Below are 72,089 nucleotides of genomic sequence, written 5' to 3'. Positions count from 1 at the left end.
TTCCTGGCCACACTGGTGGGTCTCTAGCAAATATTACTGTTAGTGATAATGCCCAATTAAACATGAAGAGCCAAATCGTGTTTTACTATGTCACCGTGCATATAAATCACTGAATAGCTCAAAACCGTATAGCTTAGAACAACTATCCAAGCATATTAAAGTTGTGGTTTTTTTCCTAGTTAACTTTAAAGATCCACATCAACTTCTTCCCACTGAGAAGCTCACAGAAAGAACCAAGTGGATTTACAAAGAGTCCTATTCGTGTTCCAACAGTGACAGCTCTTCCCGTGAGTGAGAGACAAAGGATCCATGTATGGGTCCACTACACACACCCATGTAGACTCTCACTCTCGCTCATAGTCCCTCCGTGGGACAAGCACCCTCAAGGTGGAGGGTGAGGACACAGGTTTAACCTGGTCTGAATCTACTAGGAAAGTGAGATACACCAGGGCAACGGCAGCCTGGATTCACATCCAATCAACTGTGGGAGAATGAAGACTCGGCTTTTTATTTATTTTTTTCAGAGAGACAGAGAGAGACACAGAGAGAGAGACAGAGAGAAAGCAGGGGAGGGGCAGAGAGAGAGGGAGACAGAGAATCTGAAGCAGGCTCCAGGCTCTGAGCTGTCAGCACAAAGCCCCTTGCAGAGCTCAAACCCACAAGTTGTGAGATCATGACCTAAGCCGAAGTCAGAAGCTTAACAGACTGAGCCACACAGACGCCCCTGGAACTTAGCTTTTTAGATAGAAGAGTCCAATCTTTAAACTTTACATCCAGTTTAATTCGGGACATGTTGACTGTAATGCTTCAGAGACATGTAAGCACCCTGGGGACGATTCACCCAGGGAGTCACCCAGGAGAATGTGATTTAGGTCTGCAACTCTAGAGAGAAGTCTGAGCATTAAACATTCAGCTTTCTATCAAAATTTCCAGCTTCAATCAAAAACTTTAAATTGCCTTTTTAATTAATCACTTTATTGCTAAAGCCTTATCTTCGCCTGCATCCCACTAATCCCCAGAATTTAAATTTCTGCGCCCTCTTTTCCAGCAGAGGACTACCTTGGAGTGTGGCTTCTATTTGTGTGTGTGTGTGTGTGTGTGTGTGTGTGTGTGTGTGTGTGTGTGAGAGAGAGAGAGAGAGAGAGAGAGAGAGAGAGAGAGAGAGCACGCGCACAGGGAGGAGGAGGGAGCTTGCTTTTATAAAACTAAGGCAGAGATTTCTAAGTTCTAAATAAACTCCAAGGGCTCACAGAGTTTTTAGTTTTAAGTAAGTTGAAGAGGGAAACATTCTGGATTTCACAATCATAATCAAAATGCCACGGGTCCAGAGACCAGAATTGACAGAGCAAATGAGCTAACAGCTCAGGTGATCCATGTGATATAAAGAAGTCAGCTTAAGCCCCAAGAACAGCTTCATCTTAGTAAATTGCCAAAGCTCTCGCGGTCCTCCCAGTTTTCTTCCGTGAATGAAATCACATACCTAGTCTATGCAAGCCAGAAAACCTTTTGGTGTGGCAATGCCTCAGCTGAAATGATCTGGCTGTCTCTCGGCAGTAACAAATTCACCCCTTTTCCTACAAAGCCCGCTCTTCAGGCTCTCCTGGGGCCCTCACTGATGGTGAGCGGCCACCCTTTCTCCCTGCCTACTGTTCAGTCAGACAAGCCTGGTTCTGAATCCTGGCTTTTCTGGAGATCCCTGCATTCCAAGCCTCCACCCTGCTTACCACCCGGCAAAACTTGGGCCAATGATGCAGTCTCTCTGAGAGGCTGTTTCCTTAGATGTAAAATGGTTGTAATAATATCCATTTCACGGGAATGTGAGTAGTGATTGGTAGTGTACCTGTTAAGGTTCTTAGCCTAGTGGATGGCACATGTAAGCACTGAGGCATTGTTTTTTCTTTTTTCTCCCCCTCTCCTGTCCTTCCCTTCTGTCCATCCCTCAGTCCATCCATCCCTTTGACATTATCTCCCTCTTCCTGGGCGTTGCCTTTATCTCCCCGCTTCCTCTCCTCATTTCTTCTTCTTCCCTCTCCTCAGTCTTCCTTGGTAATTGTGACAGCTGTTTTACACAATCCAGCGTCTGGTCCTAACATTCCTAGTTTCGGTGTTTCCACTTCTCCCCAAAGAAATAAAGATACACAGGCACCTCCTTCAGTCTTGGCTCTCAAGGCCACTCTCCTGGCACTTGGCTGATGCAGGAACAAGGTCAGCAACACTACCCTGTACTGGGCAGCTACTGTCGTGTAATCGTAGAGGCAAATATTGAAGATGCCCACTCCTAGTCCTCACAGGAATCAAGGGAGGAACGAATCGCCAGGATTTATACATAAGGAACCCAAGAGGCACAGAAAGCAATTAAGTTCCCCCAAATGACACAGTCGCCAGGTGCCAGAGGCCAGTTCACTGTGACTCCACAACATGCGTTTGTTCCTAAGACTGCTGCCTCCTTGCCCTCTTGCCAACACATTTGTTCCAATTTGGGACCTTCAAACATGCTATTCCTTGCACCTGGAATGCCCCCCACTCCCGGATCTACATGGTCAACTCCTGTCCTGTTGCAAAGCTCGATCAAGCATCCTTTTATTTCTGAAGCATTGCTGGTGTCCCAAAGTGAGAGATAGCAGCCTTTGTCTTTCCTGAGCCCACAGCACATTCTACACAACTCTCTATAAATAACTTAAAGCACCAGTAAACTGTGAAATCCTCAAGGGCAGAAACTATTTTATTCATCACTGGATCACAGGACTTACTATATATTAGGATTTCTTTTTTTTTTATTTATTTATATATGAAATTTATTGTCATATTGGTTTCCATACAACACCCAGTGCTCATCCCAAAAGGTGCCCTCCTCAATACCCATCACCCACCCTCTCCTCCCTCCCACCCCCCATCAACCCTCAGTTTGCTCTCAGTTCTCAAAAGTCTCTTATGCTTTGGCTCTCTCCCACTCGATTTCAAGGAGTCTCCCAAGTTCTTTTACAGACGGTCTCATTGCCCCTATTTCACTGGGCCCTCCCTAACTGCCTTGTCTCTAAATGTTAGCATGCCCCAGGGCTTAGTCCTTGAACTTCCTTTTCATTTACATACTTGCACCTTGAATCATTTCAACCAGTTCCTTAACTCTAAACACTATCTAAATGCTGAAGATGCCTACATTTATTTCCTTTAGTTTGGAATTCATATACTTACTCATTCAACTATGAATTTAACAGCTCTACTTAATTTAATCATACATCTCATAATTAAAACCTGTAACACTGAGCCCTCTATCTTCCCCACAGTCTGTTCGTCCCATCGTCTTACTATCTACAGGAATGCCATTTTCATCTTACAACTTTGGTATCGGGGTCCTCCTCAAACCCTCACTCGCTCAAACACCCTATGTGCCACTCCACCAGCAAATCTTATCGGTTGACACCATGAACTAGATCAATCATCTCTCTTCTATCCTAATTGCTACTATCTTGGTCCAATACTCTTATTTCAACTGTATTTTTGCTATTGCCTCTTGCTTTCCCCCAAACCTGTTCTCCTGGAGTATATTCTCCCAACAGCAGGCTGATGGATCCTGTTAAATATTTATTCCTTCATTTATTTTTGAGAGGGAGAGTACACGCAAGCCCAGGGGAGGGGCCTAGAGAAAGGGAAAGAGAGAATCCCAAGCAGGTTCCCTGTCAGCACACAGCCCGACACATGGCTCCATCTCACGGTTTTTAAGATCATGACCTGAGCTGAAATCAAGAGTTGGACACTCCACCAACTGAGCCACCCAGGCATTCCCAGATCGATCCTTTTGAAACAGTAGACAAATGGACCGCTTTGCTTAAAACCCTCTAATGGCTTTCTCTCCGATTTACAATCTAATTCAAAGTTTTTACAGGGGCCTACTTGTCCCAATATGATATGGATACCAATCCCTACCTGTCAGATTTCATTTCTTACCCTTCTCCCCATATCTCCTTTTGAGCTTTCTTAATGGTATTCACATCCACAAAATTCCCCCTCCTTTATCTCTGTGTGTTTCCTGCTTCTTTCAGAGCTTCTCACTTCACTAAGACTCACATAAACACTCGCTCTCTTCCTTCAGGTCAGTGCTCCTATGCCATTTTGCGATTGCACACACCTAACTGTTACTTTCTGTTGCTTTACAAGCTTTATTTTTTTCACTAACACTTTTCATCTGGCATAATGCAGGTCTGCCTGATTCTGTGCTCATCATCCATTTACCTATTGAATAGAAGGTCCAGGAAAGCTGGAACCTTTTGACACCATTGTGTACAATGATTCTACCCTCACTTGTAGGAGTAAAGCTCACTTTTTGTCAAATGAATGGAAGAATAACTTAATCAAGGACAAAATGAATCTCTCCATGTGGCCGGGACTAAAACCCAATCTCACTTTGTGCCCAATTTTATTTTTCAATCAGTTCACTATTTTTCTCTATCAAAATGCAGTGAAATATCATAAGAAAGCTGACTGCTTCCTAGAACTTGGCATTCAGCACACCGCATCAAACCCCATGATGTTTCCGAGTACATGGACCACTGAACAAATAGATTAAATCCCATTTGCTTAGCCAAAAATCTAACTTTGAATACTGGCTGTTTCCTACACAGGGACTATTAATGGGGGAAGAGCTTTGAGGAGAAGCCAAATTTAGTCCAGACTTTCTGCAATTCTCCCTGGATGAAATGATAATGGCTAGGAGCACGTAGGGGGTGGGAGAGGCTGGAGAAGTATTCTGTGGAGAATCTTATAGTGAGCTGCCCTAAAATATGCGGTCTCCAACACTTCTTTAGATTAACTTTAGTGAAGAGAACTAAAAGTAGATTTTCTAACCCAAAACCCCTGTGGAACACTTTCAGATTATCGAGCCATGTAAGTGTTCTTGAGGAGAGGCCAGTGAAACCTTTGAAATCTTTTAAATTGAAATGAATTCATCTCCCATTAGCTTCTAAGATTACAGTGTTAGGCATGTGGGGCTACACTTCGTAAATACCCCCAAAGGAGTGGAAATGTTGGCTCTGATTCTACGGTGCGAATTTAACTTCATAGATCCCCAGATAGTCTTTTATCCACGTTATTATCAAAGTGACTTCTCTGGAGTATAGCTCCATTTACACACCAACAGAGTAACACTAAAAAATAATCACCCATACAGTAAGTTGTTTAGTAAGTTAATGCAAATGAAAAATTTCTCATTAAAACTTCATACTCAAGGGAAATAGTGCCTTAAAATTAAGCCTGCTCTAGAACATCTCAATAACTAGAAATATTTAGCCACCAAACAATTCACGCAACAAAAGTGTGCACTGACCATGAATAAATGCCAGAAAATCTAGGACCTTACTGTTGAGCTCAAATGGTTCCATTATTTGGAAGTTAATGCTCTCAGTGAATCAAGGCAGACCAGAGATGTCCTTTGAAAAACAAACAAACAACAACAACAACAACAAAACTGGCAGGAATCCCTGCAGTGAGAGGATTTCAAAGTGTTATCATTGATTCTTGGTGGCTTCAAGTAAGCCCTTTAGTAGAAAGACCTAAAAACAGCTGGTTTTAACCTTTGCATTAAAAAAAACAACAACAAAATTCAATAAATATGCATAGAATGCTCATTTTGTAGTTTTTACTGCCCTTAGCTCCCTGAGCAAACACAAACAGGTGTAAGATACAATTCCTACCTGTAGGGTCCTTTTAAATGGATAATATGAAATGTAGGATCGTAATTACAAAAAGCAGGAGATGGTATGTAAGGTAAGCAGATATAACTGAGAAACTCAAAGGAACGTACAAAAAGAGATCATAATGGAGTTGTGCCATGAAGGTTGAACTGCATTTGAGCAAAGTTTTAAAGAAGTCCTCAGTGGTAACTCAAATCCTACCAAGCCCAGGGTATGTGTAGGTAATAGAGGATGATCCATGTGAAAGGCAGAAGACCCTCAATGATCCCCACTTGCTGATTTTCACACCATCATGTTGTCACTTCCCTTTGAGTATGAAATGGGCCTCAACACTACCTTTTAATGAATAAAATATAGCAAAAGTGATGGGATGTCATTTCCACAGTTAGGTGACCAATGACTTTAACTTCCACCTTGCTGTATTTTTCCTATTGCTTTCTTGGCTCTCAAACTCTGAGGAAACGAGATACCATATTGGAGAGGCCCACGTGCCAAGGAATCGAAGGAAACCTTCAGCCAACACAGAGTGAGAAACTTAAGCCCTCAGTGCAATAACCCATGAGGAAATGAATCCTGCCAACAAGGATATGAATGAGTTTAGAAGCACATGCTTCCCCAGTTGAAATTGGAGATGCTTATAGCCACACTGCACACCTGGCCTGCAGCCTGTGCGAGACTATGAGGGAGGAGATTTAATTAAGCCATGGACAGATTTCTGACCTAAGATACTAGGAGATAACTGTTGTTTCAAGCTATAAAATTTTGGAGTCATTTGTGATGCAGGGATAGAGAATGTCTGCAGCCAAGATTGACTGTGGCTTGTTGCGTGGAATAATTATTTACATAGGGCTTTGCTATTCTCCAAGTGCTTTCCCATGCATTGTCTTTTGATTTTTAACAATCCTTGGAGGTGGGGAAAACACAGGTGCAATACTCCTTTTATAGATCAGGAGTAATTGCTGTGGTTTTATGGTTTATATTCAGAGCCACACTACTAGCTAGCGTTTTGTCTTTAGTTCAGTGCTCTTTTCATTACAATCCTCAGAGGAATAGAAGAAATTTCAAAGGCTGAACATATACTTGTATTATCGTCTTTAATGTGGATGAACAGAGATGGCAAGTACCCAATCACAAGGCAATTGGTTTTGCTCTTTATCTTTGCCTTTCCGATTCGTAAAATCTGACTACGTTAGAAATACGTCTTCCACTGGATTTTATAGCTTTGTTTTGGTGTCTTTGTCCTTCTCCTAAGTATGTCACCAAAATGTCAAAGTATGTTGACATTTCAGCTGGTTTTAAACAGCCATTGATTTTTCAATAAATTGAAGACATCTGACATGCAAACAGGCAGGTTCTCCATATGGCACATAACATAGACTGTAACACATTTTTTGAATGGTTCTGAAAACCCATGGCCCACCTACTAAATACTCAACCAAGTGATGTTCTTTCCTATTATTAACATTACATTTTTATACTATAATGAATTTATAAACATATACTTCTTCTCACTAATGAGACTACACAGAAGAAAACTGAATCTTAACAAATGAGTTATTAAGATGAACTCTACTCCAATGGAGTAATACTCTCAATAACACTCAACAATGCTACAGTTAGTAATATTTATAATCCGCCTAAATTTGTTCTTAAACAATGAATGATTTTATATTTTTCATTATTAGCCATCCATGTTTTCATTCTCACTGGCAGTTTTCATTTCTAACTTTCTACTTTTTCTGTTAACAAGGAACTCACAAAATAGTCAAGGATTCTAATGCTAATGTTGAAAATAGGACTACCTAGGGGTACCTGGGTGGCTTACACAATTAGGTCTCCGACTCTTGATGTCTGCTCAGGTCATGATCTCATGGTTCGTGAGATCAAGCCCGCATCAGACTCTGTGCTGACAGCATGGAACCTACTTGGTATTCTCTCTGTCCCTGTCTTTCTGTACCTTTACTTGCTGTCTCACACACACACACACACACACACACACACACACTCTCTCTCTCTCTCTCTCTCTCTCTCTCTCTCTCTCCCTCTCTCTCAAAATAAATAAACTTAAAAAAAAGTAGAACTACTGAGGCTGTACACTAGAATCAACTATGAAAGAGGTTATGGGAGCCAGCCTGTGTGAGTTTGATGCCTGCCCCATAGTTATTAGGTAACATTAGACAACTTCCTTCAAAAAAAAAAAATATGTGCTTCTCATAATTAAGATTCCAATCTTATCAAGTTATGAATATTAAGTAAGTTAATATTTTGAACATGATTTTGAAACCCTGGTGGTGGGTGCCAGTAACTAGCATTTAATAAATAATTTTTTAGATTCCAATAAGCCGACATACTCATTGTCTATCTGTGCCTCTCAACCTGGCTGCAAATTACAATCACCCAATAGCTCTTAAAAATTACCAAGGCTTGGGTCCTGTGTTCAGACTGCTGTAACAAATTGCTACCAATTTAGCAACTCAAAACAACATAAATTTATTACCTTACTGCTTTGGAGAGAAGTCCAAAATGATTCTCACTGGACACACCTCACGAGGTTGGTAGGTCTGTTTTCTTTCTCTAGGCTCTAGGGGAGAATCTATTTTCTTGTTCATTTTTTTCTGACTCCCAACGTCTGCCTGCACTCATTGGCCTGAGGCCCCCTTTCCTCTGACTTGAAAGCCTGTTGCACCTCAGACAGTCTTCCTCACTCTGCTTTACCTTCACGTTGAATCACCTGCTTCCTTCCCTCTATCACATTTAAGGACCCTTGTGAATGCATTGGGACCACCTGGATATTCCAGAATAATCGAAGGTCAGCTTGTTAACAAAACTGATTCCATCTGTTACCTTAATTCCCCTTTGTCGTGGGACAAATTCTAGGAATTACAAAGAAAACATCTTTGGGGGGCTGTTTTTCTGTCTACTGTAGATTCCCATCCTCCAAAGACTCAGACTTGATTGCTCCTGGCACAGATATTCTTTATAAACTCACTAAGTGATTCTACGGTCCAGCTTCTCCTGAAGACTACTAATCTGAATATTATTGTGGTTCCATGAAACATACCCATGAAACGTTTGATAATGGTCAAGTTAGATTTGGAAAGCATTTCATTAAATAAATTAGATGTTAAAGACAGTAAAAAGTTCTGTGAGAGTAAAACCTGTTCAACCTTATTTAACTAGCCCCTCAAACTATTTACAGTAACACCTATTAAAAGCCCAAGGAATTATTTCTCTATGTAGGGCCTTTGGGATCCAATGTTCTAGGGAGGAAAATGAGTGTAACGGCACTTTGTTTTGTTTTCTTTACTCAGATGCTTTAAAAAAAATGGTTTTTGTTTGTTTTACTGTTAAACTATCTGTTGAATTCAGCACATGTCAAGAGCTTAAACTCCAACTTCAACACAATCTGTTCAGTATTGTATTACTACACATATTAATAAGAACCTAACGGTCAATATGGTATAATTCAATCATTCTTTGAGGAGAGAATAGGGAAGAGCTAAAAAGAGGCAAAAATAGAACTGTTTTGTTTAATTTAAAAAATTGGTATTTTCATGATGTTATCTGAGGATTAGTTTATACAAAACCATTTAATGACTTAAAAGCATACAGTTGAGTAACTCTATTGTATACATGTACACTATGAAGGGAGGTCATACCTGAAAAATCCTGAAAATTAGGTGCATATTTCCTAGGAGATTCACAAATATATAAGTATTGAACTATTTTCCTCAAACTTCTGAGCAGAAATCGACCTTCCTGAGCAGCAAATAAATGTGGAGCTTACAGTGTTTGGAAAATTTTGTATCCATTGAAATGAGACTCATGATTAATAACTGAAATAATTTGCCAGCTATGCTCTTATGTTTCAGGAGAAGGATAATTTCGAACAACTAATCAGACTGAATGGATAGCTCTGGTAGTCAAAGAGCAAGCTGGCTACTTCAGAAAGATTCTTTCTTCAGATGAACTAAGGTAAATGGCTATTTCTGGTTCCTGAGTTATCTATATCCCTTGATTGGAATGTCCCCAAATGCGAGCTGGCTTTGCAGTTCAGCAGAGTTTCTAGGATCAGGAGAGGCTGTTAGAAGTTCAGAGTTCAAGCTATTGTTCAAGGTTACCAAGAAGACATTCAACTATTGTTCTATTGCCTAACTCAGAAAATAATATTCAGAGCCTTTCTCTTTTCCATCTTGGAAGTGGCACACAGTGACCTACAATGGGAGTAGTGGCAAACTACACGGCCCTGAAGCCCAGCTACCTATGTGAAAATCCTGACTACACCGCTTATTGAATGTGCGACCTTGCACAGGAGAGTTAATCTCAGGGGCCTTGGATTTCCTGAGTAAAACAGTGGTACCTCAATGCTTGCAACTTAGTAAAAGACGCACTGAATGGTAGCTATTATTTTTATAGTTCGTTATATTTGTACTTATTAACAAGTAATGTGATTAAATATGTAGACAAATTTAATTTAAGTGCGTTATTTTGTGAATTTTATTAAAAGTACGTTTGCAACTTATACAAGCAGAGTTAAGGAACCAAGTGGAATTTAATTTGAAATACTGCTACATGAGATGTGCATAATTTTTCCACTAATTAATGCCATTGGTTTTCAGGAATAGAAACACTTTTAAAAGCTCAATTCCCTTATTTACAGAGAAGAAACTGAATCCCAAAGAGTTCAAGTGACTTTCATATTTTTTAAACACATGAAAAATAAAGGACAAAAAGGCCAAGTGGCAAAGATTTCATGCTGAATAGAGTTTCACTCCATTAAGATCTCAAAACTACTTAAAATTCTTGAAAGAAGCTTTAATGTACTTAAGAATCTCCAAATAATTCATTCAGAAAGCACGCATTGAATATTTACTGGGTGCTAGCCACCAATCACCACTAAATGCTGAAAAAAGTTGAACAGTGATAAAAAGGTATGCGGGAATTAACAAAATGAGATTTTTTTGAGAGTGTTAGAAGAGAAGGACACCTTTGACTCCAACATTTTTATATTACTGACAAGGTCGTTACGTTTTAGAAAATGTTTAAATAACTTGCTCATAATCCTTCGGCCAGCAAATGACATATTTTAACTTCCACAAACTCCCATTTTGTCTACCCAGCAAATATTGAAATATTTATAGGAGATTTTGAGGCCTAAGAGAAACAACACTATCTGATCCTTACATTGAGTGCACGAGGAGATGCACAGTGTTGGCAAATTCTCTTTGCATTTACTTCAATTTAAAAACCGCGAAGAACCCTCTTCTGAATTTTCTCATAGGAGATTGGATTTTTTTTAAAGGCCTGGGATTGGAAAAGCAGATTTTTTTTTTTTTTATGTTGAGATTACAGCTAGCTGTCAGCAGGCTCAGGTGGAAACGATGAAACTTTCACTGGGCAGTCGGGGCAGGAAGCCCGTGCATCCTTGCTCCTCATCTATCCCTCTTGATTGCAGATTTACGGCCTGGGAGTCACCCATCTGATCTTTCTCTGACCTGAGCTAACCCACCTCTTGCCAGATGAGAATCGTCCCGTTTTTCTAGTCTCCGTGTATTGGGTTTCTGGGTACGCTGCTCACCGTGCTGGTCTAAGAACCTCACTGGGTTCTTGACTATGTGTTATTCCTCTGATTTCTGTTATTGCACACACATTGTCAAATGGCAAAGGAACTGCATTTTTTGTGTGTAACTTGAAAAAATGCCGTCCAGAAATATAAATCTGACTCACTCACTAAGCAGTTTCCTTGCATCCGGCACTGTGCTGGGCATTATCTATTAGAGGATCTCATTATCCCTGTGGTGTACTTAGTGTAATAATTTTTTATTTGATCTCCCGGCTTCCAGTCTTGTCTGTATACTGTCGCCAGATAATCTTCTTAAAGCCCAACTCCAATTATATTATTCCTCTGATAAAAACTAACACACACATACAAATGAATACAAGTTGAAAAAATAGAGAAAACTGAGTAAGGTCTGCATTTCAGCTAATGGTAATATATCAGAGTCAATTTCCTGGTTTTGATATTCTCCTATAGTTGTAGAAGATGTCACTATTGGGGAAAGCTGAGTAATGGGTACTCGAGACTCTGTACTATGTATGTACTTCCCAGGAGTCCACAGTTAGCTCAAAATTTAATTTTTTTCATGTTTTTATTTATTTTTGAGACAGGGCAAGCAGGGGACGGGCAGAGAGAGAGGGACAGAGGATCTGAAGCGGGCTCTGTGCCGACAGCAGTGAGCCCGATGTGGGGCTTGAACTCACAAACCGCCAGATCATGACCTGCGCTGAAGTCCAACACTCAACTGGCTGAGCCACCCAGGTGCCCTGAAATTTAGTTTTTTAAAAAGTAAAACCTGTGAAAGGATTTCTTCACATTTTCAAAACACATCAAACTCTGTATTATACTGCAGCATACTCTCCAAAACAGAACAACTTAAAATGTTTTAAATATGTCCTGTGTTTACTAAGACTCTTTAGCCTGGGCCAGTGCCTTTCTCTCACACGTGTTGACTCCTCAAACACTCTTTCAAGATGTGCCTTAAAGGCTGCTGTTCCCTGCAGGCATAGCACGGTCGTCTTCTGGGTACAATGTCTCCCACCCGGAGAACCTGTGCCGGCTCCCTTTTGGCACTTTGGTGTCTATTATTCCATAGGAAGAGTGATTTTTAAGCCCCACTAAATCGCTCTTAGAGGACAGAATTTGTGTCTCACTTGTCTCTTTCGTGCCCAAAGATTCTAGCAAGTGCTTTGCTCAATATTTATTGGAGTACAATGAAGAATTCCACCTTCAACATGCAGGGCTCATTTTCTTGTAAACGTGAAAGTAGAGGTCGGTTGTAACCAATAAGTCAAAAATTTTATGCACACCAAGGAGCAACATAAATACATATATTTTTAATCGAGTGCAACTTTTCATGTTTTAAGCGTATTTTCTTTGAATATTCTCTGTTAGACGTCATAGAAAATGAATGCTGTTCAGGTACAGTCGGCGGATGCTCCGGGATTAAACTTGAACCACGGTCCATCGGGCCGGTGAAGGCAAACTCTGGGTGTGCACTGCGTGGAGGCTTCACAGCAATTGAGGGGGAAATGACAAATTAGCAGGTGTCTCCACACTTGCATAAATTATGTCTCTTGGTTTACTTCCCTTCATCTTCTCATTATTCCTCTCGACTGCTCGATCATAAAGGGTCCAGCAGACCCCTCCAGGGCCGCTGGGACGCAGTTCCTTGATCTGCAATGACCTCCTTTTTGGAGGCTCCTACCTCACTGCAGTGCAGTGTTCCATTCCCGACACTCAAATGATTCTTTGTCCAGCACGCGGTGTGACACAGCATTATTATTTCAGCATCCATTTTAATGCATGAATGCAGAAGCAAATAAACAATAATATAACCATGCAAAAGGAAGCTCCCCTTGAAAAACAAAAAAAGTATGCGTACGCATGTACTTAATGTGCATTTCTGCATCTAGTTTCCAAATGTGCTCAAACAATGCGTTTGAATCCACAAATAAAAACGGGTTTTATTCAGATGGTCTTTCCTACCTCGGGCTACATTTTACCTGAGGTGATTAAGCTGCTGCGGACATTTTGTAATGAGTTCACATTCAATAGAGCATATTGAAGGCCTCTTAAGTGACCGGCACTGCACTAGACACTGAATGTTTTTATTTATTTTTGAGACAGAGAGAGACACAGAATCCGAGGCAGGCTCCAGGCTCCGAGCTGTCAGCACAGAGTCCAACGCGGGACTCGAACCTGCAGACCGTGAGATCATGACCTGAGCCAAAGTCAGACGCTTAACCGACTGAGCCACCCAGGCGCCCCTATTATAGAACTTTTAAAATAAACTTTTCACACTACACCCTCGTCGCCTCCTGCAATGAATTATTTCTTTCAACATTTGAAAAGTCAAAGGGGGGGGCGCCTGGGGGGCGCAGTCGGTTAAGCGTCCGACTTCAGCCAGGTCACGATCTCGCAGTCCGTAAGTTCGAGCCCCGCGTCGGGCTCTGGGCTGATGGCTCAGAGCCTGGAGCCTGTTTCCGATTCTGTGTCTCCCTCTCTCTCTGCCCCTCCCCCGTTCATGCTCTGTCTCTCTCTGTCCCAAAAATAAATAAACGTTGAAAACAAAAAAAAAAAAAAAAAAAGAAAAGTCAAAGGGGAACAATATGTTTATCAAGAAGAGTGCCTTGCATATATACGTTCTGATAATTACCTTTGTCTCAGAGCCATGGTAACTCTTTCCAGTACAATCTAGAAAGTCTTAGCCTGGCACAGCTTTCAAATTAGATGAATGAATTCAAATAAACCCATGTCTTGGCACCACATAACTTTAGAGGAGCGCTAAGAAATACATTTATTTTAGTTCTCTGAGCTTATAAGGAGATAAACTTACATTTGTTATCATTGCACAGACTGAGGCACCGAGATGCCATTATTTTGAGTATCCTAAAAAAGATTTCTTCAAAGTTATAACCAGGAGTTACGAGTAAAAAATTAGTTCCTTAAAAATCCCCATAATATCCTCATCATCAATTTTTATAATCTGAGAGTTTAGGGGAAAATAATATCACTTGGTATAATCTATAAAAGGTACTGGCAGAAGCAAAGTGTAATTTGTCTAATTTATAAGCATTTTAATTTTTTACACACCAAAGAAACAAGAATTTGATGATTTCAAAGTCAAGAAACAGTCTGCATACAGAGCCCACTAATTCAGAGTTGGGTTGAGAAAAGAAATACAAACGCTGAATAAAAGCTTTTGAGGAAGAAAAGATATTAAAGCAGTTCGGCTTTCAGCATGGTAGTTTCTCTCACGTGAGTGAATGTACTTTCCATAATGAAAAAAAATATAACACGGATCTCCTGCCCTCAGAGAGCTCTCTGGATGGAGCAAATTTCAAGATTTATTCACAGTCAATATAGAACACAGCGAAGAAAAGTACTAAGGGAGACACTGGAATGTGAGCTGAAACCGCCAAGAATAAAATTTGTGCCCCTGTTAATAAAATAAAATATGTACATATGTAGAAGAAGAGAGAGACGGGGAAAACATCTACAAATGCAGAGGCCAGACAGCCTACAACTGAAGATATTTTTTTATAAAGCTAGGTAGGAAATCTTTCAGGCAGATAAATCTAAAATTCATATAGACCTAATAAGTGTGTGTGTTCTTGCGGACAGTAGGCAGGAAGTTAAATGGCACACCCATCAGTAGGGGAAGGGACAAGAGTTCTTGAGTTGAGAAACTATTGTATGTGCATGTTGGTACAGCTATAGCTTTCAGTAAGATAGTAGCAACAGGATGTGAGAGTCAGGGGCAAACGTGAAATGTATTTCAAATGAAGAAATGGCAAATCTGATGACACATGGATGAGAAACTGGATATTTGATAAAGATAGGAGTTCAATTTGATTCCCATTTTTCAGGACTATGAGGATACGGGAAAAAAATGCTATGAAGTACATCTGAGGTGTAAGAAAGGGAAGGGATGTGGGAAAATACTCAGAGTGGATTATAAACAGAATTCAAAGGAGACATATAATATCATTAAGAATTATTCAAGCGGGTATTAGCTACAGGTTGTTCCGAATGTGTGAGTAAATCCTGGGTGAGTGGTTTGCCTGGATACCATAAATTTGTGAAGCCTGAGGAGAAAGATAGCGTTAGGTCCTGAGGGTTGAAGATGTGTCCAAAACAGTGAAGCACAGACAGCCATGGACTGCCTCGAAAGTCATCTCCGTAGAGAACAGAAGAACAGAGGAGTAGGAAAAGAGATAAAACACTAGTAGGAGGCCAGAGACTCGTGCAGTGTAGGCAAGGGGCCACTTTTATCATTAAACTCTATTGGGCATTCTTAAGATGCACTACCATTACTTGAAATAAACTATATTCTTATAGAGAGAAATTTTCCAGCGAGTGGCTATAATAAATAAACCTCGGGATCTCAGTGAACTTTTATCCTGACGCTGAGTTGATGAATTTCAGGAAATCACATTTCCCTTATCTGTAGTTAGACTAATGCCGGCGGTAAAGATTATACTCCAAATTTCTGTGAGCAACACTCGAAAGAAATGGATTTTGTTACAGTGCGTTTGATAGAAATATAATAAGCGAACCGATGTACCATTCACTCGTACTTTGTGGCCAAACAGACAACACAAGGAAGACAGCTAGCAGCCCTACAGAACGCTTCACATTCTTTGGACTGTGTGAGTGAAAATAACCCACAGAACAGCTGACTCAGGAGAATTAGACTTTCGGTAAAAGGGAACAAGCACTGCTCCTGCTTGACCTAGCAGTGAGACCACCCATATCCATAATAGCACTGCAATGGGATAAATGACATGCGGACGAACCACAACGTCATTTTAATCAGAGATAGGAGTGTCTAATTTGGAAGAAATCTGAAGACAAGTCTACTAAACATGTCTCTTTCATGTATATATATATATGTGTGTGTGTGTGTGTGTGTGTATGTATACACACACACACACACGCACGCACATAATTTATTGTCAAGTTAGCTAACATACAGTGTATACAGCGTGCTCTTGGCTTCGGGAGTAGATTCCCATGATTCATCGCTTACATACAACACCCAGTGCCCTCCTCAATTCCCATCTCACATTCTTCCCGCCCCCCTGCTCCCCGACTTCCACTCTCAGTTTGTTCTCTGTATTTAAGAGTCTCTTATGGTTTGCCTCTCTGTTTGTAACTCCTTTTTCCTCTCCCTTTCCCCCGGTCTTCTGTTAAGTTTCTCAGCTTCCACGTATGAGTGAAAACATGTGATATCTGTCTTTCTCTGACTGACTTTTTTTTCACTTGGCAAAACACCCTCCAGTTCCATCAACAAGTCTCTTAGTAAGATGTGAGATAATGACAAGAAAGAATTTTAATTACACAAAAAACTAAAATTGATCAAAAAGACAAGAAATAACAAGGGTTGGAAAGGATGTGGAGAAAAAGGAACCTTCATTGGGGCACCTGGGTGGCTCAGCTGGTTAAGCATCCGACTTCGGCTCAGATCATGATCTCACAGTTGGTGGGTTCAAGCCCCGCATCGGGCTCTGTGCTGATGGCTCAGAGCCTGGAGCCTGCTTCACATTCTGTGTCTCCCTCTCTTTCTGCCCCTCCCCTGCTTGTGCTCCGTCTCTCTCTGTCTCTCAAAAATAAATAAAGATGTTAAAAAAAATAAAAAATAAAAAGGAACCTTCATCCACTGTTGGTGGGAATGTAATCTGGTGCAGCCATTATAGAAAGCAGCATGAAGATTCCTCAAAACAATTAAAGACAGAATTCCAGGGCACCTGGTGGCTCAGTAAGCATCTGACTCTTCACTTTGGCTCAGGTCATGGTCTCATGGTTCATATGTTCCAGCCCCACACTAGGATCTGTGCTGACAGCACAAAGACTGCTTAAGATTCTCTGTGCCCCTCTCTCTCTGGCCCACCCTGCTGTCTCCCTCTCTCCCTCTCTCTCTCTCTCAAAATAATAATAATAATAATAAGTAAACATTAAAAAGAAGGAATTCTCATATAAACCAGCTATATACCACTTCTGGGTATTTATCCAAAGAAAATGAAAGCACTAATTTGAAAAGATATACACACCCCAATTTTCATTGCAGCATTATTCACAATAGCCAAGATATGAAAACAAGCTAAATGTGCATAGATGGATGAATATATAAAAAAGGATGTGATATATAGATATCGATCTATACATCATACTATTCAGCCATAAAAAAGTAAATGCCACCATTTGCAACAACATGGATGAAGCTTGAGAATATTATGCTTAGTGAAATAAATTAGAGAGAGAAAGATAAGTATTATATGATTTCACTTATATGAAGAACATAAAAAACAAAACAAAACTCATAGGTACAGAGACTGGGTACACAGGTACTGACTGATGGCTATCGGGGGGAAAGTGTTGAAGGGTAGGCAAAATGGGTAAGGGGGGTTAGTTTATGGTGATGTATGGTAACTAGACTTATCGTGATGATCACTTCCCAGTGTATAGAAAGACTCAATTATGATGTTGCACACCTGCAACTAATATGATGTTATATGCCAATTTATCTCAATTCAAAAAAAGATTGATTTTGAGTTTATATGTTTTCATCTTGCGGATCTTGAACGCATTTATTGTTTCTTCTATCAATATGCTTAAAAATTAGTACAAAAATGTCAGGGGGTTTTGCATGCTCACATTGTCTTATCATCACTGCCAATCTTCGCTGCCAGGAAGAAGGAACTGGACTAGGAAATAATAAGTGTCAATGACCAGCATAATTTGGTTGGGAATTGTAGCAACTGTAGCAGCCATGGCTTTAGATCAGTGGATCTCAAACTTGTCTACACACTGAAATTTAAAACAAACAAAAAAAATTTTTTTTATTTATTTTTCTTAATGTTTTTATTTATTTTGAGACAGAGAGAGACAGAGCATGAACAGGGGAGGGGCAGAGAGAGAGGGAGACACAGAATCCAAAGCAGGGTCCAGGCTCTGAGCCATCAGCACAGAGCCCAATGCGGGGCTCGAACCCACAGACCGTGAGATCATGACCTGAGCCGAAGTCGGACACTCAACTGACTGAGCCACCCAGGCGCCCCCAAACAAAGAAAAATTAAATACTAGAGCCTGATCCTGGCCTCATCTGATTCTGGCTCTTGTTGAAGGTTGTAGCCTGGTAATCTGAATTTTTAAAAAGCCCCCTAGGCAATTCTCATGTTCAGTGAAGACCAAGAACCACTGGTTGAGACTTTTCTCCTTGCTCTCTTTCTATTATCCAGGGAGCTGCCTTGTCTCTTGAGAGGAATGTGAGAATCCAGGAAAGCAGAATTAAGAGTCGACACTGATTATTACTTCATTATTCGCTGAACTTCATGACGTTCCTTGAATATATCCATTTGTGGTTATGTGTCAGGCATTGTTTTGCAGTCTTGGAATACACAGTGAACAAAGGCGAACAAAAGTCTCTTCTATTGCGAAGCTTATGTTAGCCAGGAGAGACACAGCAAAAAATACAATAAGCAGAATTAATGTCATTTTAAAAGGTGATAAAGTGTTACATAACAAAAGAAAAAGTAGAGCAAGGTATGGGAGAAGCCAGAACACTGGGAAAGGTGAAGGAATTACAATTTTAATAAGGTCATCAGGGAGACCTTTCATCTGACCTTTACTAAGCACCTTCTGTGTGTTGATTCATTCCTTTTCTCCTTACAGCCTATGGGTATTATTACCTACAGTATACAGAAGTAACTGAGGCTCCAAGAGGTAAAGCAACCTGTTTAAAATTGTCCAGGACCTCGTTTGTGGAGCCATGAATAAAACTCAGGTTTGTTTGTGCCCAAAGCCAATACTCTTATCCACTGCACATGCTTCCTTCTTTCTTTTAATCATATTTTTATCTATCAAATTAATACATCTGGCTGTGTTCCCTCCATTTAGGCATCACATAGTTCTTCCTGGATTGTCCGTCGGAACTAATGTTCCCAAGGGATTGTCAGCCTGTATTATAAGCCTAACTGTAGCTTTTGGATGATGATGCCAAGATCCAAAAGAAGGTAGGTATGTATGGTTTTTCTCACATTTCTGAGTTAGACATGTGCTGTTTTCAATGACTGTCACACATTGAAACTACATTGTCTAATTTGCTGATGTTTAATGGTCATACTCTGACAGTAGACTCGAGTGCCTTCAACGGTGAGGGATCTGCCTTGAGCCTCTTTATTGGGGTACTCATCACCTTCCAAAAATCTCATTTCTTAATACCATCACCTTGGGAGTTAGGATTTCAACATGAATTTAGGTGGGACACAAATATTCAGTCCACGGGAGAGGTGAACACAGCACTTCCTGAAATTGCTTAAATGCCACGTGGTGATGCTTTCATTTCTTAAGATGTGATGGATATAAAACACAGGTGTGTGTGTGTGTGTGTGTGTTTGTGTGTGTGTGTGTGTGTGTGTGTGTGTGTGTGTGTGTGAAATCCTATCTTTCCTGCTGCAATATTTCAGCTCTACCATGATACAGGAAACTAAACTTAATATGCATATATTGAAATATCTGGTCTCAAATTTAAACTTTTCTGTCCATTTGTCACTATCTTTATTAAATAACTGATTTTATCAAGATTTCCTTGATGGTTAAGTAATCTTTGTTCCAAGGTAATATTGTAGACATTCAAAAGGAACATTCTTTGGGCTATGTTTAGAATATGTGGTGAGAGGGATGCCTGGGCGGCTCGGTCAGTTAGGTGACTGACTTCAACCCAGGTCATGATCTTGCAGTCCGTGGGTTCAAGCCCCATGTCGGGCTTTGTGCTGACAGCTCAGAGCCTGGAGCCTGCTTCGGATTCTGTGTCTACTCTCTCTGTGTCCCTCCCCTACTCGTACTCGGTCTCTCTTTCAAAAATAAATAAACATTAAAAAAAACTTTTAAAAAAAAGCATGTCTGAGGAGAATAGTTAGTAAATCCATACGGGTACTGTGAATAGTTAATCTTGTTCTATCTTTAAAATACATCTTTGGTAAGTCTCTCCTCAACGTTCTTGTCCAAGTCTTTATCTTCCATCACAGAGAACCTTACAGAGATCCCTTCACTGCTGCTGATAGAATAAAATCCACAATCCTGTTTGACCCGCCAAGCCTCTCAGAGTCTGGCTCCTCCTTCACCAGTATCACACAGCCTTCTCCACCTTGCTCACTACGTTCCAAAGTAACCTTCTTTCTTTTCCTTGAACACGCCCAGCTCTTCCCCACCTACAGACTTTACTTCTTTCCTCTTCTACCAAGCTTTCTCCTGACTGGTTCTTTCGCATCATTTATAGCTCACCTCCCAAGTCCTGCCATTTAGTAGACCTACATGTATCTATCAACCTGTTTAACATCTTATGACATTATCCTGCCATTTTCTACAATCTCCCTTGCAGTCTCTGTTGGATTATCCTGTTTCTCTACCTACCACTCTTCTTATCTCATTTATTTGTTGACTTGGTAAGTTTCTGCCTCACCCACTAGAAAATAGGCCCCCTGACACATAGACCTTTTCCATATGCATAGACCTTATTTGTATCCACAGCAACTACAACACTGCCTCCAATCAATACATGTTAAATCAAAAACTGATAAGTAAATATCTGCATACTATGAGACAGACATTAAACCTGATGCATTTCATCCACAATGTACAAGAAAGAAAAAGCGGGAAAAATGTGTTGGTCTGAATGTAGATATACATGTATTCTGTGCATTCTGTAAGTGTGAGAATGTGTGGGTTGATCTCTCAGAGCAAACACAGATACTTACTTTTGAAATATGAATTAATACCGTAGTTTCCCCCATTTTATTAACTCTGGAGTTCCAATCAGTTGTACAATGATTTTATTTTTTATTAAATAAAAATTATGTTTATATTGGTTTTGGGGCATACCATACAGTAGCTTTGGGGACAGTTACGTGAATACATTTGTACGTGCCCATGGTGATCCAACAACAAAAAAATGCTAGGCCACTGATGGTTTCTAATAAATGCCTAGCAGTGCTAAAATATACTAACAAGGCCTCCAAATATGCAAAGGAGAAAAGACATCTGATAGCTACTTAGAGCTGTAGAGTTCAGATTTAAGACATCAAACTGTTTAGTGTGCCACTAAATGACACCGCTTTAGGTGGCTTGGAAAACAAGATGAGAAGAAGAAAAAGACTTTCCAGTTTGGCTAACGTTGGTTTCCATTGCAAAAGGAATAGACGAGAGGAATTTGGCATTTAAGGAAACACTGTTTTGTCAGAAAGATTCTCAGGAGAGCAATATAACATTGCAAAGGTAATTGTTCGCCTCCCCAGCAAGGGTGTGGATTTCTCTTGAGAAAGAAACAGTGCGAGGAAAAGTTAAATAAATAAAATAAAATAATTAAATAAAATTTAGTTAGGGGCACCTGGGTGGCTCAGTCGATTGAGCGTCCGACTTCAGCTCAGGTCATGATCTCACAGCTCGTGGGTTTGAGCCCCGCATCGGGCTCTGTGCTGACAGCTCGGAGCCTGGAGCCTGGAGCCTGCTTCGAATACTGTGTCTTCCTCTCTCTCTGCCCCTAAGCCACTCGCATTCTGTCTCTGTCTGTCTCAAAAATAAACAAACATTTAAAAATAAATAAATAGATAGATAGATAGATAGATAAAATAAAATGACACTTAGTTTGAAATTTAAAAAAAAAATAAAGAAAATAAAAATACTGCTTCGTTGAATGATATGGAGAGAAATGTATTCATTTAAAAACCCCACAGAGAGTGTGTGCCTTGCTGGCTTAGTTGGTGAAGAAGCTGACTCTTAATTTCAGCTCAGGTCATGATCTCACGGTCTGAATTCGAGCCCCGCATAGGCCTCTGCACTGTTAGTGCAGAGCCTTCTTCGGATTCTCTCTCTCTCCCTCTTTTCTTGCCTCTCCCTTGACGGCATGCTCTCTCTCTCTCTCAAATAAATGAACATAAAATAATGAAATAAAAAATAAAATAAAATAAAATAAAATAAAATAAAATAAAATAAAATAAAATAATAAAATAAAATTTAAATTAAATTAATAAAATAAAAGTAAATAAAAGTAAAACAATAAAATAATAAAATAAAATAAAATAAAGTAATAAAATAAAATAAAGTAATAAAATAAAAATTAAATTAAATTAAATTAATAAAATAAAATTAAACTAAATAAAAGTAAAATAATAAAATAATAGAAATAAAATAATAAAATAAAATTTAAATTAAATTAAATTAATAAAATAAAAGTAAATAAAAGTAAAATAATAAAATAAAATAATAGAAATAAAATAAAATAATAAAATAAAATAAAGTAATAAAATAAAAATAAAATAAAACTAAATAAAAGTAAAATAATAAAATTAAAGTAAAGTAAAGTAAAGTAAAGTAAAGTAAAGTAAAGTAAAGTAAAGTAAAAATCCCCCAGACAGCTCTGATGTGTGTCTGCAGGTCTCACCCTGCTTTAGTCAGCCACCTACACGCGGGGTGCAGGAGGACACTAACGGGACGCACCAGGACCTACTTTCCACATCTACATTTGCTCCGTTTCAAGTGCTACTTACGGCTGGAGTCCTCTGACCCCAAGCTGAAGGAAACCCTCCGCCATGTGAAGTCTCTCTTTGCGAACTGTATTATCCTTATTTTCGAGCTTATTTTTTTCTCCTGTTCTCAGCCAAGGTACTAATTTTATTCAAGTGCTTCAAAGATCTATTCCTTGCACTTGGCAGACAATACCAGGTATCACCTCTGGTTAAGCCTTTACGAAAAAGCTGATTTTTCTCTAGAAGAGAAAACTTGTGTCGCAGGACAACAAAAGACTTTCATACTGCATTCTTAAATCTGAATGAACCTGCTGGATTGATAAGGACACTAAATCCAGAATTAGCATAGTGTTCAAATTCGGCCTCTCCGCAGTGGCCCTGAGCTATATAATTCACTTTCTCTCACTCATCATTATTCTCAGATAAGAGGAAAGGAAAAAGAAACTCTAATGTACATATTAATATTGGAGTTGTGTGAAAGAAAATGTAGCATTCCATAGGAGGATGAAAGAGGGTATTTTCCATATGGAAATTTCCTGGAAAGTGATACCAGAGAAAAATGGCAAGGCCTGATTTCCTTAAAGAACAATCTGAACAAGTTGTCCACTTTTAACTGATCACAAATACTCGTGTTACTTCAAGTTTGTGTCTAAATCATTGTTTCCAGACACAGGTAATACAGAATCAGGTGTCCAATTAAACATATTAACATTAAAAAAAAAAAAGATTTTTCAAATATTCTTAAAGAAATGCTGGAAAATTATATTTAGACTGTGTTAAAATCTTCTTAAATCTACCAACCTACTAATGATATTTTTAAGACTATAGGAAGATTGTGCCACTGTCTCATCCGCATCTTCTTCTAGAAACCTTTTCTAACTTCAGCCCTTCTTGTATTCAAAAAGACCCATTCTGTCAGCTAAATCATTCTCATAAGCTCATTTACAATAAATGAGTAACAACGGCTTGATGTGTTACCCCGAGGAATGTCTTATTTAAACAAAGGGCTACGAGAGAAAGGGTAATCCCAAGAAACAGTTTTCGAACGGCAAAATGTTAGGTATTCTTGTCAGTGCACCCATAGCACAGAAACACAGCCCTCCACAATTAAAACCACAAAACTAGCATCTGTTCTGCCTGCATGTGGCCCATTCCTTTGAGACTCTGAGCCACCAAAATTAGCACACATCTGAAGCACCTGGAGGACTTCTTAAAACGCAGACTGCTTAGTCTCACCCCCAGAGTTTCCGATTCAATAGATAAGAGGTGGGGCCAGAGAAATTTGTATTTCTGATTATCTGCCATGCTGCTGGGTGGTGGGCACACTTTGAGAACCACTGATCTAAGTTGATGATTCCCATACTTGTCTGCACTCACCTAAGGAGCCTTAAAAATCCGGATGCCCCCCACGGAGATCCTGATGTCACGCATCAGCCACGTGACCCACAATCAGCCTTTTGAAAAGGGCCCTTGGCGATTCGTGCGGCCAAGTTTTTAACTCACTACACCAAGTACTTTAATGATAATATACTAATAGATGATTAGATAACACTGCTCTTATACTCCCAGCCTCCGTCAAACAGTATCAGCTGCGTGATCCTTAAGCACCAATCGTGCGTGCTAAGTGCTAGGCGTACTCTGGCCTGCCAAGTCCTAGGTGATGTGACCCTGTACATCTTCCTGACCTCGCATCTCAATGCTCTCGGCCACCGGCGCACAGTCACCCTGTTCCAAGCACAAAAGCCTCCCTGTTGCTCCTTCAGCACATCAAATGCACTCTCAGCTCAGGACCTTCGCACTCACTGTCCCTCTTCCAGGCACACTCTGTCCCCGTGGCTTCGTCCCTCCCTTCCTCTACATCACCTCAAGTAGCATCATTTCAAAGACCCCTTCCTGACCTCTTTATCTAAGACAGCCCTGCCTTCCCTCAGTCACTTACTTTATCCCCTGATCCCTCTCTATATGTCTTCACAGCACTTGGTACTACTTGACTTACTACACATTTATTTATTTATTTTCTGTCTCATTCTACGGAACATAAGCCCCATGAAATAGAGTCTATGGTTTCTTTTCTGGTTTTTCTAAAGTCCGTTTGGTTAACATACAGTGTGCTGTTAGTTTCAGGGGTACAAAACAGTGACTGAACACCTTCCATACAACACCCAGTGCTCATCACAAGGGCACTCCTTACTCTCCACCACATATTGGACCCCTCCCCCACCCAGCTCCCCTTTGGTAACAATCGGTTTGTTCTCTAGAGTTAAGAGACCGTTTCTCAGTTTGCCTCCCTCTCTTTTTTATTCCCTTTGCTCATTGATTTTGTGTCTTAAATTCCACTTGTGAATGAAATCAGATGGTATGTGTCTCATCTCTGACTTATTTCACTTAGCATAATACTCTCTAGCCCCACCCACACCATTGCAAATGGCAAATCTTCGTTCTTTTTTATGGCTGAGGAATATTCTATTGTATACATATACACCACTTCTTTACCTACTCATCAGTCAATGGACACTTGGGCTATTTCCATAATTTGGCTACTGTAGCTAATGCTGCTATAAACCTTGGGGTGCACGGATCCCTTTGAATTACTTTTTTTTTTATGCTTTGGGTAAATACCTTGTAATACAATGGCAGTGTTGTAGGGTAGTTCAATTTTTAACTTTTTGAGGCACCTCCATACTGTTTTCCAGACCGGCTGTTATGTTTTGTTCACTGCTATATAGCCAGTGCCTACTGATGTGCTTGGCATGTAATAAACACTAAATCAATATCGCTGAACAGGTAAGGATGCAATAATAAGATACGCATGCCTTCTTGCTTCATACAGCTGACCTTTGAAAGGGATTCACCGGTTTAAAAAGAAAATGGGCACAAGAATAGTCCAGCCGGAGAGAAAAGCACAAAAGAAGAGTAAGGAACCACCTTAAAGTCGTCAGAGAAGACTTCCCAGAGGAAATCATGTCTCAACTAAGAACTGAAAATAAGCAGCCATCTTCCAGGAGAAGGGTGGTGGAAACCGCTCAGAAGACAGAGCATTGATGAATTGAAAGAAGCTTAACAGATAATTCAGCAGGGGCCTACTCCATTGCCACTAGGAACAACGTGCTGTGGTTGAAAAACTAAAATATAAAAGATGACTCAGACTGAAATCCAAGAGCTGGAGATCCTGCAACGCTAGAACCAGATTGAACGATTTTTTCAAAAATCTTTTTCTGCCCTGCTATTACTCCAGCGGGCAATATCATGCACGTAGCAGAGTCTCTCTCTCTACTGGCATCTTGATGAATTCATTTGTGAACGAAGGAATTCTAAACCATGAGGCTTCAGGATCCTATTTACATTTCCACCGTGACTTCCACACAGAAGGGGCTCAAAAAATGATTACTGATCAATGGCCCCCTAAGAGGAATGATATTTACTACACTTTACCCAAATCCCAAACTGTAGGACTCATCCGACATGAAATTCGGGTATTGCCATTAATTTATCTGTCAGAAAGAAACCGTAATTACTTCATTCCATTCCATTTTTTTCACAACCCGCCATGAAAAATGACTATGTTTCCAGCTTTAATTTTATGCTAAATTTCCTTTACAAAAATGACGCAGTAAATTATTTGGTGCAAGATGCCTCTTTGTACTAACCAAAAGACAGACACAACCTTTTTTTTTTTTTTTTTTTTTTAACTCATCAACCTCATGCAAAATACATGCAGGTTTTTGTACTCTTCTTATCCTATTTTTAACCTTCAGGTACCTGACAGGTCTTACATTCTTCTGTGGTGACAAAGCTTAAAAAAGACACCATGGGGAAAACGAGACTGCATATGTCTCTGAGACTCAAGTTTTACAATTAAGTTAGCTTTAATAAACACTAACTCTTTTAACCCCAGGCATGCTCTGTTAGAATCCTGAAGGCATTGGAAACATGGTTTGGGTAAAATGAACAACATCTAACGAACCCATCAGAATTTCGGTAGGCACGATAAAGAGGCCCAACGATACCTACCTTTTGGTATTCTGGCTCTTAGGTCATCCCCTCGCCCAGTCGTGGGACTTCAGTCTCACAGTAAAAATACAGAAAAGCGATGAATACCCACTTCCAAAAAGACAGTGGCTTTCCTCTTGGGCCCACTGTACTTCTATCTCCTTTTTTGAGTCACCAGTCGTGGAGACACTCAGGCAACCTATGCAGGAGCCCCCATGGTGACATTGGTGCTATAGGCTGCCAGGGCCCACGTGAGTGAGCTGGGAAAGGGGCTTCTGAGGAGGCCTGTGGTCGCAATGGGAGTGAGCTGGGAAGGGGATTCTACAGCCCAGGGGAGCCCCCGGCGGGTTTGAGTCCCCACCCGCAGCTGGTGTGCAACCTCACGTGACATCCGGAACCGGAAGTGCCCAGTTAAGGCACACCTAGATTCCCCGGCAACTGCGACGTAATAAATATTTGGCGCTAATGCAGCAATTCGTAACTACTGCAATCATGAAATCCAAGAAAGATGCCGTTATTTGATTTCTACCCTCCGTGGGGTTGTCTGCCTTCTCTTCCGTGCAGGTGATACATAGCACGGTATTTCAGGGCACTAACGCTGAAGCCCGACATTTGTGGGTGACTCATTGACTCTTCTAAGTAATAGCATGATGATAACACCATCTACCCCAGAGACTGTGATAGTAATTAAATGAGATGATAATTTAAACCTCGTCATTGATACTTAGCGCTCTGAAATCGTAGCTGCTTTCACTGTCCCCTTTTTTTTTTTATCAACTTAGTTTACATTCTCCCCTTCAGTTCTCCTTTTCTCTTCTTGGTGTTATATCCCTTTATCCCATTTTCTCCCATCTTTAAGCATTCTTTCAAGAAATACGTATGGAACTCCTACTCTTTTCTCTTACATAGACTACTACTATGTAGACAATAGGTAAAGGAACAGATGACCTCAGCCCTCTAAGGCTTATAATTTCTCTTCCTTCCTTCCGTGGTTTTACTTTCTGCCATCCTTCCTCATCACCTTGCTGGCCATATTTGTGAAGTCACATTGCCTTGATTATTTTGTTTATTGGGCACAGAAACTGTCTCCAGCTGACAGACACGTCCATCTTCCTTGTGTAAGAGCTTCTGGCGTTGCTTCCTCTCTTTAAGATCACGAGTCTCAGATAAAACCTACCGATATAACTAAACCCATTATATTTTAATTTTTTAAATAAATATTATAACTGACTTGAAGTACTTGCCCTCATTTTAAAATCTGCTTACTTTCTTGACATCAGAAGTCTGTATGATTACATTTAGAAACATAAATCCATTCCTATAAATAGCCCTTAAGTTTCTTTAAGGATTTATATCCTTTTTACCAACTAGCTAAAATGGAAAAAAAAAATACTCTTTTTCACAGAGCATTTAAATGATTTCAATAAAGTGACACGTGCTCCTAGGCAATGCTCAGTAATTCTTTAGCACAAAGTTGGAAAATATTGCAAACTTAGAACACAGCAGCGTGGCTGGCTGCTTACAAGTGCCAACCTTGGGAGCGAGACTGCTGGGAATCAAATTCTGTTCTTACTTTGAATAGCACCACCCTGGCAATTTGCTTCACCTCTCATGGCTGTGTTTCCTCATCTGTGCAATATGGGCAACAAGGGTATCTGCCTGGTAGAATTTCTATAAAGGTGACACGAGCTAATACTTCTAAGTCGCCTAGAATCTGGTACCTAGTATATATCGTACTATTTGATAAATAAGAATAAAAGAGTGAGGTCTACAGCTCTCTGAGATAGAAATTTAAAAGGAAACAAAACCATAAAAGAGAAAGGAGAGCTGCTTGATAATCATAAGCGTTCCACCTCTGAGTCCTAAAAAAAATAACTCATCTTTTCTCAAATACATCACACTCTTCCAAGAGTGTCTACATTCAGAAGAAACACAGTGAGCACTCCAGGACTGCTCAGGAGACAACACTGGCTGAAACAAGCAGATATTTGAATGGACAGTGTGAACAATATGGAAGCAAGCCTACTATGTTCTAATCATATTAATTGGGATGCGAGTAGAATTTGGAGGTTGTGTAAAGGCAACAAACTACTTTAATTCAGCATTTGGGGCCAGTAAACAATTATCGGCTGAAATGAAAATCTACTTGTACATTCGCTCATTCATTTGGCATATATTGAGGACCAAATTTCCTGGGGGACCACGATGAATAGTTCCTGGCTTTAGGAAGCTTACTCTAGAGAAAGAACAAGGACTCATGTAAAAACAGACTATGCTGTGTGCTCTAAAGAAGCCATATCACAGATGTAATAATAATGTAGGGAAAAGAGGAAGATGATGTGGATGAGAAAACAGTTTTCTCAAAAGAAGTAAAAACATGAAGACATGTTAAAAAGAGTAAAGGTTGGGGGTGCCTGGAGGGCTCAGTCGGTTAAGCATCTGACTTCGGCTCAGGTCATGATCTCACGGTCCATGGGTTCGAGCCCTGAATCGGGTTCTGCGCTGACCGCTCAGAGCCTGGAGCCTGCTTTGGATTCTATGTCTGCCTCTCTCTCTGCTCCTCCCCTGCTTAAGTTCTGTCTCTCTCTGTCTCTCAAAAATACATAAAAGATGTTAAATTTTAAAAAATTTAAAAAAAAAATTAAAAGAGTAAAGGTTGGAATGATAAGTAAATGCAGGTGACATCCCAGGCAGAGCAATCAGGCTCTGCAAAATCACAAAAAGGCACCTGAGTGTTGGAAATTAACAGCTCAGCTCAGGGGCTCCAGGGTGGCTTAGGTGGTTAAGCATCCAACTTCAGTTCAGGTCATGGTCTTGCAGTCTGTGAGTTCAAGCCCCACATCAGGCTCTGTACAGACAGCTGGGAGCCTGGAACCTGCTTCAGGTTCTGTGTCTTCCTCTCTCTGCCCCTCCCCCTCCCCTGCTCACACCATTCTCTCTCTCTCTCTCTCTCTCTCTATCCCTCCCTCCCTCTCTCTCTCTTCTCAAAAGTAAATAAACTTTTAAAAAAAATTTAAAGAAAGGAGATGAACAGCTCAGTAATGCTATGTGTGGCATGTATGAAAGAAAGTGGTGAAAAAGAACACAGACACATAGTTACTGGAGAAGGTCTTGAAAGAGCTGAGTGCGATGGTAAGAAATATATGGTTCTCCTCAGGGGCCAAGAAATGCTCGCAAAAATATACTGCTGGTCAAATAAGCTTGGGAAGTGCTGAACAGCACATCTCCTTGGAGAGTACAGTGTCTATAAAGGCTCTAAGCAATCAGAAAGAAATTACTCTTCAGACTTATTTAAATAGGAAAATTCAAATGGAATTTCCATTTTCTGGAAACAAGTGTCCCCAGGAACATAGTTCAGAGGATGCTATATTGTAGGCAATGGAGAGTAACTTTGCTTTTGATAGAAAGACAAATTTGAATAGGAAAAAAAAAAAAAAAAAAAAAAAAAACCTCAGGGAGAAAGGCAGGATAGGAGTAGAGTGCCCAGCAAGAAAATGGCAGGAGGATGTCAATGGTGAAATCATTAGGAGGCAGGACAACAGGACAGGGTGTGGGACTCAAGGTGGAGTCAGAGGGAGAGAAGTAAGTTTCAAGTGCCCGAGAGAGATTTTATCATTTAAAATCTAGTAATTATCTTCCTTGCAGGTGTCAAACACACACACAAACACACACAAAAAGGTTTAAAAAATTTCAAACGAGAGAGACACTGACCTTAGGAACTTACAGGTAGGTACAGAATGCTAAACCAAAACAGAGCAAAGGTGTTAGAGATTTGGTTTCTTCAGTGCTCACGGACTTTGCTGCTGAGCCGTTTTTCCCCCGTCCCTGCAGAGCCCCACCCTCTTCCAGATCCCTTCTTAGAGCCCTTACATTCCTGTTTCCACTGCATTTCTTTCTCCAGGAAAGATCCCATTCACTTACACCTCCGTGTGAATTTCAATAGATGCATCTGTCTCTTGGGTATTTCTAATTTAAGCCTATTAGTCTGATACACACTGGAGGCTTTACCTTTTGCATATGAAGTACATCAACAAAGAGAAGAAGAGTAACTTCTTGGGGAAAAAAAGAGTTTGAATGACCCTAAAAATCACAGGGCACAGGTAGCTGGCCTACTCCTTGTTAAGGATAGCTCTGGACCTGTGAGGGCGGAAGAAAAGTAACACCCCATCAATTTGCTTCCCAGTGCTTGTGAAGTACACATCACAACAACATCTTCCCAAACAATGGGAATAGGGACAATGAAATGAACATTTACTCAGGTGCAACCACTCTTTCTTACATCAGAATACAGAGAGAAATTTTTTTTTAAAGATGCAGATTCTCAGACTCCATCCTTAGGAATCTCTGTTAGAAACCAGAGATCTGAATTTTTAACCAACACCCCTAAATGACTCTTTATGAACACTAATATTCAAGAGCTACTGACTATATACAATGTATGGAGATTATGTTAGATAGAAGGCCTAACATAAAATATAGACAAACAACATTTGGTTAATCAGATTTGGGGTTATTTTTCTTGGCAGTGGTAGAGAAGCCAGAAAGCAAATTTCACTGTGAACTTACTTTAGGTAAGTTAATTATAGAGGGATTTACTAGTTTTTCTCAGAATGAATTTAGAATCATCTTGGAACATTTTTATTATCTTGATTTAAGAAAGGATTTAATTTTAAATCATTCTAATTTAAAATAGCTAGTCGATATAATCAAAGTTTAACCAAAATCGGTATTGGTATTTAATTATTTGACATTACCTCAGTCTGTTGTTCACAAATTTGAAATAGATGAAGATCTTTTTGTGTGCGAGACAAGAAAAATAAATTTAAAATAATTATTTTTAAATACTTTCACATCACAAAACTGAAGGATTCTTTTGTTTGCCAATGACAGATAAATGTGAGACTGTGAGATCAACCGTTTCCATTTTAAGTTTATAGTTATATTTTTAATTCAAAAAGCAAATTATTTGCATTTTGAATTTTTCCAACAGTAAACAGGATTAACATATATGTAATACTATTTAGAAAAAGCTTGTGGGTTACACTTAAAATTTTCTAGAGACAAATGTTCTGTGTTTATTTTAAATGTTGCATAGATAATATCTGCCCCAGCGAACATGATAAATTGAAAATAAATTTTTACCCTGTTAATTGACTTCATCTTACTCCCTTTTTTTTAATTCTCTATTAGAAAAAGATTATATTTTACTTGCTCAAAACTCGAGTTTGCAATTTAGTATTCATTTAAGCAATACTTCTTATGCCTGGCTAAATATAAGGATCATCAAGGCATATCTTTAAGTTACTAATTCTCAGGTTCCACAGAGAAATTTGAGGGATAGGGCTAGACTACTATGTGTTTTAGAAATTCACAGGGTAATTCTCATGTCTGGCCAGGTAATGAGTTACCCACTTTATAGGAAAAAGGTATCAGTTCTGCATGTGCAGGACTCTCTTGTTAAATTGGCTCATCACAGGAAGAATTTCAATGAAGAGAAGCCAGCTGTATACTCACACCTGCTCCCTGGCATTGCGTATATATGTTTACGTTTGTGTGTGCATGCATATGTGTGTGTGCATTGGGATTTGTTTGTTCATTTGCTTGCTTGTTTTCACCATTAACAATAAATAGGATTTTCTGAATGTGTTACTCTTCACCCCAGTCTCTTTGAGACATGGCTGGTCCCTTAGTAGTCAAAGCCAAATTTTGCCTTACATGTCCAAATTGTCCCTGCCACTGAGTATTAGTGAGGAAAGGAGTTGAAGATAGCCCTTGACTTGCTGTTAGGGATCATAAAACTTACGTTAAAATGGTTTTTTTTAATGTGTTGTATGAAATATCTTAAAACTTAAAGACATAACACACTTCAATCAAAATTAAAATAGAGATCATTTTGAGACTGATATGCATTGCTTTCAATATATCAAATCAAGATTATGTTGAAAATAGAAAACATTTCATGATAAAAGCATGAAAATGTACTCACAGTATACAAAGTGCAAAATTTGACTTGAAATGTATGTATGATGGAATCTCAGTTTTATTGGGGAAAATGTTCTCAGCATAAGTGGGGAAAAGACAAACACTATAAAACAATGTTAACATTGCTTACTTCTAGGTGATGAGTGCGGCGATGTGATTTTCTGTACTTCTCAGATTTTCCCTTAATGAACATTGCATTACAAAGTCAGATTACTTTCAAATTATTTTTTTTTAATGTTTATTTATTTTTGAGAGAGAGACAGAGTGTGAGCAGGGGAGGAGCAGACAGAGAGGGAGACACAGAATCTGAAGCAGGCTCCAGGCTCTGAGCTGTCAGCACAGAGCCCGAGGCAGGGCTCAAACTCATGAACTGGGAGATCACGACCTGAGCCGAAGTCAGACGCTTAACGGACTGAGCCACCCAGGCACCCCCAAAGTGGCTTTATAAAGCAGAGTGATTTATAAAAAATACTTACATTAGATTTGTTTTCCAAAAGTATAGTATCATTTTTACTTAAAAAATAATGTAAAACTATATATTTTAACCATACTTTTCTGATCGCTGAATTCTTAAATTAAAGGAGGAATGATTTTGCCTATTTTTACCTTAGAAGAGATGATCTAAGTTAAGTTGATTTGGCTTATGCAACTTACTTGGTTGGATTCACACATTTGCAGAACCCAGGAAGGCAAATATGTTCCAGAAGATGCAGTAAAATATCCACATGCCAACTTTCATTTTATCTACCCATGTTCTAATTTGTCTCATCTCTTTTGCTTCTATGCCCTTCTTTCACTTTTAGTAGCGTGTTAACAACAAAAAGAAAATTTTAATTTTTGGCATTTTATTAAATGCTGTTGGATAAGTGTGTGCAACAGACTCGCATAGTAACATATATGACATAGAGTGTGCAGACCCTATAAGCCGGGCAAGAATAAAGCCATTTTTAAATCTCCAGTGATTTCTCTATTGTTTAAAGAGTAACAGAAAATATTTGTTGTCCAATAAGTGTCCTTAATTAGGATCTCATAATCAAGTAAATCTGTGTTTACTGATGTGAACTAGAAAGAGTGGTTAGAACAGAGCTAGGTTAAGTGATTTGAGTTTTGAGAAAGCAGTAAGTTGGTGTCAAAAGAGGTTGGAAGGTGAGAGACAGGGCTAAAATTGATGTAAATTAAATAGAAGAAACCTGTGCATGTTGGAATCAGAGACAGGCTGCATGTCAGAGCCGACTTCAGCTTCTTCTCCTAAATTTCTATTTCTCTAATTACATTTATCCAAATTAGTTACAATGGTAGTTACAGGGCAGCCATTTCCATCACACGCTTCTAGATAAAAGGCAATTATATATAAATTTTACAAACCAAACTGCTCAGAAATCCTGTTCTTAATAATTGTGAGTTAATAGGGGCGCCTGGGTGGCTCAGTTGGTTAAGCGCCAGACTTCGGCTCAGATCATGATCTCACAGTTTGTGGGTTCAATCCCCGCGTTGGACTCTGTGCTGGCAGCTCAGGGCCTGGAGCCTGCTTCAGGTTCTGTGTCTCCCTCTCTCTCTGCCACTCCCCTGCTCGCGCTCTGTCTCTCTCTTTCTTTCTCTCTCAAAAATAAACAAATATTAAAAAAAATTTTTGTTTAAATTGCGAGTTAATCAAAATATATTTAGGAAGGTAGTTTAATAGCATGCATGTAATATAATGTTAACTAAAACCAGTGGGATACGAACATAAAAATAAGGTGAGGTAGCAACTATTTAAAAAATATATGCATATGCCTAGAAAAACAGAATGGAAATAAATGTACCCGAACCGATGGCTGTTAATAGCTGTCTCTGGGTGGAAGAACTGAGAGTGATTTTTAAATTACTTCTGCATTATTTTCTATTTTTGATATGCTTATTTCAAAACAGAACTAGTTATTGATTCGCATAGAGTTAACACCAGAAATATACACATACGCGTAAAATAAAGCTAAAGTAACTTGAAATGAGGACGATTTAACAAAACCAAACAATCAAAACAGACTTATCCAGACGTGCTGAGTTTACAGCTTAAGAATCAATACTTAAAAGCAAGTGAACAAGTCCACAAGGAATACTACAACTTAATAGAGACACTTCTCTCGTGACTTTCTGAATCACTTTTTGTGTACAGTTAGTCTCACGAGGTGAGGGGGAAAACAGAGTTTGTGCGATTATGGGAACATCAGGAAGGTAAGAAACTGAATAAAGTCTGCAGACACTGCTTCACAAAAACAGTAGGTAAACACAAGCTTGTTTTTTAACTGATTGTTGATAGTCTCAAAATGGAGGCCGGGATTCATGCCCTGAAGGGGGGAAATACACCATTTTAAAGTGAATAATGAAATCAGTGCTAAGTACTGAAAGGAGGTGAGGGAGTTGCTTTAGTCTCCACTTCCTCTCTTCCTAGATAAGAGTTTCCATGTAAACAGGGTCCTAAGTCAAAGGTCGTTCTATATTCACAATGTCCCTAATGACTTCTCCCAAGTTAGATAAAGGAAGCCACACAAACTTGGCCAATGCTCTCGTCTACAAAACAGGCCTTCAGCTATTGGATGGGAGTTATCATGAGCACAGCCAGACTAATCTTTTTTAGACTTCTCTTTTTTTATTTTCAAGCTCTGGCTTGTTGATTTATTCCTTAAAATTTGGCACCCAAAACTAAATACTACTTCAGATATGGTCTTACCAGAAGGGGAACTTTCACAGGAAATATATCCCAGATCCCCACAAATACTCAAGTCACAAATCTCACCATGATATATCGTTATTGCAGTAAAATTCTCAATGTGCTTTTGAGTATGCACACATGCACGTGCACATGCACACGTATACACACACACACACTCAAAGTTTAAAAAAAAAAAAAAGGAGAGCCAGTAGGTTGCAGGATTAAGTCCTTAGCCATTAGCCATGGGATGGCTTTCAGAAAGGAAGGATAATAAATGCAGAATGAGGAGAGAGAAGCCTGGTCACTGAACAAGAGGCAAATCAAAGAGCTCCGTATATCATCCTCAGGAGTAGTGACTGTTCAGAGCCTACAGAATACAAAGACATGGTTTGAATGACAGCAAAAGTAGAGGCAAGAGGATAGTGAGAGAATGCTGAGATCATCTATGTGGAAACTGATGTTCTAATCTATGGTGGTCAGCTTGAAGAGGAAGGTCATAATTGAGATACATGCAGAATTTGAGTCAAAATCTAGGTCCCTGGTGAGGGAGGTAGAGCTGGCGAGGATTGTGCCAGGTTTTGTCTCGCTTTTTTAGATATAGCTGGTAATTCTCCTTTAATTTTGCAAACCCGAGGTAAAGAGCTTAGACAATAAGCTTTATTAGTCAATAAAAAGCAATCCCATCAATCCAGTGGTAATTAGTATACTCAATGGAGTTAGAAAGCATTTCGCTGACAGCAAAATATTTAGAGAAAATAGATATTTATGAAAAATGATAAGATGCTGGTAAGTGCATTTAAAGGAAAATACAAACTCAACCCATAAAGCCAATCAAAGACTTAAAAAACTTAAGCAGAATTGTGACATGTGATATCACTTACCAGGAGAGTAAACCCACACCATCACATGGAGTGATGACAGATAGCCAACAGGTAGCTGGATATATGGGCCAGGGTTTTAGAGGGGAATCTCAACTAGTTTACGCACAGTTCCTAAAATTATGTAAATTCCCAGTTAAAGCCAAATGATCTTGTAAAAGCTGAAGGTGGATAGCTTCCAATGAAGTCAATGCATTTATTTAATGCCTCCCCATCTACTTTCTCATTGGCATTATTAGCAATCTGAGTATCAGATTCTCCCCCTCAAGAGTCCACATAGGAGCTTACCCATCTTGGTGAAAATTTTGCTCACATCTAAATATTCCAAAATTTATCTTCTGTGTCTATTCTAATGTTTTGTTTTTTTTTTTAATGACTTAGTCACTTTCCTTTGAACTTCCGTTCACTGCCACACCACAAACTTCCTGTGAGCCAAAGTTAAGAATACCAAAAATGGTGGCTATTCTCATCTCTAGCTAGAAAATCACAAAGTCCATTCCCTTTTCCCTTGGGGTGTGGCTCAGCCCCAAGAAAGACCAGCCTTGTGCAGGTGTCTTCTCTCCAAAACTCAGTGATGTCTAGGATTACGGATGGAGTGGACAGTGGGGAAATGCACAGGCTCCAGAGCTGGACTCCCTGGGTTCAAATTTCAGCTCTGTCACCTTCAAGCTCTGTATTTTGGGGCAAGGAACATGACTCTCTCTGCCTCAACATTCCCATTCTAAGAGGAGAAAATAGTATCTACTTCTTGGTGCTGTCATGGGGAGTACACAGAAAGTGCTACAAGAGTGTCTGGAGCATGGTAAGCGCCATGGAAACGTTAGCTACAATTTTTATTATTTGTTGTTGCTGCCATTGTTTTACCTATTTGTCAGCCTTTCATAGAAGATTCTTGGTATCTGGCACGACCTTATCAAAAAATGTGGCAAACGTATAATTAACTAATACTGTCAGCCTTCCATAATGAGACAACAGAATGTGAGTGAAGAATTTCTATTTAAGCCCTGTCAATAGAAAAATATGCTCAACTTTCATTCTATGATGATGCCTGGACATCTTTATATCAATCAATAATTTAAAGATAGATAATGAATATTTTATGGCCTATAGCTGTGGTCAATCACTAATAATTCCCAGTTATGTGTAACTTCAATAAATATTTAATATCTTTAGCCAAAAATGATCAAGGTGGAGAAGAAAATAGCAGTGGCGAGTAGAAGTACAAATTATTTTGAAATGAAAAAGTCCTCGCGTAGCCAGCAGAATCAACCATTGAATATAAAAAGGAAATCCGTGCTCAAGTGCAGCAGCACCATCAGATATAAGGCTCTGTCAGGACTGTCGTTAGCAGGCACTCACTGGTGAGCGATGCTGTTCACTTGCACAGAAGCCTCTGTTGCTCACAACACAGAGCCACCTTCTTCTCTTTAAAGTCAACTGTGGAAGACTGGCGGCTGGTCTTCAACCCTACGAGGTTCTTTGAGTGTCTTGAAGGCTTGTTTACTGCAGAAGGATATTTTTTTGTTGCAAGTAATAGAAAGTACAATTTACAGCGTATGACACATGCTTAGGTTCTTGTTACTGAATCCTTCAGAGGCAGTAGGATTGGCTTCAGGTATGTTTTATCACACTTTAAGCTGCATTGTTCTTTGATTCTCTCTTCTCTGGCCTCTCTATGCGCATTTCACTTCCAGCCTGGTGTCTACCAGATAGCAAACTGGGAAACAGTATCAGCTCTCCTCCCCGGCCCCCACCAACCACACAGCATATCCTCCAGAAGACAGAGAGCTCTCTTCTTTGAGCACAGGTCAAAAGCTTTGAGCCTCACTCAGTTAAGACCAACTTAGGTCACAGGTCATCTCTGATCAATTACTCTGCAAGAGGGATGGGATTTTGCTGGGCGGTTGTGGCCACTACAGGGTAGGGCAAAGGCAGAATAAGGATTACTACGAGATTGCTATTTTTTTACTTAGCTACTATTATGGAGTCAGGTCTGAGATTCCTATTCCTATCAAAAGCTTCATTGCTTCTATATCACACAATTCAACCACCATCGGTGGGATAAACACAGGGGCATCATTTTCACAAATGCCATGAGGACTCCAGATGAGCCACTTTGACTGTATGCTACATCAGCAGAAGTTTTCATATCCAGTAGTATATGCATTAGTCCTTTCAGATAAGTGAAAGTGTTGGCTAAACGGGTACATTTTTAAAAAAGAATGTAAAATAGATTATTTTGACTTACTAGTTAACCACTTATTTATTTATTTTTTTTTTAATTTTTTTTTTCTACGTTTATTTATTTTGGGGACAGAGAGAGACAGAGCATGAACGGGCGAGGGGCAGAGAGAGAGGGAGACACAGAATGGGAAACAGGCTCCAGGCTCTGAGCCATCAGCCCAGAGCCCGACGCGGGGCTCGAACTCGCAGACCGTGAGATCGTGACCTGAGCCGAAGTCGGACGCTCAACCGACTGAGCCACCCAGGCGCCCCAGTTAACCACTTATTTAATGACACTAATTATTTTAAGTTACTTAGAAGAAAGAATATACTTTTCCAGAAGTTTATCTCCAACATCTCATCAGAATATTGTTGGTTCATTCACCTGTAAATCGATGTAACATATAATTATATCTACGATTTTCTGAGTAATGCATGAGTTTTTGGTTCTGGATTCAGTTTTATAGCTCCTTCACATACATCTTTATTTTTTTTTTCTGTCCATACATGTAGGAATTGTGCATTTTGAATAATTTAATTTGCCAGAATATTTACCACTAACCCCTATGTATTGCCTTCCAGTAAATCTTTACACCCTTTAACTGCCCCCAAATCAACTAAGACTCTACAGTCTTTATTATTTCTAACAGTTCAGAGTTCATTATAGCACTATAATTCTCAAGTGGTATTTTTCACCTATATTTATCAAAGGATGAAGTAGAAATTTATATCTCTAATAATGACACGCTGTAAAAGTCTTTGCTTACTGAATGCTAATGATTCCTTAAGACATATTCTTGTCTTATATTTTTCGGAAACAGGAAAATTTTTGCCTGCATCATCTTTTTAAGATACTCTAGAATCCTTTAATGCATAGGCTGAAAATCAGGAATGTCCCATTGAAGAGAAAAAGAAAAAGTCTTTGCAATACCTTCAGCTTTTCAAATTGGGGTGTAAAAGTGGGTTATCTAAAGCAAATTTGCTTTTGGTGTAACTGTATTTTTTTTCACGTTTCTTTGAATAATTCACCATTCATCCAAGCTGGTTTTTGTGAGCTGCACTAAATTGGTAAAGATAAAAAGATTTACGTTTTTAAAGCTCAAGGATTTGCTGATTTAAAAAACAACAATTTTGTAGAGAGCTGCATTGCTGCGAGTGGTTGCTGTAATTTCTTCTTTGAATTTCTGATTCTAGATGCTGCATGCTCTTATTTTTATACCATTATTTTTGTAAGTAAATGTGACATATTCTCATTTAGACCTGCTTCTCCAATTTTGTGGAGTTGCTCTCTAATCCAATTTTCTCTGTTGATAAATGACTTTAAATTTTCTGTAAAGTCTCTGAGCAGCATGCATTTCACCAGGTAATTTCTCCCACTTGGTGTTCAATGTCTGGATCCCATGACTTTTTCCTCAACATCCATACCAAAGTCAGTTTGTTAAAAACGTGTGGGCTACCTACACTTCTGATGCAATGGCAGGATCTTTTTGAATATGCTTGATAAAAATTCTCCACTGTCTCTGCTGCATAAGAAATATCCATTATGGATCATTTATAATTTATAATTTGAATTTGCTTTCTGAGATAAGACAAAAAAATTAGACACTTGTAAAAAAATCTTATATACAAAATTACAGATTGCTGCATTTTTACAATGTTCTAGCCCACACATAATTCAAAAAGATTTTATTTTGCAAAGTGACTTTACCATGTATTTATAAAGCATATAATAGCTTTTATGCCTACAAATCTCTTATTCCACTCATAAATCATTGTTTTTCCTTGTTAATTAAATCAAATGATTAAAATAGCATATGTACAACTATTGTGGCAAGGAGACTCTATGATGCCCTCAACAGTTCTGACCTCCTGATATTCACAGTGTTGGCTAATTTATTCACCTTGAGTGTAGGCTATCCAGTGACTTGCTACTAATCAATGTAAGATTAAAAAGGAGATGGGATGTCACTTCTGTGACTAATCTACACAAAACGGTGACTTCTGTCTTGCTTTCAGATTCTATCTTTCTTGGCTTACATGTTTTGATGAACCAACCTATATGTTGCAGAGGCCAACATGGCCATGAACTAAGCACGCCCCCAACTCACAGCCAACCAGGCAATGAGGCCCTCTTTTCAACAACTCTAAAAGAAGTAAATTCTTTCAAAGCCTGCATAAGTCGGGAAACGCATCCTTCCACAATTGAGCCTTCACATGAGATTGCAACCCTGGCTATCACTTTAATTGCATCCTTGTGAGAGCCCATGAAAGAGGGGACCAGGCTAAGCTGTGCCCGGACCTCTGACCCACTGAAGCTATAAGATATTAAATGTGTGTTGCTTTAATTCATAAGTTTATGGTGATTTGTTACACACCAAATAAAAATCTAATACACTTGCCATAAACAAGCTTGAGAAACATCAAACCTAACTCTGTATAAGCTCAAATAATGACAACATAACCAGATACAAAGGAATAATGCACTATCAGGGTACTTTCGGAGTCTTTGGTCAGTATGTTTTTACAGAAGGATAAACAACAGCATTAGATCCTGGTAAGTCAGTGAAGTAGAGGAATACTGACAATTTTAAACACTCTTACAGATCTGGTTCATTCATTCAGCAGTGTCTGAGCACCATTGGTTGGCACAATCCTAGAATCTGGCTGTAAAGTAGAGAATAACACAAGGTCTCTGCTCTCTTGGAGCTCAAATTCTTGTAGAACTATGGTAAAAATTAAACAAATGAACTCAAACAATTTCATAATGTAAGTTCTGAGACAGCAGGAATGTATCCCCTTCTGCTGCTGCATTATCCTCAGACCCCTCAATAGTGAATGGCCCATTGTAGGTACTCTGAACATATTTGCTGAATAGATAAATAGTAATCAATGTAATGGGGAAAAGCAAGACAGCATAACATAACAGAGTGACTAGAATTGTTACTTTAGCTGGAAAAGTTAGTGGGGGCCCTACAGAGAAGCTGACATTTGAGTTGAGACATGAAGGATGAGACAGAGCCATCCTTTTGAAAACTTAGGGAAAGAGGATTTAAAAGAGAAGCACCAGCATAGACAAAGATGTTGAGGATTAAGGGTGTAGCCTGTGGCAGGGGACAAGTTCACATATCAACAAATTAACCTGTCCCAACTATTGAGCCTACAACATTGCAAACAAGCATATCTCCTGAGGAGACTTTCAGCATGAGCCGACAACACCATCAGAATGTTCAAATGCCCCCAGCAAGTTATAAATAACTTTTCTTTGCAAGGGTGATAGAAAACATAGTTAGTGCTCATTATGGGCTTAACTGTCCTCTCATTACGAAGGTCATTAACATTAGGATTTTGTAAATTGAACATTCATTAAAGATGTGCTCTAATGTAAGACTGTAATTGCAGTTAATACACTTTCTCTCCATACCCGATGCCTACCCATCATTTCACTGTACTTGTGTAAGAATCATTTTCTTAATCTAAGAGGCAAATGAGAAGAGTAATTTAGTCAAGTTTAGCACTGAAATTGTTTATTATATTAGAAAGCTTCTGTAAGTCTCAGAATGATAGTTCTAAAAATATTTGCATCTGTCTTTCCTTTTATGCAAGTTTCGTGAAAGTTCTTAAAGAGCGAAGAAATTTTCTAATGCATACTTCATCACACTGAATTTAGTTCTTTTGTGTAATTCAGGCATCCTCTTATATTATGTATAATAAGCTTATAAATTAAATCTCTGCTTATTTATCTACTCATTACATTATTACCAAAAAATAGTGGGTCATATTTTTAGAGTTCAAGTTTCAGATGTTTTGTCTTAAATATAAACTATGTAAGGGTGCCTGGGTGGCTCAGTCGGTTAAGCATCCGACTTCAGCTCAGGTCATGATCTCATGGCTCATGGGGTCGAGCCCCACATCGGGCTCTGTGCTGACAGCTCAGAGCCTGGAGCCTGCTTCAGATTCTGTGTCTCCCTCTCTCTTTCTGCCCCTCCCTTGCTCACACTCTGCCTCTCTCTCTCTCTCTCAAAATAAATAAATGTTACAAAATATTTTTAAAAATAAACTATGTAGTATACTGGAATACTAGTTTGGGAGAACCTAGAGCATACCTCAAAAGAGAGTAGACATCTTATAGAACAATTGGCCAGGGTGAGTTTCCAAAGTGATAATTAGCAAAACAGGTATTTAACAGTCTTTAATTAATATTAAACGTAAATGAGAATACAACTCTATTTAATCTTTATCACAACAATTAGGACTGTTTCTACCAAGAAGAGGACAGAGAGCTAAGAAACTACCAGGCTGGAGCAACCTAGATGGTATCCTCAGTCTCTGCTGTAATATTTCCTGACCTAAATCAAGGAAGGGGAATTGAACACCTCAATCAAGTGGAACGGGGTGTTCACTCCTGGTTCAGAAGACTTTTCTAGCATTTTTATTCACAAATTTACCCCTAGGTTTTGCCAAGTTAAGGGTAAATATGGCCACTCACCAGATAGAACCTCCATGCCCCTCTCTAGGGTCACTGCCAATAACCTTCTGAAATCCTCAGGGTATGTTTCATGTGCTCATGTACATGGTTCTCTCTGCTATGATTCCATCATTTTCCTTTCATTTAAGTCATGTCTTCTGCTAAATTTTCAATGCCTCTAGAGTGCCTTAGAGATACCAGTTGCTCTTTAAGACTGCCAACACTGTCTCTTTGATGCTCTGATATTTCCTTGAAAATAGGCCTTACTGCCAGGGTGGCTCAGGGGGTTAAGCGTCTGACTCTTGATCTAGGCTCACAGTCATGAGATCAAGCCTTGAGCCCCACTCTGCAGTGGGTGTGGAGCCTGCTTGATATTCTCTGTCTCTGTCTCTTCCTCTGCCCCTCCCCAGCTTGCATGCATTGTCTGTCTCTCTCTCTCTCTCTCTCTCTCTCTCTCTCTCTCAAAAGTAAAGAAAAGAGAAGAGAAGAAAAGAAAGAAAAGGGAAGGAAAGGAAAAGAAAAGGAAAGGAAAGGGAAGGGAAGGGAAAGGGAAAGAAGAGAAAAGAAAACAAAGGAAAAGAAGAAAAGAAAAGAAAAGAAAAGAAAAGAAAAGAAAAGAAAAGAAAAGAAAAGAAAAGAAAAGAAAAGGCCGGGAATTGTGTATAGTATACAGAATTGTGTATCGTAAACAGAACACTATAGTATAGTATTGTATGTTACCTGCTTGTACTACTACTACTTATAGTGTCTGAATATCTTGGTTCAGCCTTATGCTCAAGTCATTAGTATTCATTTTGGGTTTTAGCAGTGATCTCCAATAGGGAAAATATATTTCAAATCCCCCCATTTTCTCACCACCAACAGGCTGAACTCTTAAGTAAGAGTTATAAAGCAGTATTGACACAGAGCTCCTCTCTTTCAGAAATTAGATGCTTCTTTCACATGTTTGCCATATCTTCTGAGGCTTCAGAGTATAGTTTCGGGAATAGTTTTAAGAATGATCTCAGTAATAAACATTGTGCAATTTATTTCACCATTTCTCTCCTCTACTTTGGGGGCTTCAAGTTTGATCCCTCAGAATGAGTTCTTTCTAAGATCTTAAATCCTATCAAAAGAAGCCCTGAGTAAGTCCCACCCCACCATTGCTATAGACATAAGTATAAGTACCTAAATTCCGGAGACGGTATAAAAGTTATAATTTAGATTATCACTCTATAACATAAGAAACATGGATTAAGTCAATTTCCTTTTAATCAATATTGGAATTGAGATATCCCCAATTCTTGAATCCGGAACTTAATATTCCTCATCCATTCCCAAATATGGCACTCTAAAAATAGCATTAACCATTGTATTAGATCAACCTCGTAGAACTTAGCACTTCCATGGCACTACCATATTTTCTAACATACTCTCTGGAACATACATATGCATGGAAAATAATTATGATGTAATGCATACTATTTGATTCAGAGCCATAGTGAATAACAAGATCTTCTATTTGTACATTGTTTGAAAAAGCAATCTGCACCAGAAAAAAGTAAATGGTAAAATCTAATTATAAAAGTGATGTTTTGACTCTGAAAATAAAATTTAGCTATTGAACTACACAGTATGTATTTCACATAATCAATCCTGCAACATTAATATTTAATAATCTGCATTGAAGCTTGTCATTTTGTGACCTGAAATTCAAGCCATATGCTGGGGGAACATGAAAATTCAAGGTCATGCGGTCAATTATTTGGATATGAAATGAATGTGGGTGTCATTCCTTCCTCGATTAGAGACTTACGAACAACCTTAAGAAAGCAAGGCATCCATTTTTCTGCCTGAGATAGGTCTACAAATACTAATGTACTGTCCTGATTCCGAAGATGACACCACTGACCCATTATGAGTCATTGCAGTACTTTTCCATTACCAGTGAGGATTTTTCCCTATTTTATCCTTTTTTACATTGATTTATGGGATTGGATCTAAGGTCTCCAAATGTACTGAAATCAATTGACCCACTCAGTAGGGAACCAACATAAAATCAAACCCCAAATCACATTAGAATCGTGACCTGGCAATGTACCCACATACAGAGAGTCTAACTGATAGACTTCACTTACTTGGCGTAGGATACTTGACATTCTCCAAGTTTGGCAATAACGAGAAATACGGAAATCAGACAGAGACAAAAATGGAAGGGATGTATGGTGGTTACAACAGGCTTGCTAATGCATCACCCCTAATTCCCACACACAGTTCCTGGCATAACCTAATACAAGACAGACCTCCCTGGGGAGGAAGGCACTTTATTACAAGGCAGAGAACTGACCGGAATACACTATCAATAGTGGCCACAGTAGGCCTCTCAGTTCCTTTTCCCAGCTTATCAGCCAAAAATATTACTCCCCATTCCTAAGAAACAGTAAGAGAGGAGGCAAGAAACTGGACTTGTTTTCCCAGTAAAATCTGTTTTGAAGAGTACAAAGGAAATTCCTTCTCCTTCCTTTTGGAAACAAGAGGAGTGAAAATAAGGTTTCCTACATTCAAAGCTCAACACAAAATGCCATGTTCTTTCCATAGATTCTGAATTCAAAAGAGCAGTTAGTTTTTCCTTCTTTAATTTTATTTTCTATTGCAGTATCTCTTTCAAAACTTAATCTCAGAACAGTGACACATCTGATTGGGCCTATGTAGAAATCCCAGAAAACAACTACCTCATGACAGAATTAGTAAGAAATCTGCCTTTAATTAATATGGACCTATTTTTAAATTCATATGGGGTAAGGAAATCTTGTATTTGATAGTTATAAAATCATATGTAGAAGATCTAATGACCAAATTAAAGGATTTGTAATTTTAACCTTTAGCTGACCTGAAAAAAAAATAATCTCCTTAATTCAAAAATAGTCTTTTATACATACTTGCTTATGAAATTTCTTGGGACTTATGATATCTCAAATTACACATATCAAAAACATTTACCATTGAATATGAGAAGTATTAAAGTCTTATACTTTCACACATTTTCTTCAAAAGCAGTTTAAAATTCATACATCTTTTTCACAAAAAAAACCACCTCTCTTTAAATCGATTTCAAATTGAATTTTCACTGAATATTATTTGACATATAATTGACATAGAGAATTATATTAGTTTCAGGTATACAGCATAATGATTCAGTATGTGTATATAGTACAAAATGATCACCACACTAAGTTTAATTGGCATTCATCACCACTCACAGCTACAGATTAAGTATTTTTTAAAATGAGTCTAAGTAAATTGATTTTACTATTAATTCTGTGAGCAAGAGGGGTGAGGAGGAAAATCATAAATTTAAATTTTCCAATCATAAATTTAAATTTTATATTTTGCATTGTGTCATCCACTGACTAGCTTTTTCTCCATAGACCATCCAAGACTGAGAGAAATCCCTTATTTATAGGATATATCTACAAAATATAAACAGAGTGAAAAGACTGTTTATGAGGCATAATTCCTGCCCTATCTCCATTTCTGAGGAGTATGTTACAATGAGGGATATCAAATGACCATTAATGACACTTGTCATACATTCCTTTATAGGCACTTGATTTATTTTTTTTTTAGTTTTTTTTCAATATACGGAGTTTATTGTCAGATTGGTTTCCATACAACACCCAGTGCTCATCCCAAAAGGTAGAGGCATTTGATTTAACCTGACATATTCAGGAAGGATTAGAAAAATCTAAGTATTGTATGGTTCATTACTCCTTTGCAAATGTATCAGCTTTTATAAAATAATTTTATCTCTTATTACTTAAATATGTTTTTTTCTCAAAACTTCAGAGCTGCAAAATTATCTGATTCAATCTTGGAAAGACATCTTCCATATAAACTAAGAGGCAACACTGTTTATTTTCAAAGCAACCAGAGAAAGCAGACACAGTATTTTTTACATAAAAATTTAAACTTTTTTCTTCTGTGATAATGAGTCTACATTTTCTGTCTAGTCTAGAGTCAGTTTTATAAATTACATTTTCCAATGGATTCTACTTTGTTCATGTTTATGCTACATTTTAACTGAATGAGCTTTTAATCTTCATTTTGTATTATAATCATTAGTACTATATAACAGCCTTTTTGCTTCATTTCTTTACACGTGCTCACTAGAAGGTGCATCACTAACTTTATTACATCTGCTGGCAAAAGCATCTTTATCCTGAGAGCCAAGATTTCTCATCATACTGAACCTGACCTTTCAGGGATATAAAACACAATTTCCCCAAATGAGTCACTAGGAATGATTTGGTATCTGGGCCCATGGTTTCTACCTATCAGACGCCTATTTGGCTGTTACTTCCAAATATGTGCCTAAGCTGGATCCTCCTCTGTACCTTTAAAGATCATTCCAAAGTTTTATCAGGTCTTTAACTCCTGAGAGATATGGATTTGGTCATGTGCTCATGGTCATACGTTCCCTACAAAGTAGGTCACTTGACCTTAAGCAATGTCATGTGGGGACCCATAATGATAAATAAAGGAAACATTCAGAATGTCTAAGCCCTCAGATAGTGGTGCCAGTTAGGGTACTGAAGGCAAGAAAAGCAAACTCATACCCAGAATACATGTCAATCACAAAAGTACAAGTACTTCCCCCTTCTAAGACAGAAAGGGTTCAAGAGAATCTACTTGCCACAGAGAACCGGCTGGTCTCCTCCATGGCTCAGTGCTAGTTTCTGCAGCAACAGCAAAGACTGAATGACCCTGTGATAGGGAATTCGTGCTCTGGGGCTTAAGCCAAGTCTCCATTCCGTAACTGTAACCACTTCATCCATGGACTTCTTATACAATCTCTGGTACATAAGGAAGCTTAGACAAATCAGCAGATCCAGCTGGTTGTTCAAGGTCATCTGGGTAGGGAATGCTGTACCATGGACATTGCTGTGGATACAAAAATCTACAAGTTTTAAGCCTGCTCCCTTAAGCCTACCCTTCCACAAAACTCTTCATCTCAAATGTCTCAGTCTTTTTTTTTTTTTTTCCTGCCAGGCTCCTGACTAATGAGTCACACCATTTTTCATAGCCAAGGATTCCATATATTTTTTCATGTCTGACCAATTTTCTCTCCACATCAGGTAAAAGACAAAGTGTATTATTTAAGGATACTCTTAGCTAAAGGGTTTCCTTTCAGTACTGTGTATAAGAACCACATTCGTTTTAATGCAACAGCACTCTGCTTTCGACTTATACTAACTTATCAGGTTAACCCATCCATGAACCATTGGCATTTTTCACTATGTCTTCTTGTCAGAACTCCATCACAAGGCGCGAGGATGCACACAACATTGAACCTCAAAAAATTCATCATGGCAGCCTGCCCCTAAATCTCAATATGGTATACCTTACTCTCTGGAGTATATGTATTTTATTACAACCAAAGTTCTTTCCACTTCCTGCTTTTACTGTATTATTAATAGAATAATGTGAAATAAATTTTAACAACATGTATTATTTAACCCAAAACGGTTATTTCAAAATGTAATCACTATAAAAATACATATTAGATAGTTTACATCATTCTTTGGTCCTAACCTTCAGAACCAAGCATGTATTTTACAAAAACATCACACTTCAGTTTGCACTAGCCACATTTCAAAAAATCAACAGCTAGACTACAGATATACTGCACTTCTGGCCAAGGTGGATAAACAGAGAGAAGAATTACTCCCCTGTCAACCAAAAAAAAACAGACAAAATACATGAAATAATGCTTTTCGAGATGGTGGTCATTAGGAAACCAAAGACAGGGATCCCGCAGAAACAGGAAACAAATGAAGTTAGCCCTATTATTGCCCCAGCTACTGTCTTGAGAGAATGTTCGGGATGTTGCACAAGGAGAGGAAACCCATGAGGAGGTCAGCAAACCCCCTGATTAGAGGACTTGAGAGTCCAGAAGACCAAGGCAGTTACAGCTCTTAGGAAAGAATCAGAGAAGAGAATGGTGCACACAGAGTCCTAGGGATCTTCAAAGGATCGTCATGTGCATGAGGAAACTAGATAGGTCAGGAAAATAATCACATGAAAGGATTAAAGGAAATACACATTAACATAAATCTAGGAATAGTGCTCATCGCTGCAAGGCAGACTGGAAAACCTCAAGATTCAGTTCACATTGGGGAGAATACACAGAAGTGTCTATGCTTCAGTAGTGGGTAATAATTAGGTCTAGAATAGACACTGAAACACCCAAAAACCAAGACCCAAAGGGATCAAACTATTTACAAGTAACTCAGCTGCATCCCTAAATAAGACTTGAGAATATTTATAGGACTACACAAATACCCAGAAAAAAAAAAAATCGATAAGATTCACAACATCTGGCCTCCAATAAAAAAATTATGAAGCTTGCAAATAATCAAAATATACCCCATAATGAAGAGGAAAATTAATCAACTGACACCAATCCATAATGGACACAGATGTTAGAATTAGCAGACAACAATGTTACAGCAGTTATAGCTATTTTCTGTAAGTCCAAAAATGTACATTGAGAGGACTTCTGATTTCTGATACAACATGGATAAAGCTTGGAAATTGACTCTCACTCTTAAAATGAGAAAAAAAAAAATGGGACATGTTGAAAATCAATGATCTGTCTGGCATACATCAGAGAAGTGAAGTCCCAAAACAAAACACCACCCCGAAACCTAAAGAGGCAGGTACATCCAGAGACAAAACATCTGAGATCTACATAGGTAAAGAAGAAGCTGCTGGAGCTATAAACTTGTGGGAAACTTTAAATAGCAATTTGATGAATTGCTGGAGGCTGAATGAGCACTAATAAAAGGCTCAGAAACTTCATGGGAGTAATCCTAGGGCACCCCACATTTTTGTGGGCTTCTCTCCAAGGACCTCACCAAATCTCATTGAGAAGATTACAGAAAGATCTCCTATGGCTCCTATTGAAGGAGGTCGGGGAGAAATACTGTGAAATACATCTAAAGCCTTCTCTATAACAAAAGCTTTCTCTCCAAAAGTAAGAACTTTGTCAGAGCACAACTCCAAAATTTTACTCCAGGTCGGGGAGTGGAAGGGAATTTTTCTCCACTCCAGCCTTTCTCCAGTCTTCCAGTTGCATCTTCAGGGACTAAGTGGGAAACCTAATCAACACAGATCGGAGCTTCAAGGATATAGACTGGGAACACTGAAGTCAAGTAAATGAGTAGGGTAAAATTCAGGGCAGGAAATGGAGGGGGAGTTATGGCACTGAGGAAACGATTGTGAAGATCAGAATCTCAAGACACAGGCCCATCAAAAGATTGAAACTTGAATGGAAGATGGTACATTGCTTCTCCCCTGCAAACACACCTTATCACCACCTCAACAGGGCCCCCGGTACAATGACATTGGATTATACCTGAACAGCCTGTAAGACCCAGACTCTCTGATGGGGAATACATAAGAGAACCCAAAGTCAAGAGGGGAGATAGAACAAGGACACTACGGGAATCAAGGTCTCTGGAACCTATAACTACAACAAATATTAATCATAGCCCTACTCTTAGCCATATTAACACAAATCCCCAAACCAAAGGCCTATTTACCTATTATCTAATATAACATATCTGCCTTCCAAGAGAAAAATTACAAACTATGGCAAAAGCAGAGGAAAAAAATTTCCCCAAGGAGATGGAGCGAGCACCAGACCCAGACTGAAATATAGCACACGTGTTGCATACTGCCTGATTCCAAGCGTATGACATTCTGGACAGGGAAAAACCAAAGAGACAGCAATAAGATCCGTGGTTGCAGGTGTTTAGGGAGATGGAGAGAAAGATGAAAATGTGAACCACGGTGGATGTTTAGGCTGGTGAAACTATTCTGTGTGAGACAGTAACAGTGAACCCATGACACCTTGTATCTGTGAAAACCCTTAAAAATTCACAACGAGAAGAATGAAATTTAACATAGGAAAAAATTTGAAATGTATTTAGGAGGTAAGGGGTCCCCGACGCTGGTATAGAATAACCTAACTGATAGGGCATAGGAAAAAGATTCTGACGAAAGTAAATTACAAAATGAGCTGAGACTAAGACTAAAGGTAAAGGAGACTGTATACAAGCACTCTACTGTAGCCCATAAAATTGTAATGGGAGCAGAGGTTAAAAACTTTGAAACTGTCATGGATGTATGCTGGAACTATATGACTTGGTATATGAATGGGGGATGACGAGAGCCAGATTTCTCACTGCTGGAGCGCAAATTTATACATAAGCAAAAGGGGGAGGCCAGAACATCCATGTGGCAAATGGCCAGAGTGAGACAACTCAATAGTAACTCATGGTTAGCTTAACGTACATTCAGATGGATGCATACAGAAATACTGATATATTTGTGTACATACACGAGCTAATACACACACATAAATTTCAGTGCTCTGTCATCTGAGAGCCCTAAAAGCAATGGCACTCCAGTAGTGGCAAAAACATTTAATGCCTACATCTTTGTTTCTAATAATTTTTTTCTTTAAGAGGAAACAGAACTCTTTGGAGAAATGTCTGACACTAGAGTTCAGGCAAGGAATACACAAACATGGGGCATCTTGTAGTGCTAGAAGGTAAGAATATTACCAACAAAACAAAGCAGAACCCCACGATGATAGGAAATGTCGCGACACAAGAGCTAACTTCAAGAGTTCCCATTGGTTAAAGCTAAAACAATTTGAGCAACAAAATAAATAAGTAGTAATGGATTATAACCCAAAGTATAAAATAAATACCCATGAGTCCGTACTTATATAAGTAAGTGATTCCATAAATAAACAGGACACTAAAGGCAAGACTTCTGTTCAGAATTCCCAATAATTTATGTAAATAACTCTATTTTCAAGGGCAAGAGCACAATTCTCCATTTCTTCCTGAAATGTGGGCTCCATATAGTAATTCCCTTCCCAAGAGTACAATGTAAAAACAAGGCAAAACAAGGGACTTTGCAGGGGAGAAATCTGACAGACATTACCTCAGCCAGGTGACTGAGGTTAACAACAGCACTAATATGGCAGGTTAATAGCATGTGCTCTTAATAGTGTGCGTTAAAAATGGCACTTGTCCCTATTGGCCGTCCTTCCAAAAACCCTACTCTAGCTGTGAGAAAAACATCAAACATCAACTGAAGGACAGTCTGTAAACTTGACTAAACAATGTCACTCACCAAAAATAAGGGATGTCTGAGAAACTGCCACAGTCAAGAGGAGCTTGACAGAAGACAGCTAAATGTAATGTGATAACCTGGATGGAATCCTGGGCCAGATAAAAGTGGTTAGGTAAAAAGCAGGGACACCTTAATAAAGTATGGACATCCAGCATAAATAAGCTATCAATACTGGTTTATTGATTATGACAATGTGCCATAGTCACAGAAGTATTAGTGGCAGGGAACCTGGGAATGGAGTGTATGGGAACTCTCTGTACGATCTTCACAAATTTTTTGTAAATCTAAAAGTACTCTATAACAAGAAGTTTATTTAAAACTGTTAGCGATATGGAGGATCTGAAAAAAAAAAAAAGTCACAATGAACTTCAAGAAAGGAAAAGTACAACGTTAAAGTCGGAGCCTGGATAGGCATTGCCTCAGATGCAAAATTGAAGGGGATGCCAAATCAAGATAAGCATGTTTTAACACAAAGATTTTTTTAAATCATGAGTAACGCAAAAAGTATCTTGTGATGAATCTAATAAAAAAAAAATTAAGAAAGAAAGAATTCAAAAATGTGGTGCCATGACATACTGGAGACTGAGGCAAAAGAAAAAATGTGAGCCCCATATACATGCTTTTATGTGTGTCTTTAGTGTTTTTTCCCAGAACATTAGAGTAATTGAAAAAAAAATATTGGAAAACTGAAAGCCTGTACAGTAAAACTCACAACATTATTTTAAGTTTAAATATTTGGGAAGTATATCCGTATCGACTGATCCAGTTTATATCCATCAGACAAGTTACTTTCATTTATCTCAAGTAAGAGCCAAAATCAAAAATGAGATAAGCACAAAGCTAGATTTGGAAAATATTACTGATGAGTCTTCTTTGACTAAATCCAGGAAAATAAAACTTTAACATTCTGTTTGCGGCATGAATAAAAGTCTAAAGGTAAGTGATGTACATTTTAGTCAAACCTACTTTTTCATCGTTCAGTATTTTTCCAATACTGGTGCGGAAGAGGAAGGTCAGCAGCAGACTCACATATGCACAGCCACTTGAGTAACAGAAAAGGAACAAGCAAATTTCACTTGGCAAAGGATGGTACTTTCAATAAATGATATGAGACAATGGAAAAATCAAAGAAAAAAAACCCTGACTCCTTTCTCAGACCGTGTATAAAATTAGTTCACAATGGATCCCAGACCTAAATGTGAAAGTGAAAATAATACATATTCTCTGTATTACCTTTACTTTAGGTAATGCAAATCTATCTTTGAGAGGATACTAAAAAACACTAACGGAAAAGAAAAAAAAAGAATTGGACCTTAGTAAAAATTTAGTATTTTAATTTAGTAAAAATTCTGTTAAGAGAGTGAAACGGTAAGGTACAGTTTGGAAAAAATATTCACTACAGATATCTAATCAAGAACTTATATCCAGAATATATAAAGCATTTCTACAAACCAATAAAAAAACTCAATTGAAAAATAGGAAAGATACTGAATAAGCACTTTGTAAAAGAGGATATCCAAATAACCAAAAAAAAAAAAAACAAAAAACAAAACACACAAAAAAAACACAACAAAACAACAAAAAAACATAGAGAATGTTGTTCAAAAGTATTACTTATAATAGAAATACAAACTAATATCATAATGAGATGTCACTGCATGTGTGTTTGGAACTGTTACTTACCCTTGGGGATAACTTAAATGAGAACCAAGAACAAAAACCAAAACTAAATGCATTTGTTTTCATATCTCATAAAGAAATGTTGCTTCTTTATTTAATGAAAGAGAAAGATATGTGTAACTAAAAACCAAGTAGTCTGGCAGCTAGCATAAATTTTGAGTTTTGTTAACAGGAATTAGAAAATACTAAATAATTAATGAGATAATATAACTGATTAAATTTGCATCAATATTTTATCACATGATTAACAAAATATTTCTTAGCTACCTTATAACACACACAGATTCCCAAAGAAATTACAAAAAAAGGTTGCCTTCCTGTGTTAACCTATGGGCTATGAAAAATTTGTTATTTCCAAAATGATTCCAGTTATATTTGAAAGAGTTAGTATCACCAATATGTGAATGAATGTTTAGGAATGAATACTGAGAACATGTAAGGATTAGTTATATTTAAATACATGTAAAGGGATGTTTTTAGCATTTACCACTTTTTTTTCCCCTGAGCTGTGTTTTATTTGTTTATTTATTTTTTAATTATGAAATTTATTGTCAAATTGGTTTCCATACAACACTCAGTGCTCATCCCAACAAGTGCCCTCCTCGATACCCATCACCCACTCACCTCTCCCTCCCACCCCCCATAAACCCTCAGTTTGTTCTCAGTTTTCAGGAGTCTCTTATGTTTTGGCTCCTGCTCTCTCTAACCATTTTTTTTTCCTTCCCCTCCCCCACGGTCTTCTGTTAAGTTTCTCAGGATCCACATAGGAGTGAAAACATATGGAATCTGTGCTTCTCTGTATGACTTATTTCACTTAGCATAACACTCTCCAGTTCCATCTATGTTGCTACAAAAGCATTTACCACTTCTTACCATCATCTTGTTTTGCTCCAAAGCTAGGCATTGTTTGACATTTCTATCAAGGAATGAAAAAGGCAGAGCTGCTAACTGAAAATTATCATGACCTCTGTCACTCCCACTCTACCATAAATCTGAATTCAGACATACCCTACATGTTCCAAAACCCTGTATTTTTAACATTTATTTATTTCGGAGAGACGGACCGAGTGAGTGAGAGAATGGCAGAGAGAGAGGGAAACACAGACTCCCAAATAGGCTCCAGGCTCCGAGCTGTCATCACAGAGCCCAATGCAGGGCTCAAACCCAGGAACCTTGAGATCATGACCTGAGCCGAAGTCAAATGCCTAACCGACTGAGCCCCCCCAGGTGCCCCTCCAAAACCCTGTGTTTAAAGCCAGACTTCACACTTTGCAGAAATATATATGACAGTAAAGAATAGGTTTAAAAAAGTATTTCCTTATTTTGGCATTCTTTAGATTTTAAAACACCAGGGCAGTGTCCATTGGTAGGACTTGGGAGAGTTAGATTAAGGATATACATTATCTGCTGTAAAATGTGAGAAGAATTATTTTGAGCAGGGTTGCTTTTCAGACAATTTTAAGATCAACTTTAGGAACAAGTACATGTGGAAGTTCAAAAGCTACAGTTGAAAAAAAATGTGCATAGTCAAGCAAAACAGGTTGAAAGAATTTTATACATTTATGTCTTGGAAATGCTATCAAATTAAGAAGGAATGGTGGGGCTATTTCACTTCTGAGTTGTCTTAGGTTGTGGAAAATTAGAAGTTAAGGTAAAGGAGAAAATATTTTCCATTTGTAAGTTCAAAAATTGATTCCTACTAATATATGCAAATTACTGAAATAATAAGCATCTAAATGTTGCCACTGTTCATAGTAAATGAGATCAATGTTTTGTCAGCTTTGTAAATGACTTATAATAAAGGCAACAGAAAATGCAATTTGAGTAACTTGCACTACATTTTTCTGAGGGCATTTTAATTACAAAGAGAGTCTCTCAGTTTTTCATTGTTGAAGACAGGTTTAGTACCAGCTTCAATAAGGGGGAAAAAATGGTATTTGTAGGAGGTTTAAGGGCCATGGTTTAAAGTGGTCATTTTTGGGGCGCCTGGGTGGCGCAGTCGGTTAAGCGTCCGACTTCAGCCAGGTCACGATCTCGCGGTCCGTGAGTTCGAGCCCCGCGTCAGGCTCTGGGCTGATGGCTCAGAGCCTGGAGCCTGTTTCCGATTCTGTGTCTCCCTCTCTCTCTGCCCCTCCCCCGTTCATGCTCTGTCTCTGTCTGTCCCAAAAATAAATAAATGTTGAAAAAAAAATTTTTTTTTAAAATAAAGTGGTCATTTTTGAGCCAATTCAACTGAATATATTTTCACTAAACACTTCTTTTCTAAAAGGGCATATTTTGAATTAGAAAATGAAACTTACCAGGCTTTTCTTCCTGTGGTTTATTCTCTAGCTGATATTTTTGCTTACTTGAATAGCTATCCCTCAGGAACATAAAGTAGTATCAATTTGCCTCCAGAACACAGTCTTGACCTCTTGACCCCAGATGATTCTCTTAAACTTCATCTTGTGATAGTAGGAATAAATTGTTTTTATTTTTATATGACTTTCACCCTGGACAAAATCTATTAGGTTGTCAGAAGAGCGCGGGTGTTCCAATGACCTTATCACTCAAAAGTACTAAAGTTACAAAATACTTCTTCCTGGATCCTAAAAAGAAAGTGTGGTCTCCTCCTCCTCCTCCTCCTCCTCCTCCTCCTCCTCCTCCTTTCTTCTCCTTCTCCCTCTTCCTCTTCTTCTTTTTTTTTTGGAGTACAACTTCCAGGAAATAAGATGTGTTGCCAGACATAATCCAAGCTAAACAGATTTTTCAGGATTTCACTCCTTCCTTCTGCTGGTTCGATAAAGGTCAGAAACAACTTAGTACTCCTTGTAGACCTAATATTTAACTCATCATCTAAACAGGAAGTCACCTCTCCAAATCGCGATGATTTTGTGGACCTGTGAGAACCTACGCATTCCAGCAGCAATAGTCTCATTCCCTCTGACCTAAGTTACACAGACATGTTTTGGAACGACACCACCCATTTCAGGATTTCAACCTAAGCCTTTCCCAGCATAGGAAATACAATCAACAACATCGTAACAACTGTGTAGGGTGACAAATGATAGCCAGCCTTATTGTAGTGACCAACTCATAATGTATATAAATGCTGAATCACTATGCTGTATGCCTACAACTAATACAATAGGGTATGCCAATTAGTTTTCAATTAAAAAAAGTAAAAACAGAAACCTAAACCTTGATATTCCCACTCTGCCCTGTCCCTGTCCCCATCCTCCATTCCACACGGTCCCCTTAGCAACGCCAAGCTCCACAGCCTTTGCCACTACAGTGCTTCTTTGTCCATTTATCACTTGAGTATGTGTTGTGTCCAAGTCTTTCCTCAATAGTGGAGAGATCACTCCACAATGGAAAAAGTTCTCTCCCCTTTTGGAGGTTATGTATTCTGTCATGAGGGGGGCATAGAGGGATTTAAAAAAAAGAGTCAAAAATTAAATTATATAGTATATTAGAAAGCCATACGTACTATGGAAATGAAACAGGACAGGGAATGTTGGCAAGATGGAATGCAATTTTAAATACAGTGGCCAGGGTAGGCCTAGTTGAAAAAAGACATTTAAGTAAACTCTACAAGGGGTGAGGTCAATATCCCTACAGATAACTGGGAGAAGAACATACCAAGGAGAAGTAACAGCTAGTATAGATGTCTGAGGCAAAAGTAAAGCTAACAGGCTCTAGGAAGATAAAGAGGGTCCTTAAGCCTGGAGACAATAAACGAGAAGAGGCTAGAGATGAAGCTAGAGAAGTGAGTCAGATAGGACAAAGGGCACTGGGGCCTTTGTAAGGAACGTGGCTTTTACTCTGATACAACAGGAACCAGTAATACTGACATGACCTATCTGACGTTTCCCAGTGACTATCTTGAAAGTAGGATGCTGAAGCAGGGACGAGCAAGAGGCTGTTGCAGTGACCTGGGGAAAGACCAATGGGGGCTCAGACCAGTGAGAGAACTGTTGTAGAAGAGGAGACAAATAGTTAGAACATAAGATATTGTGAAGTAAGAGCTACTGGGATTTCCTAACAAAACGGTCGCGGGATGAGTGAGATGGAAAGGAAGGAAGGAAGATTCCAGAGTTTTCAAGCTGATAAATCATTGATTCTGCTCATCGACCGTTACTATCAGTGCATGGAAACAAAGAGAGAGGAAACAGGGAAAGGGAGACAGACACATAGAGAGACGGAGTAAAACAGAAAGGAAGAGAAAAATTCAACGGAAAAACTGAATATTAAATGATAAATGTTTATTACTGTGCTATGCATGGAAAGGAAAGAAGTGAATTCGAATATGCATGCTTCCATTTATTAGGCAAATTATTTAGCCTCCTGACCTCCCATTTATATGTCTCTAAAAGTCAGTATCATCTATTTATTAAAATACTGAAATTTAGAAAGATAACATAAACTACCTTTTTCTTTCTTTCTTTTTTTTTTTCTTAACAGTTCTTTATTACTAAACAAATAAAATAAACTGAGGTTATTTAAAGACCAGCTCAGGAATTCTCAGACATGTTTTTTTTTTTTTTTTGCTGTCATTAAATCTCTATCTACTATATAAGGCTTATAGTCCTTATATTTTCTCTCCCATAGAAAGTTACCACAAATTCATCAAAAATGATTATTTCAATATGAAGCAATTGTGTATCAATATGTTCCTATTGAGAACTGAGGCTCTCTTATGATTTTTCCTAAGTGAAAACCAAAGGACACAAACAGGAAAAGAGAAATTAAAACCAATACTGAGATTATTTCATAAATTGACAACCTTACTAATTAAATTCAAATCTGCATCACAAAAAAAAAATGACCTGAGCATTACTAGATATCAAAATGGAAGAAACATATCTCTTCAACATACTTATCTCCGAGATTTTTTTAAAATTATTTTTAAAATTTATTTATTTTGAGACAGAGAGAGAGCATGAACAGGGGAGGGTCAGAGAAAGAAGGAGACACAGAATCTGAAACAAGCTCTAGGCTCTGAGCCATCAGCACAGAGCCCGACGCAGGGCTCGAACCCACGGACCGCAAGATCATGACCTGAGCTGAAGTTGGACGCTTAACCAAATGAGCCACCCAGGCGGCCCTCAGAATTTTTTTTAAAGTCTGTTCTTTAAGTCTTTCCAACCCTCTCAAGGTACATTCAATAAAGGTTTATTTTCCCCAGAAAGATTTCATGTAATATTTTACACCATATCGTAAATGGATATCTAGAATCACAACCACAGGATAACACAACTTGCCTTTCAGTATGTTCTCAAGTTATAAACCGAAACATATATATATAAAAAGCCTTGGCATTCAGAAAACTAGTAAGCTACTATTAAATGAATGTAGATACGTGTCAGTACTCCCACATAATTTCATCTACCAAATAACAATTCAAATTGTTTCATACTCAATGGCAGTTTGGAAATAAATAAAAGAGGGATCAATGGGGAATGGAAGGGGTACCTGATACTAAAGTTCTCTGTGAGGAGAAAAGTTGATGCCATAGAGTACTTCATTCTACACAAAGGACTGGAAAGAAACAAGATGATGAGAATATATGTGGATATTACGAAAAAAATCCTCATTTTAAAATATCTTTAGAAGATCATTGGCAAAGCAAAAACAAACAAACAAAGAACCTCACAATGTGCTTATGTAGAGATAAAACTAATACTGCAAAACTCAAATAAATAATGGAAAAACTGAGACTATGTTACTATAAGCTTCTAAAATTATATGTGCAGTGGTATAATACTGTTTGAAAGTAGAGTGTGGTAAGTTAAAGATTCATATTATAAGTCCTAATAACACCACTAAAATGTTTTTTTTTTTTCAAAAAGATATACAACTAACTCTGCAGATGAAATCAAATACAAAACAAACAAAAAAACTTGATCTGGCTGACATTGATAAAACACCCCACCATACCACAGCAGAATGTATATAATATACATTCTTTTCAGGTTTACATGGAATAGTCCTGGAGATAGGCCACTTGTTAGGCCTTTAAATGCCCTAATAAATTCAAAATGAATTAAAGTAGAAATTATAAATATAGAAAATGCTCAGATATTTGCAAACTGAGTCATACCTTTTAAATAATGCACCGAGTCTAAGTAGTCACGGAAGAAAATTAGTAGATGTATTGGACTGAATGGTAATGAGAACACAAATATCAACATTCGCAGAGTACAATTATAACAGTATCCACAGGCTTCCCTGGTGAATTCTATCAACTGTTTAAGGAAGAAATAATTTTAAAAGTCTCAGAAAATATTGGAGTATAAAAAATAGCTCACAATTCATTTTGGGAGAACAACATTAACCTAAAATCAAAAATATACAAACATATAAGAGAGCAAACTACAGATAAGTGTTTATTCTAGGAATAGATACTAGGAATGGCAAGAAACATTGTATTCCCTAGAATAGGACAGAAAGGAAGTAGACACTAATAATATAAACAAAGTTCTTTGGGGCATCAGGGCAGCTCAGTTGGTTAAGCTTCAGACTCTTGATTTCTGCTCAGGTCATGATCTCACAGGGGTGAGACAGCCCCACATTGGGCTCTGTGTTGAGAGTATGGAGCCTGCCTAGGATTCTCTCTCCCCACCACTCTCTCTGCCCCTCCCCAGCTCATATGCACACACATGCTCTCACTCTCTCTCAGAATAAATACATATTTTTTAAATACATGAAAAATTAAGAAAAGTTCCTCAATTTGATAAAGGATATCTATGAAAAAAACCAATGGTGAAAATTGAATGTTTTCCCCTTAAGATCAGAAAAAGGCAAAGGATATTCATTCTCAACACCTCTATTACACATTGCAATGGAAATCCTAAACAGTGCACTAAAGAAATAAAAAGAAATAAAAGGCATGAAGATTGAAAAAAAGTTCTAAAATATCTTCACTCGTAGCTCACATCATCATGTATTTGGAAACCCTAACAAAATCTACAAAAAAGCTACTATGACAAGTAAGTGATTTTTACAAGGGTGTAGGGTACAAGAGCAGCATCCAAAAGTTAAATGAATCTCAATATAACAACAACCAGAGGTTGGAAGATAAAATAAAAAACACACTTTACGAAAGTATCCAAAATTTAAAATATATTAGAAAACTTGATAATATTAAGATGCTAATTCTCCTTTAATTGACATATGGATTCAGTATAATCCCAAATTATTATCAGGTTTTTCTGAGAATGTAAAAAGCTAATTTTAAGTTTTAAGGAAATGAGGAAGGGATGGGGGAGGGGTTAAAAAGGTGATGGGGATTAAGGAGTGTACTTGTCATGATGAGCATGGGATAATGTGTGTAAGTGTTGAATCACTATACTATCCGGCTGAAACTAATATAACACTGTATGTTAACCAACTGGAATTAAAATAAAAAGTTAAAAAAGATATTGTTTCTAAAAATAAATTGAGGAGGGGCACCTGGGTGGCTCAGTCGGTTAAGCATCTGACTTTGGCTCAGGTCATGATCTCGTGGTTCGTGAGTTCGAGCCCTGCGTCGGGCTCTGTGCTGACAGCTCAGAGCCTGGAGCCTGTTTCAGATTCTGTGTCTCCCTCTCTCTCTCTGACCCTCCCCCGTTCATGCTGTCTCTCCCTGTCTCAAAAATAAATAAACGTTAAAAAAAATTAAAAAATAAAAATAAAAATAAATTAAGGAAATGTACTGTAAATAACCTAGAAATGGGTATAATGGAATATAAGAAAAAATGGAATACATTTCCATTTCCATGGTAAGTAACCAATGTAAATAATCTAGATATAAAAATCAAGAGTGTGTGTTTTTGGTATGAGGGTAGTGAGAAGGATCAATAGAACGGAATAGAAAGTCTGAAAGTTGACCTACATGTGGGTAAAAAATTGAATTTCAACAAACATTCCAAGGTAAATCAATGGAGAATGAAGAGTCTTTTCAACAAACTATGCTGGAAAAATTAAATATCTGTATGGAGAATAAGGGAAACTTGACACTTCTTTAACCTATACACAAAAAATTTCACTTGAAATGGATCGCCGTCTCAGAAACATAGAAGAAACATTTGGGTTAGACAATGACTTCTTAGAACAGAAAAAAAGCACAACTATTAAAATATTGAAAAATCCTGCCTCATCAAAATTAAAATCTTGTGGTGTTTAAAAGCCACTACTACAATGAAAAACAAGAATAAAAACAATTCACCGCCTAGAGGATAATTCCCAGTATTCTCGGGACATTTATTTAACAAAGAACTTGTACCCAGAATATATTAAAACCTCTTACAACTCGTTATTAGGAGAAATAGCACAATATAATTTGGTAAAATTTGAATGTACATTTCACAAGAATAGATATACAAATGACGAATGATGAGTAAGTACATGAAATGATGCTCAATATCATTAGATTAGGAAATTATATGAAATACAAATTAAATAAGATCCTCTTGACTGGTTAGAAATGAAAGGGCTCTTTCCAAATTTTGGTGAGAATGTAGAGGAGCTATTGCTTTCATGCCTTGCTGCTGGAAATGTAAAACAATACAATCACTTTGGAAAAGGTTGGCAGCCTTCCCAAGAGTTAAGCTTATACTTCCCATACCATCCAGCCATTCCCCTCCCAAGTATTCAATCAAAAGGATTAAAAACTGCATGTGCACACAAACATTTGTGCAAAACTTTTGACAGCAGCTTTACTCATTATAGCCAGAATTGGTAAACAATCTAATGGCCACTGACAGGCGAACTGAGGAAGAAACTGTGATAATAGCCATTCAATGGAATATAACTCAGCAATAAAAATGAACTAATGTGATACACACAAAATAATCTTTTTTTTTCAAATTTTAATGGATTCAGCTTTATTTTTATTTATTTAATATGATTTATTGTCAAATTGGCTTCTATACAACACCCAGTGCTCATCCCAACAAGTGCCCTCCTCAATGCTTATCACTCACTTTCCCCTCTCCGCCACCCCTCATCAACTCTCAGTTTGTTCTCAGTGTTTAAGAGTCTCTTATGGTTTGCCTCTTTTGCTCTCTGTAACTTTTTTTCCCCTTCCCCTCCCCCATGGTCTTCTGTTAAGTTTCTCAGGATCCAGATAAGAGTGAAAACATATGGTATCTGTATTTCTCTGACTGACTTATTTCACTTAGCATAATACCCTCCAGTTCCATCCACATTGCTGCAAATAGCATGATTTCATGCTTTCTCAAGCCAAGTAGTATTCCATTGTATATATAAACCACATCTTCTTTATCCATTTGTCAGTTGATGGACATTTAGGCCCTTTCCATGATTTGGCTATTGTTGACAGTGCTGCTATAAACATTAGGGTACAAGTGCCCCTATGCTCCAGCACTCCTGTATCCCTTGGATAAGTTGCTATCAGTGCAATTGCTGGGTCACAGGGTAGTTCTATTTTTAATTTTATGAGGAACCTCCACACTGTTTTCCAGAGCAGCTGTACCAGTTTGCATTCTCACCAACAGTGCAAGAGGGTTCCCGTTTCTCCACATCCTCTCCAGCATCTATGGCCTCCTGATTTGTTCATTTTAGCCACTCTGACTGGCGTGAGTTGATATCTGAGTGTGGTTTTGATTTGTATTTCCCTGATGAGGAGCGACGTTGAGCATCTTTTCATGTGCCTGTTAGCCATCCGGATGTCTTCTTTAGAGAAGTGTCTATTCACGTCTTCTGCCCATTTCTTCACTGGATTATTTATTTTTCGAGTGTGGAGTTTGGTGAGTTCTTTATAGATTTTGGATACCAGCCCTTTATCAAATATGTCATTTACAAATATCTTTTCCCACTCCATCGGTGCCTTTTAGTTTTGTTGACTGTTTTCTTTGTAGTGCAGAACCTTTTTATCTTGATGAGGTCCCAATAGTTCACTTTTGCTTTTAATTCCGTTGCCTTTGGAGATGTGACAAGTAAGAAATTGCTGCAGCTGAGGTCAAAGAGGTTGTTGACTGCTTTCTCCTCTAGGGTTTTGATGGTTTCCTGTATCACATTTAGGTCTTTCATCCATTTTGAGTTTATTTTTGTGTACGATGTAAGAAAGTGGTCTAGTTTCATTCTTCTACATGCTGCTGTCCAGTTCTCCCAGCACCATTTGCTCAAGAGACTGCCTTTTTCCACTGGATACTCTTTCTTGCTATGTCCAAGATTAATTGGCCACACATTTGTGGGTCCAATTCTAGGTTCTCTATTCCACTGGTCTATGTGTCTGTTTTTGTGCCAATACCATACTGTCTTGATTACAGCTTTGGAGTAGAGGCTAAACTCTGGGATTGTGATGCCTCCTGCTTTGGTCTTCTTCAAAATTTCCCGCTTTGGTCGTCTTCTTCAAAATTACCTTGGCTATTCGGGGTCTTTTGCGGTTCTGTACAAATTTTAGGATTGCTTGTTCTAGCTTCAAGAAGAATTCTGGTGCAATTTTGATTGGGATTGCATTGAATGTGTAGATAGCTTTGGGTAGTATTGACATTTTAACAATATTTATTCTTCCAATCCATGAGAATGGAATGTTTTTCCATTTCTTTGTGTCTTCCTCAATTTAGTTGATAAGCTTTCTATAGTTTTCAGCATAAAATCATTTACAACTTTGGTTAGGTTTATTCCTAGGTATTTTATGCTTCTTGGTGCAATTGTAAATGGAATCAGTTTCTTTATTTCTCCAAAGGAATCTTAAATCATTATGCTAAGAGAGAAGTCAGGCACCAAAGAATACATGCTGTGGAATTTTATTTATATTAAATTCAAGAACAGGCAAAAACAAGAGAAGACATTTCCTTGTAGCTTAGGTCTTCTGGAAAATTCAGAAAGCAGTCAGTGGTTACCTGGACCTAGAGTTGGAAGGAAGTTTCCTGTAAATGGACATGAAAGAACTTTTTTGGGGTAACAGAAAATTTTAATATCTGGATATGGTGGAAGTTATAGAAATATACACTGAAAATAGATAAAAGGAAATAAATAAAATATTAAAATTATTTTTATATTTTTTATTACATAATTATAAAGTAATCACAATATTAAATAAATAAAAACCTTATACTCTATAGTCAAACTAACCTTTGTTCTGTAAACTGATCACTTTAACCTACTCTGAATTATTTTCTCTATGTGGTTAATGAAAATAATATGGTTCCTGACATAGAATATTCAAAAAATATCAGTTGCATTCTACTCAGCAATATTAAAATAAACATGTAGAATAGGTATTTTTAACACCTGAAATATACTCTATTTTTGGTCCATATCTAGGAATTGTATTAGGTACCCCATAAAAGGAAGTTACACTACCATTATATTTTCTTTGAGAATACTGGACCTTTCTTCAACCCTTAAATTCACTACAAGCTTAATTTTCCATTTTAATTAAAAAACCCAATGGCATGTATCACTGTATTATGCCTTTCCACCGCAAATGCAGAAAGGAAAGCCAGCGATCCACTATGGAAGGTTAACAAAACTCAGGGCACCATCGTTTTTCATTTAAAACCCAGAGTTTATACATTCCAAGAAATACAAAAATGCAGAACTAAAAATATACACTTAAAGCTCTTCTCAAGTAGACAGGCCAAAAAAGTAATTGCATTCGTAACAGAAAAAATACGCTACCCCATTTCAGACTTGGTGGTATCTTACAAGTACATTTAAAGGTTTGTTTTAGCAAATATATGCCTCCTTGTGTTGCAGAATTCACTCACATCAATATGACCACCTTATGTGATGGTTAATTTTCAACTCATTACTTACTAAAGTAAATTTAAAATAAGGTATATCTAAACAATGTCAAAGTATGCAAGTGATAAAATTTATTAATTTTAAGCAAAAAGATTTCAACTTCCATATCAGAATGAAGAATTTAAATCTTTAGTTTCTTCACAGCACACAGTCAGTGATCTCAGGAACTGATTTTTGAAGAGAGAAATTTAGAATGTAGAATAAAGTGGGTGGACCAAAAGCAACTTCGTCTTGATGCATGATCTTTTTTCTCAATGATTTTAACAGCTTCATTGAGTTATAATTGATATACGAAAGTGTACATTTTATAGTTTACTTATTTATTTAGAGAAAGAGAGAGAGAGAGACAGAGACAGAGGGAGAGGGGAGAAGGGGCAGAGAGAGAAGAAAAGAGAGAATACCAAGCAGGCTCTGTGCTGTCAGCATTGAGCCTGACATGGGGCTCAAATTCATGAACCATGAGATCATAACCAGAGCCAAATTCAAGAGTTGGACACTTAACCTATTGAGCCACCCAGGTGCTCCCCAAATACACATGTTTAATGCATACAATCTGATGACTTGGGACACACACATACCACTATCACCACATTAAGGTAATAAACATATCCATCACCTCCAAAAGTTTTCTTTGCTTCTTTTTATGCTTTTTGTTGTTGTTGTTATCTTTAGTTTTTTTGTTTGTTTTTTGTAGTAGGAACACAGCAGGATATCGACCATCTTAAAAATATTCAAGTGCAGTGCTCGCTTCAGCAGCCCATACAGTAAAAATATATATATATTCAATTATACAGTACAATATTGTAAACTCTATGCACTATATTGTACAGCAAATCTCTAGACTTACACAGTTTGCACAACTGAAACTTTATGTCCACTGAACAGCAATTCCCCTTTCTCCCTCCTCCAGCCCTTGGCAACCACCATTCCATTTTCTGTTTCTGTTAATTTGAGTATTTTAGATATCTCATAAATGAAATCATGTAGTATTTGCCCATCTGTCAGTGGCTTATTTTACTTAGCACAATGTCCTTCAGATTCATCCATATTGCTGGAAATGGTAGGAGTTTCCTCTTTTAGAAGAGTGAATAATGTTCCATTGTATGTACGTATCACATTTCCTTTATCTGTTCATCTGTTGATAGACAATTGGGCTATTTCCACATCTGAGTCACTGTGAATAATGCTGTAATGAAGACAGAAGTGTCGCTATCTCTCTGCGATCCTGAGTTCACCTCTTTTGGATTACTGGATTATACTGTAATTTTGTTTTAATTTTTTGAACAATCTCCATGTTGGCTTCCATAGTAGCTGCACCATTTTACATTGCCACTAGCAGTGTAGAAGGGTTCCACATTTTCTGCACCCTTGCTAACCCTTGCTGTCTCTTGAGAACAGTCATCTAACAGTTGTGAAGTGGTATCTCGTTGTCCTTTTGATTTGCATTTCCCTGCCAATTATAAACACAACTGCCAAGACCAATGTCAAGACCATTTCCCTAGGTTTACTTTCAGGAGTTTTACAGTTTCAGGCACTACCTTTATGTCTTTAATCCACTTGGGGTTAACTTTTGCATATACTGTGAAATAAGGGTACAATTTTATCGTGCAGCATGTGAATGCATCCATTCATTCCAACATCATTTTATTGAAGACTACCCTCTCCCCGTTGTGTATTCTAGCTACCCTGTCAAAGATCAGTTGACTGTAGATGTATGGATTTATTTCTGGGCTTGCTTTTCTATTCTTTGGTCTAAATGTCTGTCTTTTTTTTTATTTTATTTTATTTTTATTTTTGGGACAGAGAGAGACAGAGCATGAACGGGGGAGGGGCAGAGAGAGAGGGAGACACAGAATCGGAAACAGTCTCCAGGCTCCGAGCCATCAGCCCAGAGCCTGACGCGGGGCTCGAACTCACAGACCGCGAGATCGTGACCTGGCTGAAGTCGGACGCTTAACCGACTGCGCCACCCAGGCGCCCCTAAATGTCTGTCTTTATGGCAGTGCTACACTATTTTAATTATTGCAGCTCTCTAATATATTTTGAAACCAAGAAATATGATGTTTCCAGTTTTGTTCTTTCTTACAATCCCTTTGGCTATTCTGGGTCTCTTATGTTTCCATATGAATTTTAGGATTTTTTCCTATTTCAGGAAAACAAAATGCCATTGGGATTTTGATCAGGACAGCATTGAGTCTGTATAACAATTTCAGTGTATGGACATCTTAGCAATTATTAAGTCTTCCAATCTATGAATATGGGATGTCTTTTCATGCATTTGTGTTTCCTCTAATGTTTTGCAGTTGTCAGTATACAGCCTTTCACCATCTTAGGCTTATTCCTAAGTTTTTTACTCTTTTTTATGCTATTTTAAATGAAATTGTTTACTACATTTCCTTTTTGAAAAGTTCATTGTTTGTGTATAGAGATACCAATGATTTTTTGTGTGTTGACTTTACTGAATTCATTGATTAGTTCTAACAGTATATTGGTGGGGTTTCTTTCTTTTTTTTTTTTTAATCTATTGATTTTGAAAGATGAGCAAAGTGCAAGCAGGAGAGGGGCAGAGAGAGAGGGAGAGAGAGAGAGAGAACCCCAAGCAGGTTCTGCACTGTTAGCACAGAGCCCGATGAAGGGCTCGAACCCACCAACTGCAAGATCATGACCTGAGCTGAAGTCCAACACTTAACCCATTGAGCCACCCAGGTACCCCTGCTAAGTTTTCTATATATAAAACCATGTCATCTGCAAACAGATACTATTTTGCTTCTTCCTTTTCAATTCAGATGCCTTTTATTCCTTTTTCATGCCTAATTTTTCTGGCCAGGACTTCTAGCACTCTAATAGAAATGCTAAGAGTGGTCATCCTTGTCTGCCTGATCTTAAAGGAAAGGCCTTCACTGTTTCCAATAAAGAACTCACAGTCTGACAGAGAAGAGTTGATGGAAGAATTTTTTTTTCATTAAGAAGACACTATGATACACAAAGTTTTTCCTCTATTCAGTGAATGCTATAAAATGAAAAGTAATTTAGAAGAAGTTTAATGGGTTTTATATCTGGTATATTATTGGTCTTTTCTTTAAGGAGTCCTCCTTTTCATTTAGACAAAGTAAAATCTTCTTAAAAGGTTTCATATTGATCTTCTCCTTCTCAGACTTTTAATGCATATTTTCTGAAATATGAGCTTAACATATTTTTCTACAATATTAAAAGGAAGTTGTAAAGGAGAAGTGACTCCTCTCACACTATTATTGAACAGGATCAGGTTTCGCAAATTAGCTTCACCAAACAATTGCACGTTGTATTATTATGTATGATAATTTTATAGCAAGTGCTGTCCTAGCTCACCAATATTTTACAATCTCCTTACACAAGAAACTGTCTTCTGTTGATTTGCACCATGATGCCTACTGAATGTTAAGTACATTGCAGATGTGCAATAAATACTTCTTGGTTTGTACGTGAATGAATATATGTTATGGACTAAAATATCTGTCCCCCCACCCAAATTCGTATTTGAAATCTAATCCCCAATGTGTTATTTGAAGGTGGGCCTTTGGGAGGTAATTAAGACATGAGAGTGGAGCCCTCAGGAATGAGAGTTTTCTTGCAATAAGAGGCCAGAGAGCGTTCTCTTTTTACCATTCGAGGATACAATGAGAAGTTAGCAGTCTGTAAACCCAGAAGAGGGTTGCTACCGGAATCCAGCCATGCAAGCACCCTAACCTCAGACCCCCAGGTCCTAGCACTGTGGAAAATACATTTCTGTTATTTATAAGCCAACTGGTCCACGGCACTTTGTTACAGCAGCTCAAACTGACTGAGACAATGTACTTAGAATTATCCTCAGGAAGAATAATCGTTCTTCCTTAAACCCTATTTTAAGGCTTTTCCCCTCAAAGATCTTAATGTAATTTCTACTTTCACTGGAAATATGATACCTTTGGGGCACATATATTGATTTCAAGGCAAAATTTTCAGCTTGTCACTTTTTACCCTAAAAATAGCATTTCTGGCATCCAGCTTTAATCATGTGAGCCTTCAGCTTTGGCTTGGTCTACCAGGTACTGCAGGGACAACAGGGCATGAAAATCAATAAACCTAGATTCTAGCTTCAGTCCATTGTATCTCTCTTCCCTCTTTCATGAAATGAATGGTAAGGTCTTTGTCCCCAGCAATCCCCAGGAAAAGGTGGGAATTCACAAGGATATTTTCTTGTGGCTTAGGTGATCTGGGAAAGGCACGAAGAGAACAGCACTTTGTATGCCTCCTTGTCATCTCTGATTTTCAGCACATAATAATGAGTTTTCAGTCATGTCTTATTCTAAAGTATATGATGGTAGAAACTGCAGCACAGGTATTTCTCCAATATAAGGGGGAAAAAGCAATTTGATGATTTTCTGTATACTTCCAAAATTCCATTAGGCATTTCAGTTCCTGGTTTAGACAACAGCACTCACAAGCAATTTTTAAAAGAAAAATGACTTCTCTCTCTCTTTTTTTCTTACTACAAAGTTTTGCTGTATGAAGCTAACCTAAGGTAAGAAAACGAAGTAGACATTAGTCTAAGCCACTGGTTTCCAAATGTTGCTGCACACAACAATGGCTTCAGGATCTTTAAAAATACTGATTTTTGGTTAGTAGCCCCAGAAATTCTGATTTCATTGGTGTGGGACACAATCTGCATATCTGGATTTTTTGAACAACTCCTCAGTTGATTCTAATATACAGTCAAGTTTGAGCATGACTATCCGAAGCAAACAGCCAATCTTATTTTAGTCTTCTTTCTCAACTGCCCCTTACCTGCTGAAATTTTTCATATCAAGTTTTGTTCCTTCTCAACAATATTTTAATTTTGAAAATACTTACTTTATTTGGAAATCGCAAGTCACCTGCTTTATGCATAACCTTTTTTACTACCATACACGAAAATCTTAACATTTAGCTCTAACTGTCCTTATGGTGCCCACTAATTCCAGGTGAACAATGTTTTACCCTGATCAAACTAGCATTTTCAGGTTTTTATAAGATTCAGAAGAAAATCTACTCTCTAGTTTTCACCTTTACCCAAAATTATAGTTACCCAATGAAATGTTGCTCTCAAAAGTACAATGTCAGGGAGACATCACCCCACCGGGTACATCAGCTGGTTTTGTTTTCACCAAGCTGTGCTTTACAAGGTGTCAAAATCAACTCTGTGTGTCCCATTTCCTCAGGGCACCAAAGTTATTTTAATAAATTAATCTGTTGTAAGGCATCCACTGTAAAAATCTCACCTCTGTGCCTTCACTCAAGCTGCACATTTTCCTTGGAATAACCTTTCTCATCCCTATCGTCTGGTTTTTGGACTGGTGAACACAGGTTCATGTTCCATGGCTCAGCTTGGTTATCATATCCACCATAAGGTCTGTTCTTAGCCCGCTTTTCCCAGGAGAATTCATCACTCCACCCTTTGAGCACTCAGTGGGTAGCTGATGTTTCTATCACAGACCTAAAATTGTCTTATACTATCAATTTACCTAATGGCTCTCTTTATGTGGCTGTAAATCACTCAAAGGTAGGAAACTTGTCTTCCTTATTTTTATGTCCCAAGTTCCCATCACTGTACTTAACGCTGTAGATACAAATAGGTATACACTTACCCAGGGAATTAAATTATTTTATTAATAAGAATATGGGATGTGACTAATTCAGAAAATACAGACGCCCTATGTTCATTGCAGCATTACATACATTAGCCAAGATATGGAGGCAACCTAACTGCCTATCAACAGAGAAATGGATAAAGAATATGTGGTATGTGTATGTACACAAATACATACATACATATATGCAATGGAATAAGAAGAATAAAATAGTGCCATCTGTGACAACATGGATGGACCTAGAGGGTACTATGTTAAGTGAAGTAAGTCAAGAAGAGATAGGCATATACCATGTGATTTCACTTATATGTGGAATCTAAAAAGGCAGAACAAACAAGAAATAAAAATAAACAAACACAACTAAACAGACATAAACACAGAGAACAAATGAGTGGTTGCCAGAGGGGTGGGGGATGGGCAAAAATAGGTGAGGGGGATCAAGAGGTACCAGCTTCTAGTTATAACATAAGCAAGCCACAGGGATATAAAATACAGCATAGGGAAAACAGTCAATAGTATTACAAGAATTTGTATGATAACATAGGGTAACTACACTTATCTTGGCAAGCATTTTGCGATGTATATACATGTCAAATGACTATATTGTACACTTAAAACTAATATAATATTGTATGTCAACCATATCTGAAAGGAAGGAAGGAAGGAAGGAAGGGGAGAGGGAGGGAAAAGAAAAGGGAAAGGGAAGGAAAGGGAAGGAAAGGGAAGGAAAGGAAAGGAAACGAAAGGGGGCAGGGAAAGAACAGGCAGAAAAAGAAAAGAAAAAAGAGAATAGAAAAGAAAAGTGGGGTTTGGAGTGAGTATGAGTGCAAATTTCAATTC

The sequence above is a fragment of the Herpailurus yagouaroundi genome, unplaced genomic scaffold (genome assembly GCF_014898765.1).
Source record: "Herpailurus yagouaroundi ecotype Mexico unplaced genomic scaffold, PumYag 100, whole genome shotgun sequence".
Taxonomy (NCBI): Eukaryota; Metazoa; Chordata; class Mammalia; order Carnivora; family Felidae; genus Herpailurus; species Herpailurus yagouaroundi.
Note: the sequence above shows the minus strand (reverse complement) of the source record.